General features: G+C 38.0%; 1 long non-coding RNA gene and 1 pseudogene across 1 annotated transcript; one reads left to right on the top strand and one right to left on the bottom strand.

Moving 5' to 3' along the window:
- Positions 1–5282: 5282 nt before the first annotated feature.
- Positions 5283–6050, bottom strand: LOC106144718 (small ribosomal subunit protein uS8 pseudogene; annotated as a pseudogene).
- Positions 6051–22957: 16907 nt separating this feature from the next.
- Positions 22958–58893, top strand: LOC144365323 (uncharacterized). Its single transcript, XR_013423630.1, has 5 exons — positions 22958–23095; positions 40819–40943; positions 51606–51680; positions 55767–55896; positions 57549–58893. It is a non-coding gene; the product is annotated as an uncharacterized LOC144365323 (long non-coding RNA).
- Positions 58894–72089: the final 13196 nt, after the last annotated feature.

Below are 72089 nucleotides of genomic sequence, written 5' to 3'. Positions count from 1 at the left end.
GTTTTCCCTCTCTTCCAACACTTGCCTCTTTCTCTACCTTGTCTCTTTCTTTTGTTCTCCTTCTGCCTCCATCTCCCCCAGCCTAAGGCTTGCCAGGGGCTTGGCTTTTAAAGTCGGCTGTTTCTGGCGAGAGTATTCTGGCTTCGTCCCTTTGCTGCTTTTCATCCTCACCTTGACAATAAGGACACCATTCTCAGTTTTACTCGGTGGCTTGGTTTACTGTTCACAGCAGTTCCCTCCCTTCTCTGCAGCAGCTGTTCTCATTCTTCTAACCGGTTTTTAAAAGGCTTGAATTCAGAAATACAGTCGCTGTGAGCCTCTTCAGAGATTCATCCATAACTGTCAGAGCCTTTTCATTCCCTGTCTTTTGTATAGGTTTCTTTTATGAGCACAGTAATTTGCATTTGTCTTTAATTCTTAATTTGTCTTTGCATTTACTGTGGATGTAACATGCAGCTGAATTTGCATTTTCTTTTCACTTCCATTCTCATGGACTGGGGCTGTCTGAGGTGTAAACTATGGAGAGATTCAGGAGTATGTTTGCTGAGCCGTAAACTTGGCTGCACTGGCTTGATTTTATTTTCTCCTCCCATTACTCTGGTTGTCTTATTATATTCAGATGCTCTAACTAGAATCAAACACAGCCTATACTTTCCAATCCATTGGTTCTGTATTCCCATTAACCGAATATTAGATCTTTAGCAGTTATGTTCACTTATCCAGAGAAGCCCCATATAAGAAGCTATTGTTAGATTCTGGGGTATAGAAAGCTTAGGATTTATTTTTTGCCTGCCACCAACCACTTGGGCGCATATCATATAACGCTCCAGTCCTCAGTTTCTTTATCTGTAAATAACTTTTCTGGCTATTTCACTGTCCTTCTGAGGTGCAAACAGTAGGATAGGGATGGATTCATTCTGCACCAATATAAAATTCGGTGCACTAAAGAGCCTGGCAGTACTGTCCTGTAGCACTCTGTTCACCTTCTCCTTGGCTGTTGGTGGAGATTTGGTTCCATGGAGTTTCACCAACAATGACCACTGTGTTTCAAATCATATCAAAGTTTCCCATTAGCAAGGCAAAAAAAGGCCAGGCTAATATCCACCCACAGCCTCCCACTAGGGGCTTCTCTTTAGTGCTGTGAAATAACATTTAAACAGAAGGTTAATGCCTTACACTGAACCTAGAGTCCTGATGTTCCTATGAAAAGCATTAGATCTAATTACTCTTCCTAGAATGGTAGAAACTAGAAGTGGCCCTATATATTCTAACATTCAATTACAAGGCTGTTCTTGAGAAATAGATTTTTTTAAACTGCATTGTAGAATGTTGAGAAAATTGTTAGTTGTTTCCATCCTCATTCTGTAGCAATATGTAATTTTTAGCCTCTCTGAGAGGGAGGAGTATTTCAAGTCAGTGTGAACTAACTGTAGGAGAGCTCTCAACAAAGTCCGGTGGCCTCCTCTCGGTTTCCATTCATTAGAGCTCTATCTCCAGAGGGGCCTTCGAGGCAGTACTGAGGCTTGGAGATTTCCAGTAAAATCTATTTGGTCTGAGCAAAAAGGCCAGTCCCTTAAACCATGAGCTTCCCTCTCCCTCCTCAATGAAAAGCGACCTTTCTAGATTTGGAACTAGGCCCTGAGATATGGAATTTTTAATGGATTTAACTCAATCAGAGGGTTGGTTTGACAGTTCAGAGACCAGGGCATTTTTTCCCCCTTGCTATGTATTCATTCTCCTCTAATTCTTGTCACCCTTTACCACTTGAGAAACTCTTCTTTTTGGGTTTAGGGAGAGGGCAGAGCTCAGAACACTTTGCAGAGATCTCTACTTTAGATGGTTCAAATGTGGATAAAAAGGACAAACTAAGCCCATTACTCTTGAGACACACATTTCCATACTTGGAAGCCAGAAAATAAAGGAAATCAGGACTCAAGCTAAGGAGTCAGAAAAGATAGAGAGGATATAATATGCCTGAAAAAAAAAAAGAAAACAAAAGCAAAACACAGTAATGTTTGATAAACTAAAGAAAATGTTTGTTTGTTTCCCGTGAAATTTTAGAGTGAAATGGTTGGGTGCAGAGGGTTGTGTTTTATTTTGTAACTTATGAACAATATTTCATTGTAGTGAGAAGGTTCTCTGTTGCGATCTTTTTAAGTGCCAAAGATACTTTTTTTTTTTAGTTTCCCAGATCTTTTTGCCACTGTTAACTATGAATCAGAGCTTAGGATTTATTGTCCTATTTACCCCTGCCTGGGTACATGAAATGCAAATTTTGTATCAACTTATTTCTCTGGAAGCAGTTGCCCAACTTCTGTGGATGGGAGGACAGGGCATTTGTTCTTTTAAAACTTGATGGGCTTCAACGGGGCAACTATATAGATTCTCTTCTGACCTGATCTCTCGCCTAGGGGAGGGGCTTTTCTTTCCAGATTGCTGACTGACTTCCTTCCTGTGATGCTGGAAAGCCTTGTTCAAAGATCTCAAAGCCTGGCTGCATCTCTTTCCTAATGAAGCACCCTTAGCTCTAAGCTGGGGGAGAAGGTCCATCTGGCTTCTGCCATATGTGTGTATGCTGTCAAACCAGTAAACACGGCAGAGTTTGCTGACAGTGAGGAGTTTCAGTTAGTCAGTCATAAATTAGAGATGAGATATGCAGTGTTCCTGCTGCTGCGAGCTTCCACACTCCAGAAAGGAATCTCCACTTACCTACCCTGGAGAAGGCAGTGTGGAGCAAGGAGCCAGGGGGTGCTACACAGAGTCAAGCACACACTCTTCAGAGAGTGCAGTATGTACAGGATTAAGGAACCAAGTCATTTCCTAGGCACCTGATTTGTATCTGTTTGCTTGTGCAGTTGGTACATTGGCTCTTCTGTTTCAACACATACATATCTAGTCAATTATGCTTTTTCTACTTGGGGTGGGTGTTGGGGAACATCTCTGTGAAGAGTCTTTAAAAATATTCCTGTGCTGGGTGAACATATGTGTATTTTCCTCCTCAAATGTGCTTTTTTTTTCTTTTTTCCTTGTCTGATAATCAGGTAGGGAGACAATAATTAAATTTTAATGCATCTGTCTTTTTAAAGAGAAAAGTGCTTTCTGACTCTTAATGGCAAATTTCATTATTATGATCTTAATGCTTTTAGACTAAAGAGGAGTTTACATTTAGACTGCAAGAGGCATAGCTAAACTATTCCTCTAAGACATCTTTGTTTCATTTATAGGCTTGTGTTGAGGTGTGTTTTAATGTATTACTTTTAAAACAGACTGTGATACATTAGGTTATTTAAATATCTTAAACCAGAATCGCTTCAGATAATATTGCTGTCTGCATTTGAAGTTATTACCACAGGAGGGTCACAATTTTTAAGACAGATTCATTTTTACCATAAATACTCCTTTCATCCAATAGGTCATGTGACTACCATCCCCACCCCCACCCATCTTCAAATTCTTTTGCTCTAAGAAAGAGTAAGATATTAAGATACTTTAAATAAAACAAGAAACGGGAAACTATGATGATCTATTCATTTCATTTGATGAGTTCAGAAAAGAAGAGGTCCTAATCTCATCAGTGTTTTGTTTCTTTGAGGTTGGAATTTAGGCAGGAGAAAAAAAGGTGCTGATAGATGGGAAGAGAAGAGTTCAGTTTCTAGTTCATAAAAAAGCACTAACTGGGGAAAGGGTAGTGGTTTAAGGGTGGGGGCATGTTGTCCTAGTCCCAGAGATAAATACTATGGGCAAATTCCCTCTTTGTTTCCTAGTATGAGAAGGAATGACATGCATTTACAAAAATGTTTTCTTTGCACATGAGGCTGATTTTAGCCATGTATTCAATAACATCAAAATTTGATATGTTGCCATAGTGAATTAAACAGCATTCTCTCAAAATTCATGTCCACCTGAGTCTCAAAATGTCCTTGTTTGGAAATTGGATGTAATTAGTTGAGGATCAAGGTGATATGTTGGATGGGCCCAAAGTCCAATGATTAAAACCCTTATAAGAAAAGGAAAGGACACAGAGGCACAGAGAAGAATGCCATCAGAAGACACAGACAGAGATTGTGAGGACCTGTCTACAAACTAAGGAAGGTGAAAGATTGTGGTACCTGCCAGGAGTTAGGAGAGGATTGGGGCCAGATTTTTTCTTAGAGTCTCCAGAAAGAATCTATACCATTCATGGAATCACATCATGATTTTGGACTGCTGGCTTCCAGAACTGTGAGAAAATAAATTTCTGTTATCTTAAGCCACCAAGTTTGTGGTATTTTGTTATGGCAGCTCTAGAAAGGAATGTTGTTGCTTAACAATTTCATTCTAATAGTTAATAACCATAGCTTTAGGTGCTTTACCACGCCGAACACAATTATTTTACTGTTATTAGATATTCAAACCACTATTGAAATGAGATTTATAAAAACTTCCTATAAAAGGGGTTTTTCAAGGGGGATCCAGGTGCTTCTGGGTTTTCCATGGCTAAGATGGGATCCACCATGTTCCCCAGTGATGCAGTTCTCCAGTTCCTCTGTGTCAGTCCTGATCTCTTCATCAGTCCCAAAGAAAGAGTATCATGGAACTAATGGGTATGGTTTTGATCTCCATGTTGCCATATTCCCATACTCTGCATCAAGGTGGAGGTGATGTAGACAATCTAAGGAGAGTTATTCTATAGATCAGAGAGCTTGGGGGACATCTGATTGACACCTCCATGTTAGAAGATATGATATGAAGGTAAATCATCTGGCTGCATCTCCCAGAGTAGCACTTCTAGGTGAAAGCGTCCAATAGTCACTAATTCCTGGCTGTGGTTTGAGATTTCTTCAGCTTGGTCCATGTAGATACCAAGTTCTATGATCAGAAACAAAAAGGCAATTTGTATTTCCAAAGACAAAGATTTAGAATCAATTTCCCTCCAATCCAAGAAAATTTGTCTTCTATCTATCTGGCTTCCTGGTTATATGATCTGTTACTTCTAGGACCTTCTTAATTTAGAGCTGGCTTGGAAGTGTTTAGAAGGAGGACCTCCTTAGCACCTCGTAAAATCCAACTGGAATACTCATCTGTTTGGGATAGTTTAGGTGCACTCTCTCCAGAGGAGAGTAGTCTTTGAAGGAATATGGATCCCTGTTTTGGTAAATAAAATTGCAATCAATCTAGTTGCTCAAGGGCAAATCTGGAAATCATCCTTGACTCTTTATTCTCTCTCATCTCTCATATCCAATCAATCACCATGCCCCTCCCTGCCCATTAAGGGATTTTATTTGTATGTTTATTTTACATTCCTAGAAAAAGAATCCCAGGATTTTCCTCCTTCGTGTTTTCGTCTTGCTTCTTCACAGTCCATGATGCCAGTTTAAATTGTCAATATAATGAAACCAAACAGATGGGATGGGAGCAGATTATTCTGCCATTTTTCTAGGTCTTTGAGCTGCACATGAAATCTGGGGCTGATCACTCCACACTTGTTCAACCTGCCTGTGAGGTTCACAACAATTTTCCAAGCTCTGTGATCATCAACGATTTCAAATTCGCCAATGTAACTGTGCTTCATCACCACAGCTAGAAACCAGATGATGATTTTGGAGCACAACGTAATAAAGACTTGACATTTGCTTGTCTTCTCGGCATTGTTGTTGCTCTTGAGAACACCAACCAAGACACTCACTCACACTATTATGGAGGCATGGAAAGATGTGGAAAGAGTTTGATTCCTCCTTTTTCAATATTTATTCATCCCTCCATCTCTCTCTATCCCTTCTGTCAACACCCTATTTCAACCTGCCAACATCTGTTGCATTGAACACACCTGTCAAAGCCTCTACCCCTTTCCAGATTGTCACTCAGTAAGTTTGGGGCAGACCTTAGGCATGCATATTCTATTAAAATTCCCTAGATGATTCTGGAGCACAATTTGACTTTTCATTCTTTCTAAGTGTGTAAAGCAACTATTAGGAAATGAAAGAGAATAGTAGAAACTCATATGGGTCTATATGTTAAGTTGGAGGAGACAAAAGGAGAAAAAGAATTGTCTACCACTTCTGCTCACCCATTAAGGCTCTGCCTTTGTACCTAGGCATGTTTCCCTATTCCTAAGTATCCATCCAAGAATTGACTCCTTTTTTCATTGTCTAATCCAGAAGAGTGACCTCACTGTGGCTCTGTTAGAGGGCTCATAAGGCACTGGCAGACCAAGTTAGGAAAGATCTGGGCTTGCTAGAATATTGTAGGACTCTTCCAATTATGAACAGGGAGACCACTTTTGAATTTCAGGTCATAGGAAAGTTTTCCTTCCAGCTGTCTTGCTGAGGTTGGCTCCTGTCAATTTTCAAGAAAGGGGACTTTGCACTTGCTGTGGTGTCACTAAGTGTTCCACTTTATGTAACACAGGCTTCAGAACATTGCTCTTAAATATATGTTAGGGTTGGGCTATTTAAAGCTCAAGACTTATGCTGCTCAGACATGAAGCACAACACTCTAACATAGCTTTAAGTTATGCAAATGGCTTCTTCTCAGTTGCTGCAAGAAGCTTTGTTTGGTGATACTGGCATGGGGCCAAACAGGTAGCGTGATATGAGTAGGCAGCCCTCCTACTCCTTCTCAAGTGGAAGGCTTCCGCCAGTGCTGTTCTCAAATGTGCAAACAGGGCAGAAGCAAGCCTGAAGAAAGACATGTTTGGAAGGTAGCATGATTTTGTTAAGTTCAGCCAGAGCCTAACTAAAAGGTGGAAGAGCTAAGCTTCAATCTTGGCTATGGCTTAGGGGAGGTGATGTCTATTCTCCATTCTGCCTCTTGATCCAAGAGGAGAGCTGAACTGGATCTTCTGTTTCAAACGTAAGATTTTACTTTGTAAAGACCCTAATATTGGCAAGTATGCATAAATAACATGCATCAGTAGACATTACATATCTATATTCTAAAGTTGATGGTGCCCTTTCTCCTTTAGAGATTCAATCTGATTAATTTGGAACCTAGTCACTGCCAAGGCATGGAAAGTCCAGGGTTCTCCATGATTTCTGTAATTTCCCAGGCTCATCACCTTGTCTGTTTCACCACTCCCATCTCTCTGGGTGAAAACTCAGCCTAGTTATTACAAAAATCCACAAACTCCAACATTTTATAAGATTAAGTGGAAGTTTTTCAAATCTGGGAAGGAAGAATGCAGGGAAGAACCACACCCTAAGTTCTATGGCCTCTTGCAACTTCCTGGCTCCAGTTTTCTTGCTCCATGTGTGCTCCCTCCTTCTCTGTCTTTTCACACTCTCTACCTTCCCTAACCCCAGATCACCCTGTTATGCAGAATGAATTGGCTCCTGGGGGCAGTGGAGGCAGGTGGGGCTCAGCCTCTATCTCCAAACTTGCAAGCCCACCCACAAGCCCCTTATTGCTAATGCAATTCACTCTTCTTAGAAAATAGGTTTGGATATAGATAGTTTTCTCTCCCTTGCTGCATATTTGATATCTTACCATGTGCTCAGGTGTATCATGCATATGGATACAATGGATACTGTGGAAATTTTAGAATGTACAGGTGGGTTCTCCTGCAGGCAAGCTGTGTGATGTTATTAGCCTTGAGCTATATAAAACCACCAAGATTTTAAAGTTTGGATCTGCACTATTTTGAGGCAAAAAAGAAAGTGATGTTGAGGAAGAGTGTGAGAAGAATCGGAGTGTTTATGTATAGATGTGCAACTTCCAAAGTAAAAGGTGAAAAATATATAAACTATCCTATGAATATTAATAAGAATACTTGGCAAAGCACTCTGAGTTCTCAGAAGACGCTACATAAGCACAAACTTTACCTCATTAATCCTAACAGCATCCTTGTGAGAAGAGAGCCAAAGAAGGCTTTCCATTTTAAAGAAGAGGAAATGGAGAAAGGCGGAGACATAACTTGTTCCTAAAGTCATCATTATCTCTGTTGCAAAGGATCTGCAAAGCCCTCCGTTAGAAAGTCGCCTCTCCCTAGCCAGCCTCCTGCTTCATGAGTCTTCTTTACTGCTAGATGCTGCTCACCATTTCACCTGTCAGTCTCATCCAGCCAATCAGATGAGAGCTTCCTGAGGGTAGAGCCTGGGCCCTCTATCTCTTTGACTTCTCTTTCTCTCACTGCAGCCATCCAACAGAAATTAGGACTTAATAAATATTCAATAAATGATTGTTCATTGATGGGCAGTGAATGTTGTGTGGAAATGACAATGGTTGAACTAGCTTTATTTCCCCTTCCAGTCCTTTAATTTTTTTTAGTTATTTTTCTCTTTTCATACTATGTTTGTAAAAAATTATAAGTAACATGAATGCTTTACTTTTGTAAAATAAATAAATAAATAAAACATTGTAGACTTTCTTCTATCGCTCTCCTCCTAGACTTAATCACTGCTTTATGAACGGATTAGGGAGAGCTTTTACTAATATAGTCATATAGTAATATTTTCTTTCCCATCCTCCTGCCTTGGTCTTCTAATGACTGGGGCTATAGTCACATATCACTACATCTGGCTAATGATAAATTTTTACAAATACTACATGTATATAGTGAAAAACTCAAAAGATGTTTTTAAATACATTCTGTGAAAAATAATTTATCACTATGCTTTTCCCCAGGGCCACCTGGTTTGACTCTGCAGAGGTAATTGCCATTCACAGTCCCCTGTGTGTCCTTTTAGAGATGTCCTATGTTTCTATGAGTATAGATGTGCATATTATTTTTATTCTAAATTGTAATATAGAGATTTCTCTGTACTCTTTTTTTTAAACGCGGAGAGAGAAGCGCGCGCGAGAGAGAATTTTTTAATATTTATTTTTCAGTTTTCAGTGGACACAACATCTTTATTTTTTTATTTTTATGTGGTGCTGAGAATTGAACCCAGCGCCCCGTGCATGCCAGGCAAGCACATTACCATTTGAGCCACATCCTCAGCCCCTCTCTGAATTCTTTTTATTAGACATTTTAAAATGACATAGCTTGGGGATTGTTCCAGGTCTGTATTTATGATTGACTCATTTACAGAAGTCCTGTATGGCCATATCATTGTTTACTTTCCTACTAATGGAGGAGAGTATTTTGTTGTTTCAAGCAATGTTCTAATAATTTTCTACTTATATCACATTTCATATGCGGTAGGATATCTATAGAATAAATTCCTAGGAGAATTATTGGCTCAAATAATTTTTGCATTTAAAATTTTCATGGACATTGCTATATTGCTATCCATATAAACAAGTTGTCCCAACGTACACTCCCAATCACAATGTAAGAGAGAGAGTGATATTTCATTAATTTTTTTTGTGGTTCTGGAGATTAAACCCAGGGCCTCATGTATGTTTGGCAAATACTCTACCCCTGAACTACATCTCCAGCGTAGCTAGAACATGAAACATTTTAGGAAAGCTATATGTATGAGATGAAAGCATGGGGGAAGGTGTATGAATTAGATTGCAGCACAGTAGCATATCCCAGTGTAGTGGCTGATGGCCAAGGTTCATCCATAGAGTTAACCATGTGTTTGGCCCTGTTGTGAGCTCTTATATTCAACATCTCAAAACAATTCTGAGATTTCTGTGTGATTTTATTGAAAGGACTTTAAATTGGCACCTTGTTTAATAGTTAATGTAGCTATTAAAAAAGAACAAACATTTATTGAATATCTCCTGCAGGTCAGAAACAGAGATAAACACTATGCTGTATCAGTTAATCCTAGGAAGTAAGCATTATTTTCCTCTGTTTTTTTCTTTTGATGAGGAAACTGAAATTCATGTTAAGTAACTTGCCCAAGATATACCATGAAATTAAAGAAGGCCTCTGGAGCTCTTTCTTGTATGCCACATTGGCTTCCTATGTTGTTTGTGTGATTTGGAAGATTAAGGAAGTCCTCAGTCAACTGAAACTGCATTTTTCTGAGGAAGAAGGTTATAAGTCCAGCGGTATTACAGCATGAAAAATGTCTGAATATCTATATTTGAGCTTGTCAGTAGAAACACAAATCACCTGGTAACCAAGGGATGTTTTCTGCTGTGAAAATCTCAACAATTTTGCAGCTCTCTCCGACATGGGGAAGGTCATAGAGACAGTTATGTCGTCACAGATGATGACCTGCTCAAGAAGGAGTGGATTTTAATCTCGGCATTATTTTAAGATTTGGCTACCTGAGGAAAGGGAACATAAGGGAGTGGAACATATTATTTTCACATTAAGATTCAAGGTAAGCTGAGACACTAACACTGGCCAAAATTCATACCCTGTGGTTACTGCTATGTTGAAATCCTGTGGAAAGGGGAGTTTCACTTCCAGACACAGATTGACCACCAACAGTTCAAGAAGACCTATGCAGTCATCTGTTGGTCTTCCCCTCCACCCCCCCAAAAAACCCCAAAACTGTCATGTACTTTTACAGGAAGCCAAGGATGGCACTGTGTGTCTCTTATGGACTTGAGTTCAGAAGATGGTGCCGGCTCTGAAAGTACCTTCTTTTTTTAATTTTTTTTTAATATTTATTTTTTAGCTGTAGTTGGACACAGTACCTTTGTTTTATTTATTTATTTTTATGTGGTGCTGAGGATTGAACCTAGGGCCTTGCACGCACTAGGCGAGCGCTCTACCACTGAGCCACAACATCAGCCCTGAAAGTACCTTCTTAATAGGGGTATATTGCACACTGCCCCTGATGAACAGCTCTGATACAACTAATTGGCTTAGTTACAACAATTACTTACTATATTCTTGCCAGTCTGTGAATATCTCCATGATGAGTCACTGGGAGATACATGGGATGTAAATTCCTGTCTTTATGTACTGCATACCGAGGCGTTGCCAGTCTCTTTGGGCAGATAAAAACAAAGACACATGAAAAGTTACGAGAAATTCCTCCAACAAATATTTGTTCAGACGGTTTTGTAAAAGGCACTGAGCTAGATTTTCAGACTACAATGAAAAAGAAAAGAGATCTGGTCCTTGCTTTTCTTATTTACACGTAGATGGTGGCGACAGGCTATCAAACAGTTAACACTAGGTGAGAGTAAGTGCTGGAGATAATTTAGGCTACATTAGGTTGGCTTGGTGGAAGAAAGTGCTAAATACAATGTGAATATGGAAGTCAAGAGTGAGCATGTTCTTCCTTCTGGGTGGAAGGAATCTTCTAGAAGGCAAGTGTGGAAGTCCTAAGTTCTATTGACCAAATATTTCAGTCTTTTGTCCTTCTGGTTCCTATAGGATCATGTTCCCACCCTTTGAACTCAAGCTTGACCCTATAACTTGTTTTGAAAAACACAAATAACATTGATATGCATCTCTTCTTGCTGGAAACCTTGAGGCACTTTAGAGTAACCATACCTTGGCTTTCCACTGTTGGGCTGATCCTCATGGACACATATGTTGAGAGGAAGTCTCTGCCAAGTCATTGTTCCCAGAGGACGATAATGAACTGACTTCCTAGCATTTAGAAGATTTACGCTGTTGTGTTTTTGACTCACTGATATTTTGGAGACTTTGTGCTTTTAAAGTCCATTCTGACTCATGAGTTGGGTCTACCATCCACTTAATTTATTTTTAAGGGCTAAGAACAAATTCATAGAAAGCTACAGGTAAGAGTCTTATTATTTTAGAGCTTCTGATTTAGTTGTGGGGAAGTTAGGAGATGAAACTAGACACAGAGCAAATAAAAACATAATTAGAAAGACTTTATGATAACTCTGATCCAGGTATTGAGATAAGAGAGTACCTTTTTAATACGGACTACTTACAGAGGGTGGTCAAATGGCCTCTCTGAGAAGATGATATTTGTAGCTGAAACCTTGTGAGTGATTATGGATCAACCAGATCAAAACCCAGCAGAGTGTTACTGAGAAAGGAAATAGTAAAATCCCTGAGGTCAAGAAAGCTTGACTTGTGTGAGGAATAAAAAGAGAACAACGTGGCCCAAATAAGATTCCTCTTAGGAGATGAATGTGGTTACAATTGAGGTATCAGAGAGGTAGAGACTGATGTTCAAGCCTACAGTACAAAACTTGAATTTTATTTTATTTAAATATTTTTTAAAAATTTATCTTTATTTTAGTTTTTTATGTGGTGCTGAGAATCGAATCCAGTGCCCCATGCCTGCTAGGCGAGCGCGCTACCACTTGAGCCACATCCCCAGCCCCTTTTTTAAATGTTTTAAGCAGGGGAGTCATATGATGTTATTTATATTTTAAAAAGATCACTGTGTGATCTTTACAGAAGAAGGTCAAGAGTGAATTGAGAAAGACCACTTAGGAGACAACTGCAACATTCTGCAAAGAAATTTTGGTGGCTTGGTTTAGTGTAGAAGCAGTGGAAATGGAGAAAATGGGACATATTTGAGACGTATTTTGCTGATGGATTGAATGTGTCTGGATTTTTGGCCTGAGTTAAGTGGACAGTGTCATTCACTGAGAAAGAGGATAGGAGTAGAATTAGGAGGGAGATTGGGAGGTAAATGAAGAATTCTGTTTAGATAAATTTAATATTCACAGTAGATACCAAAGATAACAAGACTGTCTGAGACTCTAAATAGATGTTAAGCTGAAATAAAACAAGGAGTCATCAGCAAATAGATGACACTTGAAGCCATGAAAGTGGCTGATATCTGGGGAATGTGTGCAGATAGGAGAAGGAGAGTCCAGGACTCAGCCCCTGGGAACTCCAAAATTTGGAGGCTGAGGAGAAGAGAAGTTATGACAGAGGACTGGGAATGAGTGACTAATGAGATAAGAAAAACAATAGAAGAGTGCAGTGTTGGAATCAAGAGAAGGAGCATTGAGAAGGGAGGAATGGTTAGACATGCTGAACAGTATGGAAAGCAGGATGGGATTAGAAGATGGATGTTTTCATTGACTTGGCACAGAAGAGATTGTTGGTGAACTGAAAAGAACAAATTAGTGGATCTAGAAGCTAAATTGCAAAGGGTGGAAGAAGGAATGAATGTGAAGTGGAAAAATATCAGAAGCTATGTGTATAGAAGTTGCAAAAGCAAAGAAAAGCAATAGACTGATGGATAGATGGTAGGCGGATGGGTCCTTTGTAAGGATAAAAGTTTCTAAAGTATGTCATATGGTCATAAGGATGATTCAGGGAAAAGAGAATGAAGTGGGAGGAAGGGAGGGAGAAGGAAGAAAATGAGAAGGAGAAAAAGAGGAGGAGGAAGAAAGGGAAGATCTTTAAGTGCAAAGTACTTGAAAGCCATGGAATTAAGAGCATCAGCAGAAAAGAAGGCATTGGCTTTGATCTTGATGAGTGGTTAGAAGTTGTGAGGGCAGAAAGGACATTATTAGTAAAGGTGCATATGATAGTTAAGATGGTGTCTTGGTGCAAAAAGTAGAATGGACTAAAGCCATGATTTATTAAAGATATATTAAAACTCAAGAGTGAAAATACTTGATGAAATTGGAGAGTTGAAAGGGAAGTTTGCTCCATGCAGAAGTGCCTCCTACCACTGATCAATAGATGCCCGTCTAGGCTCTCTTCAAAGGGGATGATGGATTGCAGAGATCCTGGTATCTGAATCGGCTATTGAATTCATAAATTAGGCCATGAAAATCAGGATAAATTTTAGAGTAGAATGGAACTTCATAAAAGAGTACTTTAAGCAGCTTCACCAGGAGGAAACATTGAAGACTGGAGCAGGGAGGTCCTGGAAGCCAAGAAGCCAGGCTAGAGGCCAGTGGGACAGAGGCCAATAAGGATGGCACCATTGGGATTGGAGAGGGAGGGAGGTAGTGTGGCAGGAGATATTAAAGACCACAAGAGGAGTATGTTGAACAGAAGGAGATTTAAGAAGGGTGAAGGCAAAATGTGACAACGTATTTTTGAGCCTAGGAGGACAATGGTGGTTTGAACAAAACCAGAGAAGCTGTGAACAGAATAGGGTAGGTGAGGGCTAAGGAATTTGAACTTTGGGAGTGTGTTTTGTATGAGTGATTCTGGAGCCAGGATACTAGACTAATCTATAAAAGGAAAATGTGGAAAGAGAAAAGCTGGACACAGAAGAGAAATGGGTGAGTGAGGGAGAAACAGGAGAGCAGTGGATCAGAGAACAGAGTTCCAAAAACTTGGTCTTTGGTGTCACATGTGGCAAAGAGAGACAATTAGGCTGAGATAACCAGAAAAGCTATATCTGCTTAGTTTACAAAGGGCTTTCATCAGATTTCACTTCATTTACGTTTTAGTTCTACTTCATAATTCTGAGGTAGTGAGGTTATGAACTCTCACTTTCAGAGAAGAGAATTGCTCAAGGTCACACTTGCTTCAGGTCCACAGAATAGTAGATCTCTAAGTGTAGTTCCATGACCAGCAGCACCTGGGAGCTGGCTGATACCTAGGCTCCACCTCAGAACCCCATCAGTCACACTGGGGCTGGGCCCCGGGTAGCCTGTTGTCCAACAAGACTTCCAGGTGAATCTGATGCACACTAAATTTGAGAACCACCAACTGCCAGAAAGAAAGCATATTCGGGAAGGAAGCCAGATGCCAGAGGGTTAAGGACTGAATGGGAAGTAAAACACAAAAGGCAGCTGGAGTGATCACTTTCCCTAGTTAGCTCTGACCTCATTTCCTGGGGTTGTGGCTGGAGGACACTCCTTTAGGATCTCTGGATTCTGCTTATTTAGTAATAGATTTTAAAATTTCTCTTTAAAAATTTAGTAATATTTTGCTTTCCATTTGCCCATATATTATTTTGCTACTGCATTATTTGTTCAGTGCTGTTGTACTGGTGTTGATATTAACTCTCTAATTAGAAAGCATATTTTATTAGTAGAAGGAAGAACTTCATTTTTAAAAAAAAGCACTCTCATGGTACCTAACATAGTAGTGATCAGCATTCCACAGTTTCTTTAAGTAAAGGCTCATTAACATATTGATGCCTCTAGACTGTAACAAGTGGGCATGATCCTGCTATGGATATTTAGGAGAAACATAAATAAAAACTGGAGCAATTGGGGCCTAAGCAAGGGTGTGGACTGGGTATGGGACTCTTTCATGGTGCTTAGAAGCTTTGAGGAACATTAAAAAGTAAGACCGACAAGAGATAAATGATGGGATGATTGCTAATTTGGCAATGGTTAGGGAATTAACACAGTTTTAGTTCAAAAAGAAAAATCTGAAGAAGTTTTTCTCCTTAACTGTAAACTCTTGGCCATAGAAGAGAACAAGTACATTTAAAGTAAATGCTTTCCATTCTCGCCTGTTTATCCACAAGATTGGCTGCTCTTGCTGTTGTCAATAAGGGCAGCCTGCTTTTTGACTTGACGGCCATCCACTGTTCCTTTCAAGCCCAAGATCTGGGTCCTGACCTTCCCTCCTTGGCATCAGTTTGATTTCTTTTCTAATCTTGCCTCAACAGTAGCTGTGAGGTTTCCTGCTCCTTTTAGGGATTAAGATGGCTGATTTTCTCTCCTTAAGGACATGGTTCTTTATCATTTAGTTTGTGTGTCTTTGTGTGTGTGTGTGTGTAAAGAAAGGAAGTAAACAGATTCTGAAGGTACAATTGTTTTCTTCCTATTCTGGTCAGGTATGTCTCCCATCACTCCAAGAGGTCAGTCAGGGTAGGAACCATCACATTCTCAGTCCTCAAATAACTTCTGCTTGAAATAATTTTTGATTGACTAACTTTATGGGGAAAAAAGTAAAAGAGGTTTTGGCAATCTTCAATAGGACAGATGGAAATGTGCCTGGCAGGGTTTGATGTTCTAGGATGAAGTTTCCATCATCTTTTGTCTAATCACAGAAGGTGCTTTGGAGTAAGAAAAGTAAAACTGAGTTTGATGTGGGCTCATTTGGCTAGATATGTACTAGTCGGACATGAGATTTTTTTGGCATGGATGTCTGAAGTTTTCTGTAGTAAATAGGGATCTCAGTGAGCATTTGATGAAGAAAACATGAGACCCCAACAATTGCAGTATTGAAAAGAAAACATTAAAATAGGAAACTAAAATATACACATGTGTCTGTAAGGATCTGTATATGCAGACAAAAATACATTTATGGACCAGACAAGAGCCGCAACTCAAGGAAAGACCTAGGATAGATACATGAATTGACAAAGCAGTGAATATCACTGGCAGATTCACTAAGCTCAGGAGAATGAGCAAAGCAAAATGTAAGTGCAGCTTATATTTTACTTAATGAAAACACATGCAGCCGTCCTGTGAAGTGAGTCAGTGTTCCTCATATCACATATGAGGAAACAAGGGCAGAAAGGATAAATGACTTGCCATTTTGCCAATCAGAAGTATCGCCCCAGCCATATTGCTAGCATTTTCAGTGAAGTTTCAAAGAATGACTTTAATTTCAAATTCGGTCTGGGTTCATGCAAGACCACTGTGGTGACATTTCCAGTTCTCTGAAGTCACTCTCCCCATCCTGCCTGGGAGGTAGATAATGGTCAATAAGGATTCACGTGGAAGATATGGAAATTTTAAGTGCTTCTTATGATGACTTAAATTAGCACCTGTCTTGCTTTTTTTAATATAAACTTCCCATCCCTGAGTGCCACTTACGTGCTATATAGCACAAAGAGCAAGCTTGCTGAAAAATTAATTAATTCAATAATTGGTGGCAAAGGAACTTGAAAACTTGCCAGACCAACAGCCAAGTGTGATTTGTAGCAACAGAATAGACGAATACCTGAGGAAAGACTTTCATGGGTTTTTTTGGGTGGAGTGGGGTGGGGTTGCTGTAGTAATTGGTAGGAAGGGAAAGGGACATTGAAAGAAGACATTATGGATTCAGTTTTTCTTTTGCATGATAAGAACTCTGTGTGGAGTGATCCCTAGATCCTGATGGAGCACCTGGACCTGGGGTGTTATGGTAGAGAAAGAAAGTAATGGGAGAGCTAGCTATGCTTTGGAAGACTGAGTCAATCCACAGAAATCAAAGAGAGGCATGCAATTCCTTAAATGAACTATGCAGAGAAGGCACAGAAGACAAAGGTCTGCAGATGGCTTGATAGTTAATTTTGTTTCAACATGGCTAGGTCAAGGAGTACCCATGTGTTTGTTCAAACATTATTTCCAGGTACATCTCTGAGGGTATTTCTGGATGAGATTAGCAGTTGGAATTGGCAGTCTTGAGTAAAGTAGATTACTGTCCCTGATGTGGGTGGCCCTCATCCAATCAGTTGAAGGCCTGAATAGACCCAAAAGGCTGACACTCCCTCATGTCACAAGAAATGCCTTTCACCTGATTAAGCTGGAATATTGGCCTTTTCCTGCCTTCAGACAGACTCTTTCTGGGTTTCAAAGCCTGCCACCATTTGGACTAGAATTTACACCATGGGTTCTTCTGATTCTTCAGTTTCCTGATGGTCAACTGCAGATCTTGTATTTCTCAGCCTTTGTGACCACTTGAATTAATTTTTTTATAGTGAATTTCTTCCCACTCACCCCTGATTTTGTTTCTCCAGAGAAGTTTAATGTAGATGGAAATAGAATTTTATTAAACATCCAGAAATTTGAAGAATAAAATGTCACCTTTGGACAGAGGTAGGCAGTGGCAAGAAGAGAGGAGAATGAAAGTCCGGTGTTTGGCTAGAGAGGCACACCTGCAGATGGGAAAACTTAGACCGGTGGAAGATTACAGATGTGTGCCTCATTTCTCAATCTGTAAACAAAGAGGTGATCACTTGCATTTGCCAATGGGAAAGGGAACTAATTAATTAGAGGAAAGGAGGATCTTACAGTATTGGGAAATTTTGAATATCAATGGAGAAGTTGTCAGAATGTTTCAGAATGAGTCAGAGGAGCTGAATGTTCAGGGGTGCATGGTTTGTGAGCACATGATTCATAGGGGGAATTTTATGTGCTAAAAATGTCAATTGAGTAAGTAGGTTTTCCTGGTTTTTTAGGAGTTCAAAATTGCCTTATTAGCAACAAAGCTCTTGAAATTCTAACAGTTTTAATAGATGAATTTTAACATGATAATTTCTTATAATGACCTTTCTTGAATGAACCTTGAGAACAAACATCAGCAGGTGTTGAATGGCTGGGTGAAGAACATTTTGTCGAGTTCTAAGGGAGGTTCACAAAGGAATAAGAAACGATATAGTCATAACCTAAACTCCTACTTTCAAGATGTATCAAAATAGCTAAAGACTGGTATACCTTTTCTTCCTTTAAGCTCTTTCTAGGGGTTTATTTTATGAGAATAATCATGAATAGAAAAAGATCACCATATTGATATTATTCATAATTGTGAAATATCAGGAAAAATTGGAAACATAAGCAAGCATTTTTCTATTTCTTAGAATAATGTCCAAATAAATTACAGTGTACTTATTTGATAGACATATACTATTAAGCATCATTAATCAATTTCCATATTGATCAGTCTTGTAATGAAAAACATGAACATATGTTAAATGGAAAGATTAGGATGATAATAACTTTTATTTACTATCTATTAGGTAATTTTCTTTAGATGTTTTAACTCGTTTAGTTGTTATAATAGTAAGTGGCATTATCTACCCAATTTTGCAAATGAAAGAACTGAGACATGGAACAGTCATTTTCCAAGGTTACACATCTCACAAAGAAGTAAAGCTTAGGGTTGAAATGGCCATCTGAGGTAAGATATAAAATTGTATTAACTGTACGATTAAAACTCTCTATTAAGCATATATTAAGAGAACACATTGATTTCAAAAATTGAAGATTCTTCCTATATGTAATGCTATTTCTACAAGGCTATTATCTTCTATGTTCTAGCTACTTAACTAGCCACAAAAATAAACTTGGTCTTGTTAGGCCTGAAAGTACCAAATGGATTGTGTGGCTCCTTTAGGGAATACATGTAGTTGTTTTTCTGGCACAGTATGGGTAATCTGCAGTAGTACTAACTATATTTCACCATTTGGTTTCTTTCTTGTAAATCTGGATACACACAGTTGGAGACCAGAAGAGATGCCAAATATTGGCATTGACAGAAAACTTTGCAAGTTGCTATTCCCCTTGGAGGCCTAAGCTTCAGACTTCATGAGGCTATCTTCTAATATATTAACTGAGTGACAATTTGTTTGCTATCTATAGTTCACAAATAATTTTTATTATCACTTCATCTGATCATCACTAAATGATTATGTTTATTTTGCAGATGCACAAATTGAAGTTTAAAGATTCCTTAAATTGCAAAAGCAGAATTCAAGCCCCACTGCTCTATCTTTCAAAGATGGGATAGAATTATGTATATATATGTAGCTGTTGCTTTTTTCCTTACCTACCTTTCTCTCCTGTAACTTGCTTTCCCCACTGAATACTATGTCACATACATACAAAGTTAGGATATAAATGTGACTCATTCTTTTAATAGCTAGATGATAACTGGCACCACAGTATGTGCTGCTATTTAACCTTTCCATCCTTTGTAGACATGTAAGTTGTTTCAAGTTTTTGCCATTACAAATGCAACTGCAATAAACATTCTTGTTATGTATGCCTTATATACTGGTACTTTAATTTTTACAGGATTGATTCCCAGAAGTAAATTTGCTGAGTCAAAGGATATGTGCTTTTAAAATTTTAATATATCATGTCAGATTCCTTTCCAAAAGACTGGATCAAAGGCATTCCCATTGATGACATCTAAAAGTACCTTTTTGTCTCCCTCCTCACCAGCCCTGGAAGTTGTCTTTTGTACATTTGTTTTTGTCTCTTATAGAGTGAATCCTAGTATTCTAATTGTAAATCTAGGCCTCTCAATCAAGGTATCTCCAACAATAGAGATTTGGGGCAAAATCTCTTAAAATAGTTACCTGTAAGAGATTCTTCACCATCTAATAGACGTGAGCTCTATTCAGAGGCTGCTTTTGGCCTCAGCCCCTGCTTTGTATACACACAACATATCAATAAATAATAGCCATTGTGGTTGAGCATTAGAGTTGACAGTATAGTAAGTTATGAACAAATATCCTCATTAGCAGCACTATTATTTTGGTGTTTGCAGTAATCTACTATTCACAGCTAAGTTGAAACAAGAGCCATTATGTATGTCAGACATTTTTAGCTCATTTACTCTGAACCCATTTTGTATACAAGAGCACTTGGCCCACGACATATGGTATAATGTCAGGACAAGATGAAAATGAAAGTGAAAATGAAACAGACCTCTTTGACATGAGAGTATATTATCATGTATGTGAATGCTCATGACTTTAGAACTGAGTTCCTGATTGTTTCTAAATGGATTCAGATTTTAATTTCTAGCTGAGTGATCCACATATTTTCTTGTCAGAAATGGAAGGATTCTGTGCTAATATATTTTCAGTGTATGCCTGAACTTGCCAATTAGTTAAGATGTTGGAATTGTGACATTGTGTCATTGGGCTTAATTTCCCTTTGTAAAAATGTTTGTCGTTAATTTACTAGCTCAGGTTGGGAAGTTGATTTGCTTGATTTCATTTTGGGGGAACTGCCCCTCCCTAGCTCCTTCAGGATATGATGTTTAGATGGAGATTATAGAATCTCCCTCTACTCTCATTTCCAGTGTATCATATTCCCTTGACATATGGTTGGTTCAGGGATGGTCATGTAACCTAGTCTAGGACAATGACACTCAATTCATGGACATTTGTTAGAATTATGGAGAAGAGATAATACCTTTCTGCCATGAGTACTAGCTCTAGGTTACGGGTAAACCTGAGCTACAAGGTCTCCATAAGCATACTCAAGAGTGAAGTCAACCCAGAGGTAGAGAGAAACTGAGTCCAGGAGTTCCACCTCTGGTACAGACTGCTCTGGATTTTACTGTGTTTTGAGCCACTAATTTCCCTCCCTCTCATGATTTTTAACATCACCAACTCAGAATAGTGTCTCTTTTACTTGCAAATGAATCTTAACTAGTTTAGGTTTTAAAATTGTTTTTATTCTTCTATTGCATTGTTTTCTAGATGACTTAAGGGTTACACTGAATAAACCAATGTTATTTTAAGGCAATTTCTAAAGCAAAGTATTGATTAGGTTAAAAAGAAGATAAAAAGAGCTATAAGAGCTGAGGAATGAGCTCCTGTTTGACAGTTCTCCAAGTTAAGAAGTTAGCCTCTCTTGTCTACCTAGTGTTTGTTTGGTATGTTGTTACGTCAAATGTGTGTGTTTGAGCTTCCTTCCTCCTTGGTGACCATTATCAATCTTATGGGATTTCTAAATGTTTTTGATTATTTAGATAATGGCACATGAATGATTATTATCCCAGCACATTTAATATTATTTTGGAGACTAAGAATAGGGCAAAAACTACAAATAGCACTAAAACCAGGTTCCTTCTATGGGGAACTATTTGTGTGACTCACAAATGATTTCTTAGCTTGTCTGTTATTTTGTCCTGGGCCAGGCAACCAACATGGACTTTGAAAATTAATTTTATTCCTCTGAGCTGAGTTAGATCATGTTTTAACTCTCTTAGAAGACTCAGTAAGAATGTTTATTTGTTTCAGAAACTAAGTATAAGGATGGATAGGGGAAGACAGCCTATTTTCCCACAAAGTTGGGAGAGGGTTCGTCATCCTCTGTTTAGATCACTATCTGAAAAATGTTACTTATTTATTTTTTTGAACAAAAGGAGCAAATAAAAGTAAAAACAAGTATTTCTCCAGTGGCCTCAGGGTAGCCACACACAGGACAAGAATGGGAGTCATGTGAAGCAGGGTCATACAGACAAGAATAGCACAGGAGGATCATGCACCTTGAAAGAAGAGCCTCTTCTAGCCGAAGAACTAAAAAATGTGCTGGAGAAAGCAAACATTGTTAAAAATATTACTGATACACTTTGATATATATAATTTTTAAAAAATATTTATTTTTCAATTGTAGTTGGACACAATACCTTTATTTTACTTATTTATTTTATGTGGTGCTGAGGATTGAACCAGGGCCTTGCATGTGCTAGGCAAGCGCTCTACCGCTGAGCCTCAACCCCAGCCCTGAGCCTCCACCCCAGCCCACTTTGATATATTTATACAATAAAATACTATACAACAATGAAAATAAACAAGCTAAATATTTACATCATAACAAGATGAAATATGTGAATATGTTTATGACCTAAAGAAATCACATACAGTGTAATACATTCTGTCCAAGTCCATTTATGTCAAGTTCACAATTAGGTCAAACTTCTCACTGCTATTAGGAGTTAGGGATTGATTACTTTTGAAGAAGAGGGAGGGAAAAAGAATTGGAAAAGTGATTCCTGGGGGTGTTTCAGAAGTTGTATTTTTAAAATCTGGATGTGGTTACAAGACAGGTTCACTTTGTCATATTCCTCAAAGTACACACTTGTGATTTATGCATGTTTATGCATATTTTGAGAAATTGCTTATTCAAAATAAAAATGGTATAAGATGACTGAGTAGAGCTTATTCCAGAAATGTAAAAATATAATTTAACATTATAAAATGTATATCATTAAAAAATAAAGTGACTATCATGGAAAAAAAAGAAATACTACTGTTTAAACTCTATACTTAAGCCATGTTCCATGTAAGGGTAAAATAGAGATTAAAAATTTCCTGGATTTAGCAATGCAGGAATTTACCCAAGGAAATGACTTGCCAAAGCATAGGACACAGGTATGACAAGGATAGTGTGGAGTACAGAATATGATGGACAGTGTAAGGAGAGACCTACGCAGATTAGTACTATCGGCCACATTGTATGTTGTGTAGTCCAAGATAATATGAATGCTTGATATACATATATATATATAATATATATATTATACATAAATTAATATAGATATATATAAATAAATGCTTGATAATATATTTGTATACATTTATATTTTGTATATACATACACAGAAAGACACATATGTCTTTTGCTTAAGTTAAGTTATAGAAAACTGTTTATGGTTCTTATTCCATAGAGAAGAATCTGTCACTGTAGTTAATCATCTGCAGTCTCCATGAAATGTTTAACTTCTCAGTGGCACAGTTAAGATTCAGGTTCCCAGAGTGAACACACAAGAAAAATAACACCTGAGGTGGGATGGTGCTCTTGCTGGGCTGGTTTTCAGGTGATCGTGCTGTCTGGGCTGTCCCCACAAGCAGCATATTCAAGGAAGTTACACATTTCATCTCCAAGGCCACAGACCTGGGTAGGTAAAATGCTAACCTTGTGGATGCTCTCTTTGATTGCTAAAGTGATTGTTGCAAAGAAGTCTTCTTAGTGCATTCCCTGCATCTCTTTATTCATCCAACTTTCTTTTAGATAACATTCTAGCTGGTCAGGGAGAATGGGAGGTAATGTGTTTGTGGAGCTGTTAGAAATGTGACAAGGAAGGACAAGGCCTATACTCTGTTAAGAATTGAACACAGTTACTTGTGTGACCTTGTACAAATCCTTAACCACTCCGGCTTTAGTTCTTCACTTATAAAACAAATAATAATACTATTACTTACCACATAATGAGTTTTATAAGGAAGAAATTAATGAATGCATATAACACATACAGAGCAGTCCCTGCACATAGTGAACACTAAATAAATTTTAGTGATGGTGATGATGATCTCTCACCAGAATCACTGATCAACCAGTTCGAGTAGGAAATGAAGTGATGATAGCTGACACACCCCTGTCGTGTGGCAATGGACTAGAAATTCAGCTGTGAGAATAGTTTAGCTATTCCAATGGACTATGTACTAGTTCATGTTTATGTCATCTTATTCACATTGTGTTAATTTGCAGTGTTATTTTTGGTTGAAAGTGGCCTGTGACAATGTGAAGGACACAAATAAACCAACACTTCTCATGTGTCCATCACTGAGGTTAATGAACATTTTGATGAACATACCATTATCTGGAAACGTTTAGCTGTTACCAGAGAAAGTGTCCTAGGAGCTATTAGAGAAATTGACACTTTGCCATAGCAACATCTTTTGCTTCTTAAGTTTGGGCTTTAAATAGTTCAAGAGATGATATGGTTTGAGATTAAAAGGCCAAACTGAGTGTATGCTGACACATGTTCAACTTTTGCTCTGCAGATAGTGACTAGAGCGGTTTTTTTCATTCCATTCCTACCTTGATGCTGTTATTTGTTTCCATGACACTGGTTCTGGGAATAAGAGTGAGCACACTCAGTCATTACAAGTGATGGATTAGATAGTAATTGATGTGTGTTATGAAACTCACATCTGGGCCTTCCACCAACTGAGAGTCACTTTGATTTGATCTAGCAAAAGGAGTTTCAAAGCATTTGGTTTTTAAATTGCAGTGATTTATAGAAAAGTGCCTCTTAAGATGACTATCAGCTGGTAACAGGTTGAGTTCCCAGAAAAAGTGTGCTTTCATTGTCCTGATTTCTCCAAATGGTTAACGTACTGGGGTGCTCCTCTTCAGCACAGATCCTGGGGCCATCACTTCCTCTGGTGTGCTGCAGAATTGCTAAAGGGAACGCGTAGTTCACTAGGCGATAAATTATTTGGGGTTATTGGGTAATACTTGCGTTATTTAAATCAGGAACAAAATACTTTGATAATAAAGTTAGAATTTGAAAATCTTCATAAATTTGTATGGATAGCAATAGATTATTTTCTTTCAATTCAAAACAGATAGGGTTTGCTGAACAAAAATTGTCATGACCTTAAATTTTATATTCTGGTTCCTGTTCTCCTCCTTCTATGATATTATTTCACTAGTGAATAACCTATAAGCATTGAATACCCTTTTCCTCTCTCAACTCCTTCTTCCCTAGCAAAATTTGCAGAAATCCGATCTTTGCCTTTTATTCTTGGTGTTCAGTTTCACCTTAGTATGATTAAATTTCTTGGTTTTATCTTTTCTGAGTATTTGCACTTTAGGCTTTTTTTTTTTTTTTTCTGGTTGTAAAAGTAAAAGGTTCCACTTCCTTGTTGAAGGAATTTCAAGCATCAATAAGCAGGGAGTCTTTCTGGAACTAGGTAAAAAGGCCTTCTGATTCCATTCTAGTCCTAAGGGATCTAAAAGCAAATCATCAGGAATAATCTTCTACTATCCTATGGCTACTAGACATCTATACTAGACAAGGAAGTTTGTATCAGGGAAGAAATTTTATAGATCCTTACGTCAGTGCTTCTCAAATTTAATGTGCATTTGAATCACCTGGCGTTTTGTTAAAATAGTGATTCTGATTCAATAGATTTGGGGTATGTATGATGTACCCCAAATGTGTAATCAAAAATGATTACACATCTTTGACCATGCTAATGTCAACATTTTTTGATGCCAACGTTACCAGGTCTTAGGCCAAACGTTTTGAGTAGCAAGAATTTAGAAGGCTTAATGCCTACAAAGCTTTAATCCTTGTCTTTGTGACCTTTTCTCTTTTTTCTGAGATTGTTATATACACACATAGAACCCATACACATACATATGATTATGAAACAATGTTATTGTTATTAATATTTGGTAATATTCCATACAATAGTCTTTTTAAAATCAAATATCATTCAGTTAAAATATTTATTAAGCACCTACAAATAAACTAGACTTTTCCCTATATCCTGGACATATAAGGGTTAATAACACAAACAAAAATCCTGCCCTCATGAAACTTTCATCCTGTTGGGAGAAAAAAAACTAAAACATCCAAATAATAAACAAGCATGTAAAATCATGCCAGGTGGGAATGAGTTCAGACCAAAAGGCCAGGAAGGAGGATGAAGTGATGGAGTGGGTGAAATGTAGGTACATTGGGAGGGTCATCCTGAATAACAACTCACCCTCCTTTCTGAAACATTACAAAATTTAAATTATCATGTCAATTATGAAACAAACCAATATTTAATTCAAACACTAAAACCAAAGGAAAGATTTGTTGAATGAAAACAGAAAGTTGTACCTTAAAATTTGAGTTTGCATATGTAGTACACATTGAATAATGTGTTTCTCTCTAGAAGCAGACAGTTCACGACTGGATGATCTTCCCAATCTGACAGGGCACCAATGAACACTTCACCCATTACCAAATCTAAATATCCTAGTATATTAATGACCTCTGGAAAGAATGAACAAACCTTCTCAAATAGGTTTACACAACATCAAGAACTAATTGAGGAGCTAGAGTTGTGGCTCAGTGGTAGAGTGCTCGCCCAGCACATGTGGAATACTGGGTTCGATCCTCAGCACCACATAAAAATAAAGGAATAAAATAAAGGTATTGTGTCCATCTACAACTAAATATATATATATATATATATATATATATATATATATATATATATATATATATATAAAACAAAATAACCAATTGAGTCGCTTGCCTTTCTTCGCTGTGTGATCACATGCTGGTATTGTCTTCTGTATTCATAACTATCCAACCTACTCATTTTATACAGGAAGGTGCTGAGGCCAAAAAGGTGGATGCTTCTTGGCCAAAGCTCCACTAGGGAGGAGCAGGAATGTGGGCCCAGGACAACACTGGACTCGGAGTTAGCAGCTTCCTGGTATCTTCACTGCATTATTGCCTCTGGCAATGGAGATTCAGTGGATAGAATTGAAGAGCTTTAATCACACACTTTTAAGATGATTCAGGAAAGGATGAAATAGGGATGGTACTTTGGAACTTTTTTTTTCTTGTGAATATAGAGAACAATGTGATCCCACAGTATAAATTTCTAAGGTCCCTGGATTCCAGCTGCTGTAGCTGATTGGTGAAGGTAGTAAGGAAGTCAGTGTCAACACTGAAGACTAACTGGCATCTTTCAAACAAACTCTTTAAAAAAATAAAAAGAATTGATGGAGTGAGATAGATGGTATAGCTTGACCAAAAAACAAAAAACAAAAACAAACAAACAAAAAAAAAAACGCAAGAATTTCTTTTGAGAAAAGTGACTGGTGCTATAAAATGCACTTCTGAAAAAAAGAGAAGGAAGAAATAACTTATAAGCAAATGTACCACTGAAGGGGAATGTGAAATTTGTGTCATTAGTCTGAAAAATTGATAAATCAAGAATGATCGTTTACATTTTAAAAAGTGTGTATATGGTGGGGGTGGGCAAGAATTGATGAGAATTCTCTTTTTTTAATTGTTAATTTTTTATTGGTTGTTCAAAACATTACAAATCGTATTTCATACATTAGATTCAAGTGGGTTATGAACTCCTATTTTTACCCCAAATACAGATTGCAGAATCACATCGGTCTCATTCAATAAGCTCTTTTGATGACAGGTTTGTTGAGTGGGTGAGTTGCTGAAATGTTATCAGCTCCACTTTAAGGTGTCTTAGCCTCTGAGCTATTTTATACTTGAAAACTGCACAGGTAAGAACCTACTAAAGTCCATCTGGAATGTGTCCTTCTTCTTTATTTTTCACTGGGGATTGAACCCACAGGCATATTATTACCAAGTTACACCCCCAGTTGTTTTTATTATTATTTTTTAATTTTGAAATAGGGTTTTACTAAGTTGCTCAGGGTCTTCCTATGTTGCTGAGGTTGGCCTTCAACTTGTGACCCTATCTTGGCCTCCTGAGTTGCCAGGATCACAAGTGTGTGCCACCATGCCCAGTTATATCCTTTGATGGGTGGTTTTGTTTTGCTTTTTACTTCTATTAGTTTTTTTTTTTTTTTTTTTTTTTTTGCTTCTTGATCCTTCAGCAAGGGAACTTGAACTGGTTTGTATTTGTTTGTTTTTGGAATCCATGTACATACAACAAAGAAAATTATTGTAGCAAGAACATTTCCTCAGTTGTTTAAGGTTTTTAATTTTTAAATTATTATTATTATTTTTTGACCAGAAAACCCATGGTTTTACTACCCCTGATCACTTTGGGACCATCATGTGAATTGTACTCATGGTAATTCCTTTAGAAAGACAATTTTTTAAAAAAAATCTTTGCCAATTGAAATATTCAGTATAAAAACGGATTTCTTCAAGTGTAGCGAATTGTCGATTCATTTACTAACCATGTTTGTTTCATGTATTTGCATTTGCCAGGCAAACACTGAGACTACATATATTTTAAATTTATTGCAAAACCACCACTTCAAGGCATACCATGAAATTAAAATTTATGTTCCTGAGATTTTTGTAGCTCTAGAATGATCATTTCAATTTTGTCCTGGGTACCTTATACCATTATGCTAGGAGCTCTTCCAGTTTAAACCTAAAATTTATTTTAAACAGATTTTGCTTGGGGTACATAAAAGAAATGTAACATGTAACAGCCATTACAGAGATTGCTTTAGTTCATTTACTAGGCATAATCCAGGTTCTCAGTTTCCTTGCTCAGAAGCTTGGTTTCTTTTCCTGTCTTGATGTAAACTGCAGGGAGAAGAAGGCTCACAGCATGAGTCCTCTATTCAGGGGAGAGTGCAGTCCTGGCATGGGTATGTTAATCACATATTCTGCATCTCTGAAAAAGCACATTTCTAAATTGGTCCTTCCTTCATTCCCAGCCCTCACATGTGGGACCCTTCTTTACTTCAAAATCCTCAAACAAACAGGCTTGATCTTGAAGATAACGGTTTCATCTTTTGAAACTCTTTTACCTTTATTCAGAAAAAGTTATTCAAGACTCGACTTCTAATTAAAGTCCTCACCCTCTCTCAAGCACAACAGATCAAAGATGTGAGGGTGGAGATTCTGCATATCACAGCCTCATGAGTTTACAGCAGGAATCACACAGTGTTAAGCAAATGGATTTAAATAATGTAAAAACATTGTGTAATAGGCTGTGTAGTGAACCTATGCACAGCAAGGTTTGACTTCCAAGTATTAATATTGGGGTTGTGTTACCTTCATACAACACATTTTGTCATTTATTATGAATCGTCAAGCTCAGAACACATGGCATATAAAATATTTCCCTTTTTTTCTAACTTAGAAAAATGTTTGAGGAAAGCCTCCATATAAAATTCTCTGTTGCTAGAGCAGATTTGATGCCATTTGAAATTGTAATTATATAGAACAATTATCAAGAATGTAAGAGATTTTGGATTCGACAATTAGGTGGAGCTCAGAAATTAGGTTTCATCCTTTAGCAAATGTATCTCTCTAAAGGATTCAGGTAGCAGAGCAAGCTTACACATTGTATACTGAGTTTTCCTAAGACACCATAAGGAGTCATATAACTTCCTTGGCAGAAGACAAAAAATAAAAGATGTGATTCTGTGAGCATTATGTGTAGTTAGGGGACTTTGCCTCAGGCCATCAAATGAAAATGGCATATGCCATTAGCCTTACAGTGAGAGGATTTTAAATATCTTAAAAATTATGTTCTCTTTTGATTTATTTTGTGGTCCCTTTATTTGTCTATTTCTGAAAGAGTCCCATGATGGGGTGCCCCAGGGATCATCCCTCCCAGAATGTGACATGTTGATTTCTGTATAATCCACTTTTTCTTTGACATTGGACACTTTCCAAATGTTGAATTAATTTCTCTGTTAACACACACACACACACACAGCACAAATAAAACAAAAGTCCCAAATCAAAAAGAACTTTTCTTAAGAGAATTAAGAATTAAAATATAGTTGTGTGTCTTTGCAAAGCAAAAGGCTGAGGATCATCTTTGAAAAACAAAAAAATTAGTGGGAGATTAGAGGCTCTGGCCTCTACTGGATGTTTTGATGGTGCTTGCAGCCATTTATTTATGCTCAAACCTCTATTACCTCTGAGATTCAGGCTTTTGAGGAGAAAGATGAGGGGTATCTTCAGAGGGAGGTAGGTGGGCACTCAGAAGATGGAGGTGACTTGTTCGGAGAACAAGACCTGTAGGCTCCCATTACATGGAGGTTAGAAGGGTGCAGTAAAAGATCAAATTCAGCAGAGATAAACGACACACACCAGCATCATAGGTGATTGATAACCGGCTTCTGAGTGTAACCACTGTTAACTGAGCTGTATCAGTTCCTATCTGAAACTTACTGAGAAGTGAAGATTATATTCCCTTCAAGCTTGGAGGCCTTTAAAGTACACAAACCTATAGGGATACAGGCATGTTGCAATGATTTTTCTATAACATTACAAAAGTCTGCTTTATTGATAGAAATAGGATGATGTTACCAATGCAAGTATGTGAAATAAAACAAAAACAAAAGCCAAGATAAATTATACTATTTTTGCCATGTTTTGCACCGCCGTCCTATTAAACACTGACCTTTGAAGAACCGTAAAGGAGGAACATTATTTTTTGATACAATACAGAATTTGCAGGTTACTAAAGTGCATGCTTTAGGACAGAGTCTCAGCAAGTTCTGACTCGAACAAAGTCTTAGCAACGGTTTCCAGTCAAGCGTAGCAACATATTTCATCTAGACATTTCGAGAATGAAAGCGAGGGAACTTTTAAGAGGCCTTAAACCCTATCTCCCCACTCGCTCCTTGGCGTATAAATTTAGATAAGTGTAATGTACAGAACATAAGCATCCAAATAGACTCATTTGATTATATGGCTTTTCTGTCTAGGAATTATGGAAACAGGATGTTTTATTTGATCTTGGGATATAATATTACTGAAAGTTTTTGCTAAGGTTAATAAAAAGGAAATTCAATAGATACATTAAAATGTCTGAAATAGGCTTATGAGTTAGAACACTGAGCTCACTGCACTTAAAGCCTGGAAGTCGGAATTCTGACGCCACTGAGCAGTGTGTGTGTGTGTGTGTGTGTGTGTGTGTGTGTGTGTGTGTGAAGGGAAGTTGCTCTAGGAAAAGAGATTTCTTTGGCTCAATATTTTAGAACATGTTGCTTCAGAGAAACACTTTTAAGTGGCATTTAAATTCTTCTATTAATATAAGTTAGTATAAGAATGACAATTTTTCTTTTCTGGAGACCATTTACCATCAGTCTCATCAATATTTAACCACTGGGAAGTTGGGAAGGCCTATTAGGTTATCTCAAGGACTGTTTAAAAAATCTTTGATAATTTAAGTCGAAATTCAGTCTGAGAAAACTCGGGGAACCTGTCTGTCTAGAAAGCTTTTCTTCTTTTCTCCTTCCTCTCCCCTCCCTTCCTCAAGTTCTCCTGATTTGCAAGCCCAGGGCAAGTTTAATTATAATTAGTTAATGTTAGTTAATTAGGTAATGTTCATATAGTGCTTTGAAGATGAAAAATGTTTTAGAAATGCTAAGTGCTATCATTAATATCAGCAATGGGAGAAAATTAAGCATGCTGAATACTTTTAGAAACTGCAGAATTTGAACATGCAGTGCTTGGTGCCACGTGACTCATCAGTTCCACCACCTCAACTCTTCCTGACAGAATGTGAAACAGCCTTTTGTGTTCATTGTTTGGGTGTCCAGAGCTCCCTTCCTCCTTTCCTGTCAGATGCTGTCACTACTCAGAGAGGTGAGCCCATGAATCTCAGTTTAAATACTCCCTCAATACACATATTAGAGAACACATATTCACATGTATATCTGTTCACACAGATAGATCAGCCTCGATGTGAGGTCACATTCATGGTTCTTTCTGAATTCTGAGATGTTCCACAGGCTCCTACTCTTCATATTTTTTTTTCTTTCATCTTTTCTGTCCAGAAGAACAGGGGAGAAAATTAACAACAGCGAAAATAACCCAAATTAGATTATCTAATTTATTAAAGAAAATGAACCTGCCAAGTACAAATAGAATGTCTTACTTGCCAACACATGTGGAATTCTCTTAGTTGTAATTAAGATGCAAACTTTAGGCATATGGCCCCTAAGCTTTAGAAATGCATGGCTGTCCCATGCCACTTGCAGAACATAAAGCATTTATAGGCCACGTTATATCTGGATGGTGCTTCACACAACTTTTTATTAGCTATGCTCAGAAAAGTAGGTCAGTATAATTTCTGATTTATAGGGAAGGAAAGGGGCCCCTGGCCAGAGCTAAGTCCATGTGAGGGTGAGGTTGCTCTTTGGAAAAGAATGCTAACTGGAATCAGGGTCTTCTCCCACTCATCTTCCAAATAGAAATTACATACCTCTAGATTAAAGATGCTAATAATGAACAATAGGCTAAATTTCATAATCTTGGAATGAAATAAATCAGTTTATGATGGTGGAGAGACAAAGGGGCAGAAAAAGAGCTGAGGGGCTGCTTAGCTATCTGACGATGGCCTTCTACAAAGAAAGTTCAGCTGATGTTTGAGGGATCCAAACTCACAGAAAGTCAGACAGGAAACTCTCAGCTCAGGATTCCTTACTTCTTTGTTTAGCTCATCAATTCCTTGCTGCCTTTTCTTCATATAAATTGTTTAGGTGGGAAGAATACCAGGGAAGTGGCATTGAAGTATCTTGGAATTGAGTTAAATTGTTCCCAAGGGTCCAAATTGGTTCCTTACTGTTTGGTGGAGTAATTTGTGCATCACACCGAAGGGCTAATGAATACTTCACTTTGGCACTTGGAAACAGACACATTCAGATCATGTTAATCAAACATAATTAACTTTCAAGGAAGGAGGCTGGGAGAGCGGGCCAAAACAAATATGCTGAAATAGAACAGGGATGAATGCGAAGTCCTGCCGTTAAGGAAAAAAAAAAAATTCAACTGCACACTCATAGAATAGCTATGTAGTTTATTAAAGCAAAACAAATCAAAATAAAGCAAGACAAACCAGCATCCACCCCAATTTAGAAGCTGTTGTGGACTAAAAATTTAACATGCATGCAGTTATGTGACCTGAAGGCAAAGTGCTCAGGCTCTTGTGCTTCCTCCTGGTGAATGTCCTGTGCCAGGGCTCAGTAGGGCTCCTCTGCCTGGGGAGACCATATCCCAAAAACTGAAATTTTCTGGGTTCCAGTTTTTGAGAAAGCATCAGGCTCTTATGAGGAATGATTAAACTGTGAGAGATGTATCCTAGAAGACTAAATATTCTGGAAAATGGATGGTTGTTTTAAAATATTTTATATTAACAACTTAAAATATTAAAAAACTTCACATCTCGAGGAGGAATTGGGGCTCAGAATGGCTGGGTCTGAGGAGGAGATGATCAGCCAAATTGTGGTTCTGGATTTCAAGGCCTTCTGTATGTGCATTCAGCCCTTCTGCTCTTTTCAGAATCTCCTGCCCATCCTTCTGGGCTGGCTCACTGGTCCCCAAGTGCACCTACTATTCACCTAGGCATCTTTCCCTCACTTTTATGCTTGTCCCCACTGCTTTTCTGTCCGACTGACTCCCTCTAAGTCTCGACTAGTGTTTTTCAACCCTGGCGCATATTAGAATTACCTTGGGAGCTTTTAAAATACTATGCCTGGGCTCCACTTCCCGAGGTTCTAATTTAATTGGTCTGGTGTGGGACCCAGGTATCAGTATTATTTTAAAGCTCTCCAGATGATTTTAATGAACCTGGACCACCAGTTTAGTCCCAACTCGACTTTGGTGATGCACTTCTCAATTTCAGTTGCTCCTCTGACCTCCTGCTGGAATATTCACTTGTAATTAATACAACATCTGATTTAGTTCAGTCAATGGAAAACAACCATCAGCTGTATGTTATTAATCACCTTTAGAAGTGCATATTTCCAATTTTCTTTTTCAGTTGAATCCTAAATCTTTTGGTTGTTTTATATTCTGTATTCCTTCCTCCCTGATATACACTATATTGCTTTATCATATATTTGTACATGTGTGAGTTTTTTTAAAATAATTATCAGAAATCAATGAATATTTCTTACTTCACTGGCAAATAAATTGTGGATTTTGGTAGTTGATACTAAACTTATGAAAATCATTATATCCAGAAATGCGCATTAAGAGGGTGCATGGAAATTTAGCTAAATTATTGAGTTAAGAAAAATATAATTTTGAATGCATTTATTTTTGCAGTAGATATTTTGAAAGATAATTGTGATGGTTTTCCAGAGATGCCACCCCAAAGGAACAGAATTACATGGTTTGGCTGACCCTAGGGGTGGCTTAGTGTGACTCCTTACAGGTGTAATGTGAGGTTCCAACAGTATGAAAAGTTAATTAGCTATTTCTAGCTAATGAGAATATCTTCACTTTATTGTTTGAGAGAGGGTGGTTTTTTGGATCATTGGACCAAATTTTGTTTTAGCCCTACAGGTGGATTTGTGCGAGCCAGAACAAAAATTACATCCTAAGAAACTGATGAAGTAACTAAACTGTTCATAAATTCCAGTGCCACCTAATAATAATACTTTGTATTTATATAGCGTCTTTCTTGGAGGAGCTCAAAGCATTTTATAGGCTCTGAAAGTTAATCAAGTTGGGAATTTTTCAAGCATTGTGGGAGTGAGATCCAGGGCTACACACCTCCAAGCTGTAAAGCCGGCTTTCCTTATTTATACATGTGCACCCTGTTAATGTGGAACTTCAAAATGTCTGAAGCTCTTGGCCTTAGAGACGTTGTAACATAAAGTGGACTTAAATCCATTTCTGGCCAGCTGGTGAAAAGATCCAAACAATGTTGGAAGTATTTTAACAAATGAAAAGAGTATAAAAAAATCTTAAGCAGCTGCCTGGCATTACTTTGTTACCATGACAATATTTGAAATATAATGATCCCCATGTTTGTGCTTCTAATTATTATAAGAGTAATTGTAAAGAGGGAGAGTAAATTTTTCTTTGTTTTGTTTATTGACATTTTCTTGTTTCTCTTTATTCGAATGTGTATAATCTTTGAGTAATAAAAAGGGACTGGGAAGGTAAAGGGTTCTACAGTAGGGTAAGAGTAAGAGGCTAAAAATAAATATCTTGAGACAAGAGTGTTAAGTGGTACCTTGATTATTTTCATAGCAATTAGGATATCACTTCATGGAGGAGCTCTTACAATAAGAGCCTTCAAACATGAGCAAGAAATGCACCCTGTGATGGAATTTTAGAAATTGGGTTAATAATGAGAATCATGCAAATAATTCATGCCATCAAAGACTGATTAGTCCTGTGAACATAATCTTCAAATCTGTGACTATTGGCTATTTTTACATTTGCTTAGAGCTTCTTTCTAACACTTGGTTGGCAGAGCGCTGGCTATTGTGGAACTGGAATTTTGTGGAGGCAGCCACTTTCTTTTTCTGGGGTCTTACGGACTTGAAATGTGTTATGTGTAGTGAGGTTCTATGTATCCTCTAGAGAGGCACATGGAGTTGACTTTGAGCACCTGCCACACTGTGGTGGAGTGAGCCTTCCAAAATTAGAACATCACCTCTTCATTCAAAGATACTTTGTCATTCCAAATGTATGCAATGAAAATAACTGGGCTCACTGAGCATATGTTGGTTGGTTGATTGATTTTTTTTTTTTAATACAGGATGTCCCACAGTGAGAAAAGTAGCTTTGGTGTTGGTCAAGATGCCTTTAGAAGGGATTGGAACCCTATGGTTCAGATAACTGAATTACATAGAATCTTATTCTTTTTCCAATTCACTTGCCATTTTTCTGGTTAGTATTTGGTGTAAATATACTGGTTGTCTGTTCTTAGGTAAGGATATGAGGTTTTTTTGAAACACATTTGGATAGGAAAATACGAAAATATTCATAGGAAAAAATGAAGAATATCAGAGTGCACTGAAGAATATCAGTGTGAATGTGTAAAAATGACTGAATTCTCTTACTATCTGGTTTCTTCCTAAATCTAGCTATTGTTATCTCTTCCTTATATTTTTAATAGATAAAAGTTGCCTACTGCCTATTTCATGTAAGTTTGACTTCTCACTTCCCAGGGATCAGATGTCATTTATGAATGGCAAAAACCATTATTCATCTAATTTCTTATTGACTTTCCAATACAAACATTTTCTCAATAAGGGTTCTTCAATGGAGTTAAGTTCATTATATAATGAATTAACTTTTCACTTACATGTTTGCATTAATCTAATTTGTGTGTACCATTATTGGAAGGATTGGGAAAATAGTCTTTTATTCTGGACTGAGATGAGGAAACCTGACTGCGAAAAGGTTTCTGAAGTTGTTTTTGTCAAGTCAATTCAATTAGCTTAATTTACCTCTACTTTGAGAACATTCAGGTTAAATGATATTTGATTATTATGAAAAAATGGGAACTCTATTGCAATATGACTGATAAGTATCAAAGAACTGAGATTATGAATTCCCAACACAAAACAAGAGAAGTGGTCTCTTAAAAAAAAAAAAACATACATTCTTAAGGAATATGGGTTCCTCTACTCCTTTCCTTGGAACATGACCACTTTCCCCTGCAGCCCTCTGCATTTCACATTGCTGATGCTTGCTTTCTCCCTGATTGTAGAACATAAGCCTGCTGCTGCATGAGCTCATGGTACCAGGATTTGGAATCTACTTCTGTTCACCATCCTGAGGTTGATTATGGGTCTAGGTCATTCTGGAAGGGGGTTCCCTAAACAGCTGCTGTGATGTATTTGGTTTTTTTTTTTTTTTGTGGGGGGATATAAAAGTGACCTGGAGCTGTAAGTTCTTGCTGGATTAAGCTGCCTTCTTGCAGTTGTTTGCTCTCTCCACAGGACAATTCTTTCTTATGTTATATCTCCTCCCTATGATTGCTCAGTCCTCACCCTCAAATTGAAATCTTTCTCAAGAAAGGCAGCTCTGCAGAACTTGTGCTAAATCAAGTTAGTGTTACTATTTTTCCCAGGTGTGTTTGCAGTTTGAGGTTCTTATTGCCAGTTGGGGAACCCTGTCCCTGTTAAAGATATTTCAGAAAACTGTAGAATAAGTGAGCTCTATGCTTAGGCCCCACAGGATCTCTCTGCCTGTCTTCAGATCTCAAGTCTGATACTTCCTGGGCAGCAGTTCTCATTTCCAATTTTCTGTTCTGTGTATCACACTTTTTTTTTTTTTTTTTTTTTTGCTTCCTGTATTTGGTGAGCATTGAGCACTTCATTCCTATCTTAATAGATCTGATAGATGGCAGTACACACAAATGGCTCTACCTGTTGGTGCTAAGCTGACCCTCTATCCTTCCTGGGGATAGCATCAGCTCCCCATCCTCTCCAGGCCTCCATGGCAGGGTGTGCTAGTTTGCAAAACACACTCACAGCAGGCTCAGCTCCATATGGTAATTCATTCTATCTATCATCTATCTACTGTCTATCCAGCTCTACATTATGAAAGGATTAGAGGGTAGGGATTGGAAGGCTTTCATACATTTCATTGGACAATTCAAGATTTTGGCTAGCTCTGCTTTTTTGGACAAAGTGTGAAATGCTGCCTCTTTGAACAGGGCTGCATGGTGGAAGGGCCACTTGAGATTTGCTGCTGCAGGCTGCTAGCATTTAGTTTTGATGTTATTACTGCCGTTCTGGGTTTTAAATATTTTAATGAAAAATTTTATTGTGTTTGTGGACTGGCTTTTAGCAAAGGCTGCAGTTTTAAACATTCTAATAAATGAATGGGAGATGTGTATAAAGAGAATTAAAAATGGAACTTAGCTAGCTCACACTTACAGATGATTTTACAGAACACAATAGAGTCTGATGTTGTTTTTGAAGGTGAAGGGGTAATGGTTCTTTTTCAGAACTGCTACAACTCCAAAAGCTCTGCAAATTCATAGTTGGTTTGGTGAGTATTTGATTGTCTCCTTCTTTCAAGTGGATTATTGTTGTTGTTGTAGTGGATTCGCCATGTTTCTGAGCTCTGCCTGATTACACAAAGAGCAAAGGGAATGGAGAAAATAGTAACTAACCTGGAAAACCTAATCCCCAGGAATTGGTAAAAATTGAACCTGTGTGTGAAACTTTCCCAATGATCAATGTTGTTCATTTGGTGAATTATACTCCTTCCTCCCACTTCTGGGTTTGAATCCTTAAGTTTTTTCCATAAAGAAATGAACTTAGACAATCTAGCTAGGTTGTTTGCACACTGCTTTGGAAATGTAATTTCTTTTTGGTGTGGTGGTACCAGGAGCTCTGTTGGAGAGTGTGGGCTCCTCTCTTTCCCTGTGTCCCCAAATATCAAAAGATAAAATGGAAAACAACTCTGAAATGTGCGGATGATTGTCAGTTCCCTGTTTGCTCTTAGACTGATTTCTTGCCTTTCTTGGGGTCTGCCCTGCATAGTCAGGGTCAGTCAAAGAGATGCATGGGCAGGAAATTGGGGGCAGGAAAGAAGAGAGAAGCCTGGCTAATGCTGTCTCTCTGCTTCAGGTCACATCTCTAGCAGCACCTCTGGCTCCCAAGCATGCCCTGCCACCACTCCCAAAGTCTCCCTCCAGTTTGTCATAAAAAAGAAAAAAACTCTAACACATTATTTTCTGATTGTGCATATTACAAGACCATCGTAAAAAAACACTGCAAAAAGGAAAGTGGTGAAATCCTACTATACAGCAATGACCATAATCAATGTATTAGTATATTTCCTTTTTTTGTGTTTCTGCTCTGAATAATTATAAACTGGGAATGCTTTGGGGGAACTTCTACTAGTTGCCTAGTGGCTTCTCAGAGCTATAATTTGTGCATGAGCTTCTGTAATAAGAGAACATCTACTAGAATATCATCCAGTTTCTACAAAGAGCACAAATCCAAGATACAGCAAACCATGGGTACAAGCCTCTCACCTTCTACCAAACATGCTCAGCCCTTAACACATGAAGGTCACCTCCAGAGCACATGTCTTTGGAAGAAGCCTCTTTTTGCATATTGTCTGCTACAGGCAAACAATGACTAGCTTCAAAGGGTTTTTCCTCCAAAAGGGAAATAATCTTCTGAAGCAACTCAAGGAGGCCTTCAAATACATTCCTCAAGCAAAATAACAGTAATAGCAAATCCTGTTTTTATGTGGCACTTTCTTTTGATAAGATCAATGTATTCTGGCACTAACTCATTTTTTCTTCATCCTTGTAAGGATTTGGGGAATTGTTTTCATTCCCATCTTTATAGATGGGGCCAGCAAGGTAACCATGTAATTAAAGCCAGTGATCCAATACCTTTTGGAAGTTCAGAGATTCTCATTCCATAGGTTCTGAGATGGGGCCAGTAATTTACATTTTACTAAAGCTCTTCCTGTGTAAGTATATAGCCAGATTTATTGAAAGGCTATTGTAGGAGCCGAGTTATAGTCACACTGAGGAATCATATTGTGTGCACACTGTGCACACAATATGCTGATCTTCATGACATTTTGGGATTCTTTAAACTATTAGTTCTTCAATCTCAGAGTGCCCAAAATTGGGGATATTTAGACTTTTCTTGACCATGATTGGTCTTCTTCCTGATTTAGATAGTCTGTATACATGGTTTTCTGTGCTTGTTACCTGCCTCACTGGGTGCAGGCTAGTCTCATGTTTTGAAAGTGGAAGGTGGCCCAGACCTGTGATGACCAAGAAACAAGTAGCAGATGACAGTGGAAAATGATGGAAGTTCCTGGGTCCTTCCTATCCCTGTTGGGCACCACTGGCTCTAGTGTTTTAAGAATCATTGGGGCTGGGGTTGTAGCTCAATGGTAGATCCCTTCTCTAGCATGTGTGAGGCACTGGTTTGATCCTCAGCACCATATCATGAGTTCAAAGCCAGCTTCAGCAAAAGCGAGGTGCTAAGCTACTCAGTGAGACCCTGTCTCTAAATAAAATACAAAACTGGGCTGGGGATATGGCTCAGAGGTGGAGTGCCCCTAAGTTCAATCCCCAGTACCAATGAATAAATAAATAAATAGATTAAAGGTATTGTGTCCATCTACTACATATATATATATATGCACACATATATATGTATATATATATGTATATACAACTATATATTATATGTATATATATATACACATGAATATATACATATATACACGTGTATATATGTATATATTCATGTGTATATATATATATACATATAATATATATAGTTGTGTATATATATATATGTATATATATATACACACACACACACACACACACATACATACATACTGGGTTTTCTGTCTTCTGTCAGTGTGAATTAGCAATGAAACAACAATAATATCTGACTCCTCCCCTCTCTAAAATGCTTTAGTCCTATGTCTAATTTCTTTGGTAGCTAATTGACCTAATATGTTCCTAGAGGAAAGTTCATATATTAGATATCTTTTACTGCGAAATAAATAAAACCTAACACTTACTGGTTTAAAACAAGAAACATTTATTACCCTATAGTTTAATTCTGTCAGGAGTTTGGGAGGAGGGTAGCCAAATGGTTGTGCTGGGGTCTTTCATGAGATTGCAGTCATGATATCAGCTGGGGCTTTGATTATTCTACAGGCTCCACTGCAGCTGTAAAGTCAGGTTATAAAGTGGCTCCTTCACATGGCTGTTGGCTGGAGGCTCAGACTCCCTGTGCTGTTGTTCTCAGGGGCCCTCAGTTTCTTTCCTTGTAAGATTCCCCACAGGACTGCTTGTCCTCAGGGCATGGCTTTCCCCAGAATGGGTGATATGATAGAAAATGTAGAAGAGGGCCACCCAGGAGAGTGTGTCCCACTATCATGACATTGTTGCAATCACTCTCATATTTTTTTAGTCTTAAGTGAATCACTAGATACACTCCACCCTTAAGGGAAGTCCAGGAATTGGGCTTCACCTTTGAAGGGAGGAGCATCAAGGACAATGGATAATCCTTTACTATCCTAACTTTTCCAGTACTACATTTATATAATAATAGAGCCTCAATGTTTAATGTTCAATGCTTAATAGACTCTAGAGCTCTCTTTTCTGACTTACTGACTTTAGACAGGGAAGAATAGAGACACTTCAGTATCTGGTTGATTTTGAATGCCCTCTCCTGTCTGAGATGCACATGCCTGTGTGTGCATAAACACACACACACACACACACACATGTGCAATCTCCTGGTTCTAGGTCTGATCCATAAAGCAGTCACCTAACCACTGTCACAAACGAAGCTTGCCACGGAGCCTTCCCCACCTCCATTCCCAGTCAGGCACTGGTCCCTCTGGTTTCTGACTTTTATTTTGATTATCCCATTCTTTGTCCTCAGGTTTGCCCTGAAGAAAAGCAGAGCAAGAATTGCAGTGACATTTGCAAGGAAGAGGAAAATCTTTTCCTTCCGCCTATGTATTCAGGAGTTGTGATATCCCTCATATCCTAGCAACAGTCTTGGAGGTGAGGCAACGCTTTGGGAGAATCAAAGCAAGTCTGACAGCAGCATCATGACTATTGAAAAGGCCTTTGAAAGATGAAAAAACTGCCAATTATATGTCTTTGAATTGGATTCCATGCAAACTCTCCCTGAAGGAATCCCATTTGCTTGGCGTCTGGGCAGGGACAGTAAGGGAGAAAGGAAGCCGGGGACATGTACTGCCCAAGTGCACAAAGCAGTTCCTTTGGCAGAGTATGATGTCTGTTTCCCAGGCTGGGAGGTTACTGAAATGGGACAATGAATAAACCAAGGATCGTGGTTCTGTCAGGCTTCTCAGGACATTATGCATTAAAGACTTGTAAAGCACCTGTGAAAAATGCAGCTAATGAATGGTAAAGAGGAGGAAGAGAGCTGCTATGTGAAGGTCAAAGATGGTAGGGGACATTGCCACAGGAAGAGGGTCATTTTCTAAACTCTGTTTCTTGTCCAAGGATTATTTGCTTCTGTAAACCCCTTGAAATAAAGCCCAAATTATTACAAGACATATATGAAGAGTGTCACTAATGATAAAATGACATGTTTTTACATCTTCTGAGGGACATGGGTGGAATTTTCTTGGTTTGTTATTTTATTGGGGTGTGTTTATGAGAGACAATAATTAGGAAACGCAGGTGACACTGTGCATTTCTGCTATAAAGCATTCTCTTCTGAGTGGTTTTGAATGACAAACATCAAAGCCTGTTGTTTGCATTCTTTCATTAAACCATCATAGTGATCTGGAGATATAGCTCTGTCTTTACAGGTGAAAATTTTGAGTTTTGGGGCTTAGTACATTTCCCAAGGTCACATAGCTAATAATTGGCAGAACCAGAGTGGGGACTTGGGTCGGCCAGCTTTCAGTGCTCTGTCTAATCTACTCTGGAACTGTTGCTTGCAGCAGGATTGCTATAGAAGTTTCCCAGTTCTCATTTGGAATGGTTTTGTACTTTTTTGAAAAGCAGTAAAATGATCTCTTGCCTTTGCTCAGCATCTTAATCTATAAAATGATTTGATGGCTGGATTAATGTGGGGATCAAATGAGAAATGTTAAAGCATTTTTTAACCTGAATGTGCAGTTTAAATACAAGGCATTACACTCTTGCCTCAGCTAGAACTTGCTTCTAGGGGATTTTATGATCTGAATGTTTGCTATGGCCCTGTTTTTATGATGAGATTGGTGTCCTTATAAAGAAGGCAGAGGGAACTTCTTTACCCATTCTACCATGTGAGGGTGCAGCAATTAGGCACCATGTATGAGATAGAGAACGATTCCTGACCAGACCCTGTATGTGCTGGCACCTCAATCTTGGACCACCCAGCCACCAGAACTGTGAGCAAGAAATTTCTGTTGTTTCTAAGTCAACAGTCTAAGGTATTTTGTTATAGCATCCTAAATAGACTAAGACAAATGTTTATATTAGCCAATGCACATGTGGTGAGTGCTGGTTGTGTTCAGTGCATTCCACTAAGACTGAATGTTTGCGGAATTGAGATGATGATGGGATTTCTACCTAGTGCCCTTGTGTTATTTCTTGGGAATTGGAGCATAATGAGTGTAAGAGCTGCTGAAATTGGCAAGGCAAAAAAGGTATCATTATCTGTGTGAGTTCTGTGCTCTCTGCATTTTTGGAGTTGAGCTGTATGAGTAGTAAATCATCACCTTTCTAGAAGATAAGCAGTTGCCCATTTTCAAATATTAAAATCCAAGAGAGACAAAGAAAAATGTGTTAGGATGATTATTTAGTGAAAAATGCAAAAATGACCCTGAGTTTCAAGTACAAAGGGAAAAAAAAATTATCTGGGCTCTTCTTCCCATATAAATTCAAGTGGAAAAGAACAGTATACAATGAAGTAATTGAATAAATAGCATGAGATATTTATAAGTTGAAATTTCTCTTCATAGGGAGAAGGTCTTGAATGCAAATGTGAAATATTTATCTTCTCACTGCTCACCATTGTCTACTTTAAATAAGGTTGTCTTGTTCATTAATAATGAAAAAGACAGCAGAACACCATCATTCTTGAGATGATTGTACAATTTATAATAATTTATCACTTCTCGATGCTTACTCTCATTTATTAGTTTTCTTATACGTCAATATCTTTAAAATGGAGACTACCAAAATTATTCTCATTTTATGAATTTGGGAACTCTGCAGTGCACAGAGATGAGTTTTGGGTGAGGTTAAAATTTGAGGATGGAGCGGACCTTTGGTTTATTTCTAATGTCAAATATACAAAAGCCCCCTTAGTTCATTGCTTTCTACCACCTCATTTTTTTGATGGAGACAATTGAGACTAAAAGAACAGTGGTGAATGAATTAGCAGAGGCTAAAACCTGGCCAGCCTGTTTCTTGAAGCTCAATTTCATTCAACCCCAATGTGCCTCACACTGAGCCACCCCCAAAGGGCTGCATTATCTGGGAAGTTGTTCTGCCTGCTCTGCTTTACCTTCTGGATAGAGGTCGAGTAGGGGTGAGGAGAAGTCAGGACACAATGGGAGTCAGCCTTGTAAAAGATTTCAAAACTCCTTAAGCATCTTTTTCATCCCACAACATTTGCATTGGCTTCACTCCCTGCCCGTGTAATCATCTTATTCCCCATCAGACAACATTACAAATGCGAGCAGCCATAGCCTCAATCTTCCCAAAGCCACCAGTTCCCGTACAGCCAAAGGGAAGCAGAAAGGAGGGCCCAGCACAGTTTCTTCTTGGAATCTGACCCAAACTTCCTCTCTTTCCTCCAGATTGCTTGTAGTCTGCAGTAACCTGAGCTTATTTTTGATGCTGGTAAGGGTGGTGGAACACAGAACCAAGTGCCATGTGGGACTGCAGGGGCCAAGATGGTGACATAAGAGAGCTGGATACTTCCAGAACTACTTGTAAACAAAGTGTGAAGTGAGATTGTAAAAGGATCTGAGCAGGGAAACGAACAGCACAGACATAGCACAGAACTCGTGGAATCTCTATCCTATCTCTTACGCCCCCACTTTAATTTAATTCCATACTGTTTTTTTTTTTCTACATAGTACTGGCTGCTTTAGAGTCAAATAAGTAAACATGTACCAGACATTATGCTTGGTCCTGGAAAAGACAATTAAGGATAAGACCCATTGCTTTGTCTTCCAAAGACATCATCAGCATCATTGGGAGATGTCACACCTGAGCTGAACTTTCAACCTGTTGAGTCAAGGATCTGCTACTGAAGCAAATTTCCTGGATTAATCTCCTTCACTCACTTGAGGGAAGGCAAGTGAGTGAACTTTGGGTGGCCCTGATTGGAAGTGGAGGGACACTTGTGTGTTCCGGCCTGTGAACAAATGCTGATGGGTTCTCGATACCTAGAGGGACAGACTCTGACTTTAGACTGCTGGTGCTTATAAGTGATTGACTAAACTCCTTTAGGTGAAATGGATGAACACCTCAGGCTCCTTAGGGAAATTAAAAAAATTTGAATACCAAAATCAAGTCTAAGTCTGATTAAGAAACATTTATTGAGCATCTAGGATATCCATGGTCATTTGGGGCATGAAGGAGAAGTCTAAGGCCAGTCCTTGCCCTCCATTTAGCAGTGGATGTGAGACTCACTGATGTAACCTACTAAATGAAGGATAGAGCAGGTAAACCTTAGAGAGTGTCTGCCCTTGGGGAAGTGGGAGTGTGGGGAACACCATCTTACATGCAGAGGTGTTAAAATGTACAACTGAGAATCCTGGGAGAGAGAGGAAGGTGAGTGGAGGGAGGGAGATCCTTATTGATAGGGACATGACTTTTTTTTTTTTTTTTTTTTACTGTCATGCAATGAAATGAGTGGTCCTCTTCATTAGTTAAAATAATTAATAATTATTGATCATATTCCAGTCTAACATTTTCTGGGTATTATCTCCCATCATCCTCACAGCCACCAGATATGTTAGTTTTCTCATTTTCCAGACAAGAGAATAAGAAGAAAAGAGAAGCTAAGTCAACTACCTAATATCACGTGGGAAATAAGCAGTAGGCCCAGAATTTGAACCTCTGGAGCTTTTGCTCTGTGCAGTTCTGCTGTTTGGCTTAGGGATCCTGTTGGAGAGATCTTTGGAGGAGGGAAAGTGAGAGCCATAACCTTCAGGAAGTCCAGCATAGAAAGGCAAGTGAGTCAAAGTCTAAAGGAGCTGTGGAACTTCCTGGAAAATGAGGCAGTGGAACAACTTGGGGCATTTTATCTCTGTCTGGGGCAAGAGGCAACCTTTGTTTTCTTGGTGGGACACAGGTGTGCATTTGCATGGGTGCCAGTAAACCCTCCCCTCCACTGTTAGGTTTGCTCTCTAATACCAGCAGTTCAGGGAAGGAGGAGAGAGCAATGGCCCTCTTGACTCAAGATCCAGGGCTGGCAACATGAATTATGTAGGTGGAAAAGGGAAACATTTTGAGGAATCCCAGAGAGCCAGCAACAATAAAGTTGCAATGCCTGACCTTAAGACTAGATATGAAAAAGAGTGAAACTAATAGACCAGGGGACAGGGAAACAGACAGGTTTGGTGTCAGAATGGTGAGTTTGGAAGCTGAGTGGTGTTGGCTACAGTGGGAGTTGGGGATAACTGAAAGTCGCCCAGGAAAATGGGTGGAGTTCATCAGTGAGGAACTGTGAGAAGACAATGTGGAGGTAATGGAGGATGTCATATATGAACAGCTGGAGAAACCTGGGGTGATGCCTCCCAGGAGTCGCCTTGGTGGCTGGAGGGCAGTGTGCTCTGAGGTGTTCTAAATCCGCCAGACCTCCCACAGAGCAGGCTGTGATCAATGGACAAAGGAGGCCCCCCACTGTTAGGGAAGAATTTATTGGCTTGGTGCTTGATCTGAGCCTGAAAGGAGGAGACATGTTTGATGGCTGGGGCTACAAAGAGGGAAGAAGAGACACAGACAAGCTACAGAGGGTTGCTGGGAACTTCTCTCACCACCTAAGTTCTGCTCTTTGTGATGATCCACTGTGCGAATGTGAATGGTAATTATTAATATCCATGGCATTAGGGGCTTGTTTTGATGGCATGCAGGCTTTGACCTCAAGAACTCTTGAAGGAGTTGTTAGTACATACACTGTACTTATAGGAAGAGACCAATTTGGAGGGGGACCCATCTCTGAATTTCTGAGATAGATAAATATATGAAAACACAGAAATGTCTCTCTCTGTATCATATTAAACAAAATATTTATTATTTATTATTGTTTTCAGAGAGGGAAAAGGAATATGTTTTTTGAAGTTTAGTAACCCAGAGGGTTAGCTTTTCTGCCCTAACCAATAATTCTGGGCAAACACTGCCATCTCAGAACCCACTTGAAGCCATTGTTGACATAATCTTGAGTTTTTGCATATGAAACAGCATATGGGTTAGGGATGTCTTCCTGGAGTATATCTTGAAATTTTTGTCAGTCTTAAAGCATGTCCTAATGAGTCCTTAGCAGCTACTATTAACTACTGTTTTGGAGATTTGGTGACAACCCAGTTATGTTAAATGAGAAAGAGCCAGCCCCTGAATGCCACACTGCTGCTGCCTGTTCCTAGAGTTGGCCCTGTTCTGCTCAGAAACCGCTTGTCTTAGTCTATCCCAACTTTTATAACAAAATACCATATACTGGGTGGCTTATAAACAATAGAGATTTATTTTATTTATCATACTTTTGGAGGCTGAGAAGTCTAAGATCAAGGTGCCCAACGATTTGGTGTCTGGTGAAGGGCTGCTTTCTTGTTCATAGATGGTTCATAGTACCATCTCACTGTGTCCTCACAAGGTGGAAGCAACAAGGAGTCTCTCCCCTGGGTCCTCTTCTACAAGGGCACTAATGCTATTCAAGAAGGCTCTAGTTACCGCCTAAAAGTACCCCTCCTGATTCATCACCTTGATGTGGGTAGGATTTCCACCTGTGAATTCTGGAGGGACACAAACATTCAGATCCAACCACTACCTCTTCCTGAGATGATGAGGGATAGAATAATTATGCTGGATATGAGGATAGTTATTGTATACAATAACTCATCCAATATTCTTCCATGACATGTGCTTCTGAAAGCTGGCTTAGAGAACTTGTTTAAGAGTCTTTTAATACAGAAATAAAAAGATTTTCATGTTTTGGGGAGAAAAGAAAAGGTGACTTTTGTGTGCTTCTTAATGCATATGTACAGCTTTGAATGGATTTATTATAGAACTCAAGAACAGAAGATTAAGAAATTAAGGATCATGATGCTTAAAATAGATACCACTATTTTTTTTTTCACTTTAAGCAAAGCAATCTGCCAGGCAGGTGAGATTTCTGAAATGGTGACAATGAAATATCCAAAAGCATGAGATGCTATTCCTCTGCCAGTAAATATTCCAAATGCACTTTTGATGAATATTTTAAATTTTATCCTAGCAACATGTAGATAAGCAGAATGAGGGAAGTGATCTGATGCCCTTTCCTGTTCAGGTGCCCATGTACATGAAGGATAAGGGTCTGCTAGGCACTTAACAGCATTCTTAATCTTCAAAATTGAATCAGCACCCAGTTCTATGCTTTTTCTTTCAGGTTGCAGATTTTCTTTTGTTTTTGAAACCAGTGACAGCTAGCAGGGGAAAAAATCATTTTGGATATTTTTATAAGCTGTGTAATTGCTTTTCTTCCCTCATCAGATTAGTTTTTTTTCCCTTGCATTTGCTATTAATGCCATTTAAAGAAAGGGGTTAAACCTAGTTGGAGTTTCAGTAAGATTAATATGCATAGTTGAAAAAAGTATAATCACAACTGCATGTATTTTGTATCAGAAATTGACCTCACATGTATGCAGACACCCTATTTCTTAGGAGGAAATGGTGTTTGCTTCTTAGAAATCCTGTAATACTTTGTTTACATATTTGCACCTCATGTTGTATTTATTTGTGTCTACTTTTTATCAACCGTATTGTAAACTCCTTAAAGGCAATGGCTCTGGCTCTTTGTTTTTTCAACATCTCCAGCTATGCCTTGCTACCAGCAGTGGTTAGGTTTCTTTAATAAATTCAACACATACATACATAATTATGTATGCCTGCTTTGCTAATGAGCTACCTATGTGGTTTGATTTGAGGGCTACCAAACTCATTGTCCTCAAATATTTTCTGAGTTGAAATTTCTTCATTTTATCTTCATCATTTTAGAGGTTTTTTTTTTTTTTTTTGCTTTCAGAAAGCATCAAGTTTTACCTGGGAATTGAGCCTGGAGGGCATGGGACACAGACAGATGCATTTTGAATGGGAAGGCTGGTGGGAAGAGTATGGAGTTGGGATGCTGCTGGCAGGGACAGTCCTACCCTGAGGGTACCTGGGGGAAGATGCTGTGGAAAGGCAGTAAGATACTATCAAAAGAGGTCTATTTTGCATCTTTCCTAAGGTTCCCAAGATGAGCTATGGAGATTTTAAAAACATTAGGCAACTAGAAATCTTGCCTGTTCAGTTTTTTCAGTTCAATCTAAGGCAAGCGTTTAGAACTGCCAAAACCTAATTAGACCCCTAAGTGCTCACCTACTTCTGTACACAACCTCAATGGCTGTGCTCAGGAATGCTGTAGATAGCTGTGGTCTTGCCAGGTGAGAGGTCACCTGTGAGGGTATTCATGCTCTTCTATGTCAGCATCAGCTCTTCATTCTGTACATACAAGGAATTTCCAAAAACATTCACTTCCCTTAAAATGCTGCAAAAGACTTCGGCAGGATGTCAACCTGGAGGGTGATCCTAAGGAACCATAACAATCATAGGGCTCTCCAAAGAGAAAGGAAGCTCTGGCAATACACTCAGAGGCAACGTGACCCAAGATACCTTCCCACCGTGTCCTCTCACCAACCTCTGCCATTTTTTTTCAGAGTCCCTTACGAAGGTAGCAAGGGGCTCAGATATAAAGAACTGACATTTATTGCTTCTGTTTTTATCCTTCAAAATATCTAAATTCAAGTGTCCAGAATCATACAAAGTTGTTAGACAACAACATGTTTCAGGACAGATACATCAAGAACAACATGGCTTTTGGCAAATATATAACAATATTTTATGAACTTTTCTGATATAAGGCAGGATTTTCTTTGAGTACTGAAATCTAAAGCTGATCAAAAAATAGTTCAGTTTTCTCTTGGTGGTAGACATAGGAGAGGCAATGGGGCAGGTGGGGGCGGGGGGGGGGAGAGAAAGAGAGAGAGAGAGAGAGAGAGAGAGAGAGAGGGGAAGGGTGGGAGTCCCTGGGCAGGGCTGCTGTATTTCAGGGTCTGTCAGCATTTCCATTACTGAAACCTCAGGGGGCTGTAATTTAATGTAACTATAAAAATTTACCCTCTGAATTTAAAGTTATCATCTTGCAATTTGCTTTGCTGATGTTTTACATTTTTTGAAGAGAGGAAAGGATGCATTTTCTTCCTGTGTTAAAATTAGAAGACAAACATAGAAAGCCTACTTCACTTGGTTATTTTTGAGAGACCTTTGAAATAAGATAAAATAATATGGGCTTGGAGTTAAACCTTTTTCTGTTTCCATAGTTCTCTTTTATTTTAAAGTATTGTCTTCACCTACATCCTCTTCTTTGCCTTCCAGAATATGTGTGTGTGTGTGTGTGTGTGTGTAAAACAGATTATCTTTTATATCATCTCTCTCTCTCTCTCTCTCTCTCTCTCTCTCTCTCTCTCTCCCTCCTCTTCACTAAACAAACATTTATTCCTATTTGTAAGCACTGTGCTTTGGGCTTAGAAGAACAAAGAATAAAATATTCTCTACTTACTAAATATCCTTTTTGTTCCCCTTAAATATTTGGTTTGTTTTATTTGTCTATATTAGGTTTAAACATTTTTAAGGGTAAAAACTAGCATTAAATGCATAAATATACTGAAAAGCAAAACATAACACATGTCATAAAAAAACTTGTTTTGAAAACTGATGACTTTCTTTGGCATTACTAATTATCTCCCTTTAGCATTTCTTCCTTTATGGCCAACTGAATGAGATTCACAAAACAACCCATACCAAGATGCGGTAAATAATATAATAATCCCTCAAAGATGTCCACATTCTAATCCTTGGAATCTATAAATGTGTTACCTTATATGGTAAAGGGATATGAAGGCTGCAGATGGAATTTAGGTTGCTGATCAACTGACCTTATAATAGAAGATTATCCTGCTTTGTCTGGATGGGCACAATGTAGTCACAAGCATCTAATGCAATCACAAAAGCAGAAGAGGGAAGCAGAAGAGGAGACTAGAGGAATGTGACATAAAGATCTAACTCCATTGCTGGCTTTGAATATGGAAGCAGGGACCACAAGTCAAGAAAGGCTTAGCTATCTAGAAGGTAGAAAGGTCAAGGAAATGGATTCTCCCCTACAGCTTCCAACATCTTGATTTAGCCCATTGAGACTCATCTTGGACTTCTGACTTCCAGAATTTTAAGATCATATATTTTTTTGTTTTAAATCACTGTTCATGATAATATGTTATAGTAGTAATAGGGAGCTAATATGCAAATGGAGCTCAGAACAGATCACCCTAATAGATTACTCAATTAATTCCCTTTCTGGTGGATCAGACTCCTCAAATAGTCTTTCTGAGTTTACTGAACTCTGTTCATTTCAAGTCCTCATTTATATCCCTACCATTTTAAGTCCATGCCGTGGACTTCTCATTTCTCCTATCTTCTATTTTCCTTTCCAAAACTACCTTGTCTCCTTGTTTAGGGCTTCTTCTTACAGATGGAAAAACTCTAATAAAAAGTCTTTTTTTTTCAATGAAGAGAATTAACTTTTATGATGTGCATCATTCATGATCCAATCAGAAGACAGAAAACACAGTTATTCAAACAAGAAAGTCAAACATACAGAATTATTAACCTTAATCATAACATTCTTTAGTTCCACATCCCAATAAACAAACAAAGAATTTGATGAAGTTGTAGACATTATTAATTTTATAAAATTTCAAGCCTTGAATACATATCTCTTCATTAATCCCTAGGACAAAATGGGAGGAATGCAAAGACTAATTCTGTCACATATCCAAATATGATAGTTCTGAGGAAAAGCAAGTGTGCAGTTGTTTGAATTGCAAGATGATCTAGCTGCTTTTTTCATAGGATGGCATTTTAAATTGTATGAATGACTGACAGACTATGGTTATGCAGACTTAGGTATTTGGTAGACATTTTCTTAAAAATTAAGAACAAAATGAGCCTGTCACTCTGAGAAAAAAGTGAACATTTGTTACCAGTGATAAAATTCAAGCTTTCAAGAAGAGATTAGAATTTTGGAAAACTTTGAGCTTGACAGTTTCCCAATCCTTAAAGACTTTTCTAATGAAATTGATGGTGGTATTACAAATATGACTTTTTGATATTGTATGAAATGTGTCAGCATTTAGAAGAATTGATAACCCTGTGAATCAATGTTTTCTAAATGACCAATGTAAGCTGTCCCAAATCATTCCCAGGTCAAAGATCTATTTAGACTATGAGATAGACCAATAGATTTTAATGCAATAGAAGACATAATGTTCATTGATATGACTTCTGATTCCATACTGCAGATAACCTTTAAGGCACTACCGCTTCTGAAGTTTTGTGTAGTATCAAAGAATTTCTACTCTTATTTGCAATAGCCATTAATCTCTTTCTTTTTCCAAGGACTTACCTATGTGAGGATGGATTTTCTTCATGTACTTCAGCCAACATGTCACAACAGCTTGAGTGTAGAAACAGGTATGGGAATCCAGCTGTCTTCCATGAAGTCAGACATTAAAGCAAATTGCAAAGAGAAAATAATACCAATCTTCTTATTAAATTATATGTGAAAACATTGTTATTTTGAATAAAAGCATTTTATATAGGTTAATATATAATCAATTTTATATTAATAAATATTTAAATGATTATCAATTAAAATTTCGAATATAGAAAATATTAATGGATAAAACTCACATGCATAAAACTCTTTGGGATAGCCAATGATTTTTAAAGATTATAAAGATCTCCTGAGGACAAAAGGTTGAGAACTGTTGACATAGGCAATAAATGGGCAGAAGTTGCAGACCTGGGCTTATGGCAGGAAAGTACTATTTGAAGATTGCAGCTGTCATGATCTCACTAGTAATTAGAAAAAATGAATGTTAAAATACCAGATAAAAACAATTTCTTGCCGCTCATATTGGCAAAAATTTTTAAATCTGATAGTTTCAAGAATGATGACAGTAGATAAAATTAAGTACTCTTATTAATCATTAGTAGAAGTTTCAGTGTGATCATTGGTAACAGCCAATTGGCAATCTCTTGTTTAATTTAAAATGTATTCAATAGCCCAGAAAAATATACTCCTAATATTCTTGAGAATCTGTCACTCATGTGTTCATGGATAAATGGGCAAGGATGTCTATTATTATCTTCTTTGTGATAGGAAAACAAACCACCCAAGCCCTCAGTGATGGCTAAATACAACGTGGCACCTTCATGCACATTGAGACCCTGTATAACTGTTAAAATAAATGCACCAGAGCTCTAAATGGATATGGACCTTAAAAGCATCATATTGGTGAAAACAGAAAATTACAGAGTTATATGTTTGGCACAATATCATTTACATGAAAAATATGTGTGAGGTTGAGCCACATGAAATTGCATTATTTAGGTAAAAAACAGTCAAATACCAGCAAATCCATATTATTCAAACTAAATACAAAGGAGTTTAGGAAATACCCTTGAAGTGATTGCACTGAATTCCTTTTGGGAAGGAGATGGGCCTAACGGATGAAAGGTTCAACTTCATCTGCAATAATGATTTTTTTTTTAATAAAAAAGAAAGAACAAGAAAACATACCAAAGTTGTAAGTTCTAAATGGTGGATACTTGATGGTGGGTACTTGGATGTCTATTTTATTATTATGCACTAAAGACTTAATTAAAAAAAACTTGGAATTGTCCAAAAGAAGATGAAATGACTCAATGGCAGCATGCTTCCCATTACTTCAATGTCCAGGGTGTTGGAGGGGACATTAAAATTTCCCATGGGCGGACTTCTAGGAACCCAGTGACTTTACCCAAAAGAGTAAATGTGCTTTCAGCAGCTTCAGATCCTGTGGCAACCTGTTGTGGTGGAGAAAAGGCATGGGGACCATGGATTTTTTTTCAGAGCCCTATAAATCTCAGTACGTAATCAGATCCATTATAGACTGATTTATGATACTTGGTAAAGGAAGATTTTTTTTTTTTAAACAGAATCTCCACTTGAGCAGAGCTGAAAATACTAACCTCCATCCAACTACTCTTAAAAGAATCCCTTTGGATATTTTTCACTATCACTGTGAAAGTTAGCAAGGTCAACTAAACATACATAGAATGAACTTCAAATATACGGATTGTAGTTAAAAGGTAGCTTGTAACCTCATGTATAACAAGCATCATCTTTAAATTCTATTCATATTTTTGTCTGTTTTAAATTGCTTTCAAAGTAGAATTTTTAGTGGGAACCTCACAAGATAGAAAATGAAGGGTACTATCTGTAAACATTTTAGTCTTGTAAGCAGATATTCTTTGCAGAGGTCTGTTGTGTAGAGAAGAAGAGATGATTTGTACATGCTTGAAAAAAATCTCAGTCTATGTGGTTAGAGCTCAAGCACATGAAACTCCCACCAAAAAACCATAGAAGCAACAAACTTGGGCCTTGACAGTGATGACTGGAGAGAGCTCTAAAGTTACCGTGGAGAGATTGTACAAGGTACTTGGCAGGGAAGGGCTTCTCCCGAGAGGCATGTCCCCCAGAGGCCTGAAAAGGGAAATGATCCAATTTACCCATGTGAAGGATGGCTTCCTCTGGGACTTGTGATTTTCTGCTGAGTCTGGAGGTTAATTCTGGAAGAATGGATTGAGCTAGCAACAGAGGGTGATTCATGGCCCTGGCTTGACTCTTGCAAATGAGTCGGGAAATATGAGGAGTGTGAAATATAGCAGGCAGTGGCTAAATAGTTCAGGGATAGTTATTGTTATTAGAATGTGTGAGGCAGTCTTCTTCTATTTATAGCCTGCCATGCTGAGCCTCTGCTAAACTCCCACCTCCACCAAAAGAACTCAACGTGACACCAAGCTGAAGAGCTGCTTGTCTAGGTGAAATTACCAGGGAATTCCAATGGAACTTCAAATTGTTCACATTCAATGACATTTTCTCATGAAAAATGTAGGACTGCTTATAGCCAGCTGTCAGACAGACAGTGACATTAAAATGTGCCCGAGGAAGCCTCCAGTACTTTGGGGTTTTATTTCTCTAGGTCAGATCAAAGTAGATTCTTTAGTAGGTCTCTGCCTTTTTCTCACGCTGACCCAGGTCAAACGGGGCCTCAATGAACTGGCTTCTGTAAGGCCCCTGTCGAACCTTTTCTCATTCATGATTAATCTCTGTCTTCTCGGCTTGGCATTAGCATGGTTTACTTGTTCTCTAATTAGTTCATTCATTCAGTTTCATATGTACTGGGTAGCAGGCTAGGGGTTAAAAATAAAACTTGTCCTCAGAAAACTTTACATCTAGTGAAGGAGAAAACACACACCCTTAAATAGTCTTAACATGGAATGAAATGACACAGGCCATATCAGCCAAGAGCAAGGAGTTGGTTGAAGGGTGATGTTCAGGTAGTAGTATGTGAAAGAGGGAAGAAGGAGGACATGGAAGAGAGATGTATGGAAACTTTGTAGCAGAAGCCGTACTCACAGGACAAAGGTATGAGCACTCTGACCAGATTTATGGTTTGGTGTTCCTTCAGACTGATGGTTTTAAATATTGCTCAATATTTGTTGGGTGGAGAGAATATAACCCCCACATATTCCTCTTTATTGGCCCATGTCATTGGGTTCTGGCCTCAGGCTTATACACCCTGTTTAGCAGGTAAAAACTCTGAGTTTACCTGAACCTACTCTCCTTGGAAGGCAGTCTAGCTACCTACCATCTGTGGTTATTCACACTTACCTCTGCCAATCCTCCCCACTCCTAAATGGCTTTATTAAATTATTCCTCCCTAACACCTACAGTGCGGTTTCTGAATGGAGGCCTAGTAAACACAGTTTGCTCCATTTCATTATATTTTTGAGCCTAGCTAGGGTAGTTGCCATCTGGCCCTCTCCTTAATCTAGCTCTGGGAAATAGCAATATCCTGAGCAAAGGTTTGGAGGCTGGAGAGCTTGAAGATGACATCCCAGAATGTGAAGCACCATCTGCAGCAGAGAAGTGTGAGAAATGGTGCAGAGGAAGAGGCATCCGCTTGGAGAGCCTCAGTAGGCTAATCTAAGAGAACTGGCATCGGTTTAGTGAGTCATAGTAAGGCACTTAGGGATTATGAGCCAGGATTATGATTTATATAATCAGATTTATATTTTTGAAATTCCTTTTTGGTTAATAAAGAGAAATAGTGGATTTAAAAATGTATAAAGGTTAGACACTTTCAGCATAATTTTTCTTTGTACATTTCTACATTTTTAAAAATTTGTATAATCACTCATAGGTCATTATTATGGTTAGTATTTTGGTCTGTTTCCATGAATTTCTATTTCTTTGTATGTGTGTGTGTGTGTGTGTGTATGTGTTTATATGATAGAGATTACACTGTATATATAATTTGCCAGTTTTTATACTTAATATGACAATATTAGTATCTCATATTATTAAAAATCACTTTATAAACATAGTTTCAATTTGTCGTAAAATATTATGAAAATAGTATTATTTCCTGAATCATTTTTCTATTGCTGAACATTTGGGTTATTATCCATTTATCTATTATTAAGTAGTGTTATAATTATTTTATTAAGATTCATTTGGCAATCATATGATTTGGAGAAGGAGGTTTGTTGCACAAATAGCAAATGGTTGGAAGTGAGAGCCCAAGACAGGAAGAAACTGTACTGATTCAAGGTCTAACTGGACAATGGTGAAGAAAAGGTAAGGAGATCCATGGGGTTATTGTTATTTTCCCAAGGTTTGATTTTCTTAAAGTTACACCAGGTTTTTCTCCTCTTCCTCACCTATGGAGCCCTCAACCTGTGTTTGTTTAATGAAACAATGAGTAATTGAACATGAGGCTTTGCTACTGTTGTTGTTGCCAAAGACCACACCACATCCACTCCAAACATCCTGGCTCATATAATCTCCCTGAAGAATGCTGTCCAGTCTCAACGCGCCAATTCCCTCTGATGTGTCTGATGAATTTGTTCATTATCTTCATAAGCAGAACACCCATGAAAATAAAGAGTGGTCAGCAAAGAAGGTAATATATTTAGGACTTAATATATTTAGTTTCATCTTTTAAATAAAGTTTCTTGTTTACCTCTGGCCAATGTTGTAGCCATTTGCAAAATGTCTTATAATATGCTCAGCTCTGTGCCTGCTGCTGGGGCAACTAAGTTGTAGATTCTGCCTCAGGCAAGTAAATTTTAAACTTTAGTTGAGAAATAAAAAATGATACCCAATAGTAAAAAGAATATGATAGAGTTATGTTTATTCGAGAATGCATTTACTACCTACTGAAGCTCAGGGAAAAAAGAATAAGAAAATGGGAGAGAAACATCAGTGAACACACTAGAAGGCAAAGCTGATTTTATGAACTAAATTGAATTTCTGACAGTTGTGATTTTGTTTAACTCTGCAAAATGGAGGCAGGCAACAGCTGGTCCCCCCCTGCTGTGTAGTGGATCTTTTTTTACTTTCCTATGATAAATGGAGATCCCTAAATTCATTTAACCAGTGCTTCCCCACCATATTCTCAGCTGAGCTCTGACCTGCATAGACAACCTCAGAGACAGGCAGACCTGCTATAATACATGCGAATAATCAATATTTTCTGGTATGATGACCTCACTCTGGGAAATAATGCTTATGAGTTAATTGAGCTAATGAGAATATATTAACTATTGGTTCAGTGAAAGTGATAGCAAAGTAATCTAATTCCTACTGGCTCCTGGATAACCTTCAATTTAAAGGTAATGACATTATGAAATGTTAAACCAAATATACTCAAGTGTACATGGTATATACTCACTAGTCGGGATAGACGATTATCATAAAGTCATAGTTATGATTCTTGACAGAAGAGCCTTTTCACTTGGGTTTCATGATGGAGTTTAGGAATTCTGTGGAGTTGAATTAAAAAGACAGTACACCTTTATTTTTACCAATCTCTAATGAAATTTAGCAGTTTCTCATTATGAATATAGGCCACTAATTATAGTAGAATTTGCAGTATTCTCTTTGTCAATCATAATAGAAATTACAGATGTTTTTGTGTTTATCAGGCCTACATCTTGTTACTTGATGCAGTAAAAAAGAAAAATTATATTACTATATCATTAAATTGTTTTAAAAATATTTTTGTATTAGCATTTAAATATAATTTGTTCCTTTTGTATATGTTTTAATTTTATACTTTAAAAAATATGACCATGAGAAGGCATCACAGACTTTGCCTGACTGTAAAAGGACCTGCTTATGAATAGGTTAGGGACCCTTGCTTAGCATAAGGAAGTTGGAGCCTTCCCCACCCCATGGAAATGTTGCTATTTGCAATACAAATTCTTCCTATTTTTTTTCTCACACAGGGGATCCCACTAGTCCCTTTCTATGGGGGAGAACTTGGACTGGTTCTGCTGTCAGTTTACACAGTGAGATCTTCACCATATGTAACTCTCGAGGCTGGAGAGATGACATGCCGCCAGAATGATTGGGAAACATGGAGAAGTGGTGAGCTCTGGCTGGACCACCCTATAAGGAGAGATGACTTCTGCAAAGTAGTATTCTGCTGCAGGCTGCTGCTCTGTGTCCTTGGCTAGGCTGTCCCTGGACACTTACATAATATTAACAACATTTAAAAAAGTATACTGACAAAACTCAGAGATGCATGAGCCTGCTTTTCTTCCAATTATTTGGCTTGGTGGAGGGGATGGTAGCAGAACAGAAAAGGAAAAAACCATGGTCACGCCTAATGGTCATTTCGCCTCCAAACCTGAGCCCTGCTTGAAAGTGTGATCTTGGGTATTACATCCTCTCTTGACTATGGGTTCCCTAGTTTTCAAATGAGGCCAGTTCTGATCCTGACTATGTCCTGAGGTTAGTAAAGGTGTAGCAGTTCCTCAGAGCTCAAGTTTTGTTCTAGTGGCTCTGACAGTCCAGGACTGTGAGAAGAGGAATGAAGAGAGTGGGTAGAATATAGCATCTTGGGAGCCTCTCGAAGGCAGACTTGCAGTGTGGTTGTGTCTGCCATAAGGAGAGCAGATGAGGTTCTCTTGGGCACTGGCTTTCTTGGCTCATCCAAAGTGGAAGTTGAACAGCGTCATCAGTGAGGAAGTGCAGATGCTGCTACACAGAGACCTTTGGAAGCCAGCTCTTCAGGGTCACATTCTTGGGTAGTTACTGTAACTGTCAGAGTGTAGGAGTAGGTTATTTGGGCTCAAGAATAAGTCTGGTTCAAATGGTCATTGTCTTCCATAGAGGCTGACTTCACTTTCTATAGCCCTTATCCATTTTTATTTACTTTTATCTTTCACATTACTTTTGCTTACTTTAAACATTGCTTATTCTCATGTGCTGAGCTCTGAGAATGAAAATAAGGCTCATGGATAAGATTTTTGTGGCCTAAGTTGGGAAAATAGTAAAGGTGCAAAGAAAAAATGTGCATTTCAAGTGTAAGTGCCTGGTTTATTGGGAATAATTGTGAAAGTGTGTGACTTCTCAAACTGCTTATCAGTTTCTTCCAAGTTGTTTTATAGTAACCTGCTTCATAGAGATCCCTTGATACAGCATAAATTGTAGTGATTTGAGTGAATGGCTTCAGTGCTCTCCAGAATCTGAAGCCCACCCTCTCTCCCACAACTTGGAATTATTTGGAATTCTAAGAGAGAGAAATGCTTGTGAACTCATGTGCCAATAAAAGTGTAATCAAAATTACTCTATTAAAACTTCCCCAGTTGCATGGGACTCTACCTAGAGATGTTTGTTCTTACAGTATAAAGGCTTTCATTTGACAGAATGTTTTGTTGGTTGAAAGTTTTGTATAATATATTTTTAGAAGGAAAAGATAAATGCTAATGAGGTAGCTATTGGGAATTTGTTCAAGAAACAAACTTTCATGAAATGGTTTGAGATTAGTAGAAAATCTGTCTGCTCTCCTATACCTGCTATCAGTTTATGACTATGATTAATATCCAGAAATGATCTAAGACATATAAAACCTCAAATCACAAAAGACACAGAAAAATTTGAGAAGAACAAAGTTTGGATCTCATTTGTTTTTTTTTTTTCTTCACCCTTATTATCAAATCTCATATTGAACATGTTGAGTAATTGAAGTTTTACTCTCCCTTAGAAAGAGAGCCAAATTTTGCTGAGTTAGCTACTTGAAGGGAATGGCATTGACCTCCTATTTAGCAACTAAGACACTATGTTTAAGCCTTATTCTATTCTTCAGGTTGTAAAATAAATTTAGATTTATTTACCAGTGTAGCTAAGGAATTGATGGCAACCCTATTCTAAGTGCATTTTATTTAAATACTCTGTAGAAGACAAGAAAATTATACTTAGGTAATATCCAATTGGCAAAAGGAAGAAATTTTATCATAGTTCTTTTTTCTTCAGAATGAAAAAGTTTATGAAGAGGAAACTTGAAAGTGAAGCAAATGTTATATGATTTTAAGGATCTGACCTTTATTGGCAGTGTGTGTATGGGGGGGAGGGTAGGCAGCAATGAGGGGAGATTTTCTTTTTTCTCTTTCTTTCTTTTTTTGGCTGTTAGTACCTGTAATTCCAATGAACATTGCAGGATTTTTGGAACATAGCACTTTAATCACTGAATCTGGACCAGGAATGGTAAGAGATTTATTTATCATTTCATTTTACTTGAGAGGCTGAAGGAATATTATTCACAGCTCTGGACTTTCTTTTTTTCCATCCATGTAACATCTATTTCAGACTTATTATTTTATGTCTGTGACAAGATGAATCATAAAATTAAATGCAAAATGTTCTTGTTTATACCTCTAGACAGAGAAACCAGTATGCAGCTCAGTGATAGAAGGTAATAAGCCTCATTCCTCTCTGCAAAATATCTAAAAGGGCTTATTTGTAAATGCTTGCAAAAGTATGTACACCATCCTTGAAACGTTAAGTTTGGAGATTTAATAGATACTTGAAGTTTATGAACAATATGAAGAGAGACACAAGATGCAAAAAATTACATGAATTGTTGCAACTGCACTTGAAACTTTAGAACTCCAATTAGATCTGATTACACATTCTGACTTATGCTTTCTATATCAGTCATCCAGAAAACTGAGTTAGGATTTTATTCCATAGTATCCTGGCTATGTTCTTGCTTTTTAGGTTGTCCTTCTGTGTTTGAAAGTTCTTATTGTTCTTTTTGCCTCCTTTGGAAATCAACAATTTCTGACCCTCTTCAAATCAAGTGAGGAAAACCAAATGAAGTTTTATAAAAAAAGTTGACTTCCCATTCATTTGCCAAATGCCTACCAATGGGCCAAATGCTGATCTTCACCCTGAGGCTGTAGTAGTGAACAAAATGGGTATAATTCCTGTCTGTGTAGGACTTATGTTCTACTTTGGAAGCAGATGCTAACTCAATGAAAACTTATAAAATTTAAAATTGTTTCAAGATCAATGGTGAAAAGCAAAAGATATCAAAGCTTAAAATTGATATTGGTCTTGGACAGATCTTTTTGAGAAGGTCTAAAATGACTTGAAGGATAAGTAAGAGTTGGAGAGTGAAATGGAGAGGTGGTTGTTCCAGGCATGTAGCAACAGAGTGTGAAGTCTCTGAGGAGGGAAAGACCTGGAAGAGTTGAGGAAATGGAAGGTGGTGATGGTTGGAGCATCGTGTCTTCTGGGAGGAAAGTGTATTGGGACAAGTTCGGAGGTATGGGCAGGGGTCAATAGGGTGCCAGACCTATGCTTTACTTGAAGAATTATAGGTTTTATCCTACTCTACATGCACACACACACACACACACACACACACACACACACACACCCCACATAACACACATAACTGATTGGTCCTTTTTTTCTAGACAATCCTGACCAAATACATCATGACACTGAATGCTTTTTTCTTTTCTTCTTATTCTTATCTTGTGGTACCAGGGTATTCTGCATATTAGACAAGCTCTCCACTGCTGAACCACAGCCACTGAAAGCTTTTAAGGCAGAGAATAACATAATTGGATTTAAGTAGCCAAAGACCACCTTTATCTGTGAGAAAAATCAATTGGAGAAGGAGGCAAAAATGGATGATGGAGTAATACTATTTTAGTTCAGGACAAGATCACAGTAGCTTGGACTCCAGGCATAGGATCAAAGAAGAGCAGATGTTAGTAGGTTGCAGATATATTTTGTTGGTAAAATAAATGAAACTTGGAAATGGCTTGGACGAGAAGATGAGGGAGAAAGAAGTAATGAGTTTGATTACTAGATTTTTGGCTAGTACAATTGGTGGAATGAAGAAGATATCATTAACTTAGATAGGGAGGGCTGGAGTTGGATCAAATTAGAGAGGAAAATCAAGATTTAATTGTGTATATATTATGGCTGAATGTTTTTGAAGCACTAGAGTGTAGATGTTAAAGAGTTATTTACATATAATGGTCTCTGATTAGGGATATGAGTTGAAAATTTATTGGTTCATAGATGCCACATAAAGCCATATGAGTGTACAAGGTATCAGTGAGGGTATATACTGAAAAGAGGGATAACTGGGTCAAATGGTGGTTCCATTCCAAGTTTTCTGAGGAATCTCCACACTGCTTTTCAGAGTGATTGCCATCAATTTGTAGTCCCACCAGCAATGTATGAATGTATCTTTTTCCTCACATATTTGGCAACATTAATTGTTACTTATATTCTTGATAATTGCCATTCTGACAAATGAGATAGAATCTCAGTGTAGTTTTAATTTGCTTTCTGTGATTGATAAAAATGTTGAACATTTTTACATGTATTTATTGACCGATTATATTTCTTCTTCTGTGAAGCATCTGTTTAGTTCATTTGCCTGTTTATTGAGTTATTTACCCAATGTTTATACTAGCTTAATTCATAATAGCTAAACTATGGAACCAACCTAGGTGCCCTTCAATAGAAGAATGGATAAAGAATATGTATATATACACAATGGAATATTACTCAGCCATAAAGAATAATAAATTTATGACATTTGCCAGCAAATGGGTGGATTTGGAGACTGTCATGCTAAATCAAGTAAACCAGTCCCCAAAAAGCAAAGGTTGAACGTTATCTCTGATGGGTGGAAGCTAACCTACAATAAGGGGGTGGGGGTCAGAAGAAGAATAGAAGTGCAGTAAATCAGACAATGGAGAATGGAGGGAAGGGAGAGGGGATAAGCAAAGGAAGGACAGTGGAATGAACCTGACATAGTTTTCCTATGCGCATATATGAAAATATAACAGTGAATCCCACCACAATGGACATACATAAGAATGGGACTCTAACTAGAATAAGATGTATTCCATACTTGGATAATTATATCAGAATGGATTCTGGTGTCATATTTAACTAAAAAGAACTAATAAAAAAAACTGGAAAAAAGAGGTTAATGAGAAAAAAAAGATTTTACTAAGAAGTAGCAGTTGGTAGAAAAGAGAGAAACCCAGGGACTGAGCTGTAAAAACTAAAATTTAAACACCACATAGAGGTGGTTCTGTTAATGAGTCTAAGAAGAATCAAGTAAGAAAGATAAGAAGACATTCAGGCCAGGGTAGTGCTTTAAGAGAGATAGAAGAGAAGTTTCAACAGGAAGAGAGTTGCCAGCTTTGTTGACTTTGTGCTGAGATAGTTTAATAAGATGAGGACTTCATCATTTGAGGTAGAGGCAGAAATTAGAATTTTAATAGGCTGAACTATACATGGCAGTGAGAAAATGGAGATAGACTGTGTAGACAACAGTGTAGGGAAAGATTGGCTGTGAAGGAAAACAGAGGGCAAAGTAGTCTCTGGTAGAGTCGTGGGCCAGGTATGGGGGGTGATGCTTTTTAAAAGATGGCAGGTTCTTCGCATGTTGTAATACCAATGGGAATGAACAAGAGAGGAAGTGTTTGGGGATGCGAGAGGCAGTGTCAAGGAGCAGCCTGTCTGAGTAGGATGGAGGGAATGCTACACTGAGAGGGAGTGAAGCCCAAATCCCTCAATGAACAGGGTCAGGATTTTGCAGGACGAGGCTTATAGAAGCAGAGAGGGGAAGGAATGTAAAGGTGTTTGTCAAGGAGTAATCTGATGGTTGATTCAAGGGCATGGGTAGGAAAGGAAGTGAGAACATGAGGGGCCTAAAGATTAGGGAGACACCAGAGGATTGGGGGGGCTACTGAAGTACGTGCATTTAACACAAGAGGACTTACTTATGTTACTCCACTCATTTCATGAATGCATGCCTGGGTTCTTCATTTGTTCCCCAAATGCCCCATCTCCTTATTTATTTATTTCTGCATTTTGTATAGATAGATACAAATGATAGAACTAGATAGAACTCCTCCATAAAAATGCTCATGCTTGCTAAGTAACCTAGAAGACTGAAACAAGGCAGCCTCTCTTAGGTTCCCTAATTCTTGCTGCATGGTGTTCTTACTATGCTTCTCATTGTCCTGAGGAGCACTGATATGGCTTCTTTACCAAGTGCTTGATGGGATCCGACCAAGTCAACATTAGATTTTATGATCCAGAGACCTGAATTGAGGTCCTTTGAGAAGCAAGAGAAGTACCCTAAGTTCCTTGTCATTTACAGAATTAACGTGTTGGGTCTCCATTAATGAAAGGCTTTGCAAACAATCCAAAACCAACGTGAAAAGACGTTGGACAAAAATGTCTCTTGGAATGTCAGGATTTGTTTATTTCATTTCTCTTCTAGTTAGGCACTTGAATTTATATGGTTCACCCACCAACAAACTCTGGGTGCAAATCACATTTGTATACTTCCACCACACAGACCTGCTAGACCCAAATGTGTTTCCTGACTTTATTAAAGGTTTTTAATTTTTTTTTTAATTGTTGTTGGTTCCTGTCGGAACTAGGTTCTTGACCTTCATGCTTACACTTAATTATGTGTTGAGTACCCATCAATAGACTGGCACTGTGTTAGATATTAGAAATCAGGAAATGAGGAAACTAATCTTTCCCAGGCAGGCATGCAACTCCAAATTCCATATAGAAAATGCTAACAAAAGTTCCCCTAGTTCTTGGTGAGTGGACTAGGGGAAGAGGCTAATCCATTTTACTTCAGTAAAAGAATTAGAAAGTGCTGTACTCAGGGAGGGACTTTTGAGAAGAACCCTTCAGGGTGAATAGAGTGGGTTGTAAAGGCATGAATGAACATGATAATGTTTGCCACCTGAAAGAAATCTTTTGTGGTTTAGGAAACTAAGTTGTGTGGATCTTGTGGCAAGGTTTCAGTTTGGAAAATTTAGCTTGGCTCAGTTCTGAAGAGATTTATGGGCCAGAGTTATGATTTGCATGTTATTCTATTGGATAGAAAGCTATTAAAAGTTTTATATGAAAGGGACCGATTTGATCGGGTCTATTTTTCATGCCCCGTTTCAGTTCTCCTTCTGGTCCTAGTGTGTTTCTGTTAAGTAATTAGTTTTCTCCATAGCCAAAATTATTCCTCCAAGTTGACACCACTAAACTGCAGATGCCTCAGCTGACGCTCGCTGCAGAGGCTGCCAACCCTGTGTTCCCCACTGGTCCTCCTTCTTCTGCTGTCCGGAAAACAGACTTTTTTGCTAGGGTCATGCCAGCTGACACCGAAATGATTCTCCACTATTTCTTCTTCTTTGAGGCAAAATCCCAAGTAGGTGAATCTGATGGGCAGGAGGTATGCCCTAGTTGCAAGGGAACCTGGGATGCTGAATGACCCCCCTTTTCAGTTTCCATAACAGGAGGCTGGTTCTGCCTTGCACCGAGATTCATAGAGTGAGAGATTCTCTACACATGAAAATAACAGTCAGCTATAAACAACAACAACAAAATGCTCACCAGATCTCCTTTTATGAAAGAAGAGATTGGAGCCCAGAGAGGTAGAGTCACCCGTCCAGGGCCACAGTGGTGTAAAGAACCTGAAACCAGGGAGTCTGACTCTGGAATTCATATGCACAGCCACTACATCTTATAAATAGACTATAGGGTGATAAGTATTTTGATGATGAAGAGTGTGTGTGTGTGTGTGTAAGTGACAGGGGTATACTAGAGAGAGTGGCGTTGAAACAGAGTGGAAGTAATGATCTGGTACAGGAGTTGAGATCATTGATGTAAGCCATAGTCAGGAACAGACCAGGACATGCTTGCTCAGTTCAATGCCAGCTTTACGTTAGCACCGGTGGCAAGGTCCTTGAAACTCGACTTCCTGGCCCCCATGATCTCTGTTGAAATATTTGCTCTCAAGTATTTGTCCTTTCCAGCCTCACTTCTGGACCCCCAACTCCCCACTCCCCATCACTGATGGTTTTTTCCTATGATGTTCTTTCCGGCCACTGAGAAGGGGAACTGAGAATATGTTGAGAGGGCCTTTTCCGACGAGAGATGAACACCAATGTCAGTCACATACACACACATATCAGATGCAAATGTGAGAATCATGAAAGTGAATAATCTTAGCTAAAGCCAAATCCAGTGATCAGATCCTTCTAAGAGGTCATCAGATCTCTTCAAGTAAATTTTGAATGTTTTGCATCCTTCAGTGAAAATAAATAGCTTGGAAGATTTCTTGTAAACGCCAGTCAAAATGTTACAATAAGACAAGCTACACAAACATCAAGGTCCAATTATATAATTTCCAAAGCTTTTATTCTTAAAAAACAAAAGAGAGCAAAAAGGAGATCCGTGTGAGTACTTGTTGCAGGTCATCCATTTTTATCCGAAATGTTGGCTCCTTGGTGTCGTTCTTTGAATGTTTGTAGAACCTAGTGCCTGTCCCTCTGGGAATGCACAGTCTTCCAAAGCTTCTCTTTCTTCCTTTGTTTTTATCTGGTGGCATTATCCAGCTACCAAGATCAACATTTATTAGAGCATTATTTATCTACCTAGAAGTCCATGGTCTCTGAAAACAGTTGGACTGCTAGTTAAAAATTAAAAGTGCAAGAGCATGGCCGAATGCTTTGTAATAATAAATGCTTCTTATTTCTTTTCATAAGCAGTTTTGCTTGTGGAAGTCAGAAGCCTCCTGGCACTTGAGGAGAATATACCTAGACATCAAATACCCATGAAATCCCTTGTCTTTTATGGCATACCATTTATTGGTGTTGCTCACGGATCTGAATATAGCCTTTTCGTTTTCTTTCAGCCACTGCCAATATTTATCTTTCATTTCTTCTGCTTCCCACAATTATCTACCTCTAAACATTATCAGAATTGTCTCCAGGCATCTCAACTTTAAATGAGATTGTAACTTTTCCACTTAGGCCTTGTTTCATTAAACAAATATGTGGGTGCTACATGATTTTGCAGCAGATACTCTTTATGTGGGAGTTGGATTTGTTCTGTGTTTACAGCTAAAGAGAAAAAAAAAATTCAACACTTTATTGGACATGTACTAGCATGTGGGTGAGGTTGAAGAAAATAATTGAGTGTTGAAATCAAATACGAGCCTGGGAAAATGTTCCTTTCTGATGGGACTGGCAGGAAAGGCCAACAGCTGGCACACAAGGAGACCTCTCAGGCTTAGCCTATTTTTTTGGACTTGCTCCTTCAGGAAGCTCAGCCTCATCCCTGAAGCAGAACCCTCAAGAACAATTCAAGGTAATGAATTGTCTATATCCAGAAGCAAGACATTTCATCTCAAGACAAAAGCCACATCATTACTCTGCTTAGTATGACTTCTACCACCCCTCTCAGAGCCATCTCTATCATTAATTCTCACTATTAGTGGTAATTATATTCTACAAAGTTGTCGTAAACACTGAATTAGGGGACACTGAAGCATTGATCTTATGGAGAATACCTGTGAGCCCCTAAGTGGTGAGTGCTTATGATATTATGTTGCCTCAACCTGCTTATTTAAATGTAGGTTGAATGTTCTCATAAGCAGAAGCAGGGCCCAGCTGCCTTCGACCCAGTTTACAATTCTACACCACACCCACAGGGCTCAAGCCAGAGATAAGATCTTAAAGAAATAGCTCCCACCTATCAGATTTGGGCTCTTGGTTTTTCCACCACTTCCTTGAAGTGGATCATGCTGGAGAAATTAAATGACGACTTCTCAGTCACAGTGTGACCTCCTGGAACACATCCCTGCTTACTTTAAATGCACCAATCAAAACACTCCTGGGAAAAACCTGTTGGGTTAACACGGTGGATCCAATAAAGGTCCTGGCTCACTGGCCTTCTCCCTCTCTCTGTTTGTGCTCCCTGTATGTGGCCTCCAGGTCTAGAAGTACTAATGCTCTTAAACTTTCACAGCATGCTTGTGTCATTGAGCTGCAACACCTGCAAGCTGACCCCTAACAGGATGTCCTCATGTGATCTGTCTGGGTCTCCAGGGGTGGCTGGGCAGAGTATTTACCATCAAAGTTAATAGAGAAACTTGAAGAAGTTCATTCAAAACACACTGGTCACAACATTTTTATTATCTGAGCAATATAACTTTGTTTCCTGTGAGTTTCTATTTTTAAAAAATTGATATATATTATTGATTCATTAACAACCAAACTCAGGACTAATGACCCCACAACTAATGCCTGAGCAGCTTATCAGACATGTGTCTTTTGTATAAGGCACATGGGGGCCTTCCAGTACCCAGGTACCCTAGACGGTGCATCTGTCCTACACCGGTGCACCATCTTAAACAGCACAAAATCAACAGCAAAACCACAAAAATGTGAAAAATGTGGCACTGAGTAGACAGCAAAAAGGACACTTATTTATAATATGAAAGTTGAATAAGAAGGTAGAATGTCATCTTGTCTGACTTTAGCAGAGATCCCAATTGGTGACTCAAGTTCTTCTCTGCTTTTTGCACATTCATGAGTAACTGTGAGAGCACCACAAGTATTGATTTGGGGCTGACAAATAAATTTTAGTGCTCAGGTGAATTTGGAAGTAAAGAATTCACAAATAATGAGGGTTGATTTGTACCGATCCATCCATCTATCCATCAATCCATTCATCTGTCCATTCTGTTGCTTACCCCCCCATCCTTCTATTCATCTGTTTGTTTTTAGGGCATGAAGCATACCAAGAATTTCTGATTACTTTATTTGGAGTAACCTACATTCCTACATTGTGAATGTGACATGTTATCCTTCCAGTTTTCAGACTGTCTATTTAAAGTATTCAGTCATGAGATCAAGGACTAGAAGGTCTTGTTCACTCTTATATTCCCACCTCTAGTGCAGAACATGCTGCTGAGTACGTTCTCAATAAATATTTATTGAATGATACAATAAGTGATTTGCAAGTGGTACTTATTGCATAGGATCGCACTTTTCTTTCTCCCATATTGACCTCACATAGATGCATCACATAAATCTGAAAATATCTCGACCACATGGGCTATATTTTGTGCAGTCTTCAAAGAAGAGAATTAAGGTAGAATAATTAAATAATTGCCATCTATGAAATCAAATGGATCCCACATTTAGCCACCAATTTAGGCAGATGAAAATTTATTTCCAAATTTCCTTTCTGTTTCCTTCTTCTACCCTAAATTAAGAAGAATCTACATTTTCCCTTAGTATATACATCAATATTTAAAGAGGCTTATCACCTGAAAAATCTTTTTTTTGATGGAAATGTTTTATCTTACTTTATTTTAAGAACTTTCCCATCCCCATGCTGGGTCCTGTTTCTCATGTCTTTCTTTCATGTGGTTACCAGGGTAAATAATAGCTCTGTTTATCAAAATCTCTTGGACTAACAGGCCTTAGTCTTTACTTTCTCAAGTAAAAAGTAAAGACTGTGTGTTGCTTCAGTCTTTTCGCCTGAATATTAATTGAAAGCTATTGAATTGTCTATATACACACATTCTGTTTTTTGCATGAATTATTGGTTGAATATATTACTTTGGAAACTGTACAATTGGTATACTCTATACTCAGAAAATTGTTTGACTCACTATATGCCCAGGATTGTGTGAAAAAGTAAACAGAATTCCCCCCAAAATAACTAAATAAATAAATAAATAAATAGGAGGAAAATGTTTTTAGCATGGAGGCCAAATTATGACACATAAAATTAATCTTATAAAGCATGGAATCATAGGCAATGTGCAATTCAACAAAATAGTTAGGTTTATAAATAGCAGTGGCTTTAAACCCTTCAGATTTGGGAGGAAGAAATTGTGGGTCTGGAATGAAGTGACAGGGAAGCTGCTGGGACTTAATTGTATGAACTGAGTCATTCTAAATAGCTGTCTCTTCTAATCCCAGAGTTTAGTCTCTTCTAACCCTGGAGGTAGTGCACCACCTGGCAGAGGGTGCTAATTTAACATTATTATAAACATAGTCTCTAAAGACTAGATGTGTGCATTGGGTGGGGGTGTGTATGTGGTCAGGGTTATGAATTGGGGGTGGGGCAAAAGTTCTTGGAAATAGTATTATAGTAGCTATCATTTATTGAGACTCCAGATCATTGTCTTGTAACAAGTTCACAGTAAATGATAGAATAAAAATCACCTTAATACTATACATTTTGATGTTCTATCCCAATTTCTTTTAGTCTTCTAATATTTTCATTCTTATATCTGTATGTTTTTCATCTTTACCTATAGTCTCATCTATTTAGATATGCATGAACATACATATAACCAAATTTGTAGGGATATATCAGAATCAGGGAACATAATGATTTTATGATCTAATTTAACAACATGATATTAAAAGTTCCTCAAAATCAATATGCTTAATTATTATTTAATGTTCCATGAGACACATATACTGTAATTTGCTTATTTTTAATATTTAGCAAATTCAATTTTTTTTTGTATTGTAGGTAATACTATGGTGAGTACTACTTTGACTTAAAAGTCTTTATCTGAAATTCAAATTTTTTACACAGGATGGATACTTAGAAGTAAAAATTACTGAGTATGAGTACATTTTTACTTTATACTCATAGATAACTTACAGTTCTCAATTTATACACTTATTACCAATATATAAAAGTACTGCACACTGCATAAATATTATTAAAAGTCCCTCACCCAATTTTTGATAAAAATGATATCTTGATATTTGACATCATTCATACTAAGCATAAACATTTTAAATATTTTTATTCTCATGTCATGCTCCATGCCCATCATTTTACTCCCTTTAGTTGGTTTTATAATGTGACTAAATTTTTATGATATTCTTTCTGATGTCAGTACATTCTCACCAATTTTCACATGACCTTGAAATCACCAAACCTGCATTTATGCCAGTTTTTTTTTTAAATTTTATTCCAGGAATTGAACCCAGGAGTCTTTAAATACTGAGCTACATTCATAGTCCATTTTATTTTTAGTTTTTGAGCAGGTTCTTGCTAAATTGCTTAGAGCCTAAGTTGCTGAGGCTGGCTTTGAACTTGTGATCCTCCTGCCTCAGCCTCCAAGTCTATGGTATTATAGAAGTGGGCCACCAGACCCAGCTATGCCAGTTTTTGTGAATTGGAGATGTTGGATATCATGTAATTTGGAGAAGAAGTTCTAGAGAACTACATAGTATCACTATTCCTGTCCCACCCCCACCTAACTGCCCTCTGCCCTCTGTCACTTCTCTCCTGCCTGTCTTTGGCCTGGAATCAACCCCATCTTGAAATGGGCTTGAATCTGGATCTCATACTGTGAACTGTGGTTTTGGACTTTGACTGCTCCCCTCTCTGACTACAGAATTTCACCAGTCTCTCCCTTCTTCTCCTCATTCTGTACAACATTCTCCTCTTCTCATCACAGAATTGGGTGTGGACCTGAGCTGTCTATATTTCATGGACCTGTGCTAGTGATCATGGGAATTCAGATCTTAGGTTCAGGCTAGATTTTCTAAAAGTGTGATCTCACTAAGATATTTAAGTTTTATGAATCACAATTTCTCAGTAGGTAGAGATCCATTCATTCATTCATTCATTCATTCATTCCATTCATTCTGTCTTTATTCCTAAGTTAACATGTCAGCATGCTTACATAAGGGAAGAATGGTTCTGGCCTTCAATTTGAGCATTAAACTTCTTGAAGTAAGTAAATTGTTTCTACATAAGGACAGGGCACCTCATATTGTATTTAAAATTTGTCCCATATAGTCAATAGTATCCTAATATTCTTTCAGAATTATATCCTATTTTGCTAATAGTAGTGAAATGTCAATTCAAGGGAGAATCCTAGAGTTCACTACATTTATAGTAGTCTAACATCCTATCCTTTCTCCGCATTCCCCCTCCTCAAACATTAGGCTGATAAGGACCTAATGCTTCCAGAAATGTCTTTCTTATTCAACTTTTTAAAAACATAACAATAACTATTAAAATATAAACTTTCTTCTGGCTAGAATTTGTGTGTTTCTTTTACACTGTCTCCTACCTGTATTTAACATAAATTTTTAAAATTGAATTATCTGTGTGTGTGTGTGTGTGTGTGTGTGTGTGTGTGTGTGTATGTGTGTGTGTGTTACTGGAATTAAACCCAGGGCCTCACATATGCTAGGCGAGTTCTCTATCACTGAACTACATCCTCAACCCTTTTTACCTTTCTTTTGAGACAGGATCTCCCTAAGTTGTCAAGGCTTGCTGTGAATGTGACGTCCTCCTGTCTCAGCCTCCCAAGTAGCTAGCATTATAGCTGTGCCACTATATTTAACTAGTAAGTTAAATTCTTAATTCAATCAGTAAAAAAAATCTCTGGCCTATGTGTTGCTTAAACTTAAGTGTGTGTGTGTGTGTGTGTGTGTGTGTGTGTGTGTGTTTTAAGAGAGTCCTAACATCCCTTTACAATATATTTAGCATATTCCCACACTGCCAACAGAATATTTTTGCTGAATTATTTGTGGGGAAAACAATGCTTCACTTAGGGCCCGAAATGAAAAATGAAAGATAAAGCCCTACTTGATAGAATCTAGAATTCCACATTAGTCTTTTCTTGTGTTTTCTGGTTTCTTTAAAAA

The sequence above is a fragment of the Ictidomys tridecemlineatus genome, chromosome 7 (assembly GCF_052094955.1).
Source record: "Ictidomys tridecemlineatus isolate mIctTri1 chromosome 7, mIctTri1.hap1, whole genome shotgun sequence".
In the NCBI taxonomy this organism is placed as follows: domain Eukaryota; kingdom Metazoa; phylum Chordata; class Mammalia; order Rodentia; family Sciuridae; genus Ictidomys; species Ictidomys tridecemlineatus.
The sequence above is the reverse complement of the archived record's forward strand: the minus strand, read 5'-3'. Positions and strand labels throughout refer to the sequence as shown.